Source organism: Rhinolophus hipposideros (genome assembly GCF_964194185.1).
Source record: "Rhinolophus hipposideros genome assembly, chromosome: 9".
NCBI classification, from domain to species: domain Eukaryota; kingdom Metazoa; phylum Chordata; class Mammalia; order Chiroptera; family Rhinolophidae; genus Rhinolophus; species Rhinolophus hipposideros.
This window is the reverse complement of record NC_138055.1, coordinates 87,625,942-87,698,030: the sequence shown is the minus strand read 5'-3', so window position 1 is coordinate 87,698,030 and position 72,089 is coordinate 87,625,942. Positions and strand designations below refer to the sequence as shown.

The following is a 72,089-nucleotide window of genomic DNA, read 5'->3' as shown; positions in this document are numbered from 1 at the left end:
GCATTTTATGAATTTGACTCCAAAGGCAATGGAAGTAAAAGCTAAAATAAACAAATGGGACTATATGAAACTTAAACGCACAGCAAAAGAAACCATCGTCAAAATAAAGAGGCAACCAACTGAATGAGAGAAGGTTTTTGCAAACAGTGCCTCCAATAAGTGGCTAATATCCAAAATATACATGGAACTCATGAAACTCAACAAGAACAAAATAAACAACCCAATTGAAAAATGGGCAGAGGACCTGAAGAGACATTTCTCACAAGAGGACTTACAAATGGCAAATAGACATATGAAAAAATGCTCAACATCACTAATCATCAGAGAAACGCAAATAAAAAACACAATGAGATATCACCTCACCCCAGTCAGAATGGCTACCATCAACAAGACAAATAGTAACAAGTGTTGGAGAGGCTGTGGAGAAAAAGGAACCCTGATACACTGTTGGTGGGAATGCAGGCTGGTGCAGCCATTATGGAAGGCAGTGTGGAGGTTCCTCAAAAAAATTACGAATAGAATTACCATATGACCCAGCAATCCCTCTCCTGGGTATCTACCCCCAAAATCTGAAATTTACCCACAATGACACATGTGCTCCAATGTTCATTGCAGCTTTGTTTATGGTGGCCAAGACATGGAAACAACCAAAATGTCCTTAGATAGATGAATGGATAAAGAAGTTGTGGTATATATACACAGTTGAATACTATTCGGCGGTAAGAAAAGATGATATAGGACCATTTGTGACAACATGGATGGATCTTGAGAGTATAATGCTAAGCAAAATAAGTCAGACAGAAAAAGCAGAGCACCATATGATTTTACTGATATGTGGTATATAAACCAAAAACAACAAAAGAACAAGACAAACAAATGAGAAAAAAAAACTCATAGACACAGACAATAGTTTAGTGGTTACCAGAGGATAAGGGGGTGGGGGTGGGAGATGAGGGTAAGGGGCATCAAATATATGGTGACGGAAGGAGAACTGACTCTGGGTGGTGAACACACAATGGGATTTATAGATGATGTAATACAGAATTGTACATCTGAAATCTATGTAACTTTACTAACAATTGTCACCCCAATAAATTAAAAAAATTTTTGAAACTAATTTTATAAATCAGTTATGGTCTATCTTGGTGAATGTTCCATGTGAACTTAAAGAAGTTTGTATTGTGCTTGGCCTACTACTTTCTGGTGGTTATTTCCTCAGCCTTGTAGTTTTGCTCCACACAAATTAGTTACATAGAATGTTCTTTAAATATCAATTAGGTTATACTGGTCCTTTGAGTTTTCTGTAGCCTCACCTGTTACTTTCTACTTCTTTCATCAATTACTGAGAAAGAAGTGTTGAAATTTCCAACTATAATTGTGTATTTGACAATTTCTCCTTTCAGTTCTTTCAGATACTGCTTCATGTATTTTGAATCTCTATTATTAGGTGTATATACATTTAGGATTGTTTTGTCTTCTTGATGAATTCAACACTTCATCACTCTGAAATGTCTCTTTTATCTTCAATAATGCTCTTCATTCTGAAATGTACCTTATCCATTAGTAATATAGCCATTTCCACTTTCATATAATTACTGTTTGCATGGTGTATATTTTTCCATCCTTATGTTTTTAACATATCTATGTCTTTATATATGAAGTGGGTTTCTTGAATACAGCAAATAGTTGAGTCTTGTTTTTTTATCCAATTTGACAATCTCTGTCCTTTAATTGGGTTGTTTAGACATGTAATATTTTATTTAATTTCTTTGGGTTTAAATTAGTCATCTTGCTACCAGTTTCTATTTGTATTCTTTGTTCTTATTCCCTTTTTCCTCTTTTCTAGTCTTCTTCTGAGTTAATTAATTTTCATAATTCTGTTTTATTTCTATCAATGGATTATTAACTATTCCTCTCCTTTTCTAAGGAATTGCTTCAGGATTTACAATATCCATCTTCAATTTATCACAATCTACCTTTATATGATATTATACTTCTTCACTGGCTAGTATAAGAAATATACAAATTATACTTATAGTTCCTTCAGAATATAATTTGTGTATTCCTTTGTGTTATTGTTGTCATGTGTTTTACTGCTACATATTTTATTAATTTCACAATACAGTGTTTTTATTTTTGCCTTAGTCAATTGTCCTTAGAAATTTAAAAATATAAAATATATCTTTTATATTTATCTACATATTTGCCACCTTCAGCATTCTTCACTTCTTTTTTTTAACCCAAATTTTCATTTGTTATCACTTTCCTTTTGTCTGAAGAACTCCATTTAGGATTTCTTTCAACACAGGTCATTGATGATGGGTTCTCTTCACTTTCAGTTATACGAAAAAAATGCTTTATTTTGCTTTCATTTTTGAAAGGTGTTTTCCCTAGCTATGGAAATAGTGGTTTTTTGTTTGTTTGTTTGTTTTTTTGTTTTAATCCTTTCAGCACTTTAAGATGTTGTTGCATTGTCTTCTGACTTGAGTAATTTATGACGAGAAGTCCGCTGTCATTCTTTATATGTTCTGCTAAAACACTGTGTATTTTCTTTTTCTGGCTGCTTTAAGGGTTTTATTTGTTGTTGTTGTTCTATCTTTCGTTTTCAGAAATTGGATATAGTGTCTTTTGGTGAGGTTTTCCTTATGTTTACACCAATTGGGGTTTATTGAGATTGTAGATCTGTGGATTTATACTGGAAAATTTGGGGCTGTTATTTCTTCAAGTATTTTTCCTCTCCTCTGTTCTTTTTTGGATGCTAGTTCCACCTATTCAGACTTTTTGTTATTGTTTCATAGTTCACTGAGTCTCTGTTCTTGTTCTGTTAAGATTTTTTTTGGTCTGTGTGTTTTAATGTAGATAGTTTCTATTATTATGCCTTCAATTTCACTATTTTTTTCTTCTGCAGTTTCCAATCTGCAGCTGGTCACATTCAGTGTATTGTTCACATCAGATATTATATTTTTCATCTCTAGAAGTTCTATTTGGTTCTTTATTATATATTCCACTTTTTTTTATCATGTTCATGTTTTTCTTTACATCTTTTAGCATATTTATAATAGTTGTTCAAGGTTCTTATCTGTTAATCCCATCATCTTCTCAGTTTTTTAAACCTATTCCTATGATTAGGAATAGGTTTGGGTTATGGGTTATGGGTTATATTTTCCTGCCTCTTTGGATGCAGGAAATTTCTTATTGCATGACAAATATTGTGAATTTTATGATGCTGAGTGCTGGACTTTGTTGTATTACTTTTAAAAATGTTGGATTTTGTCCTGAAAATGATTAAGTTACCTGTGGGTTGTTTATTCCTTTAGTGGCTTGATTTTAAGCTTCATAAAGTGGGTACAGAGCAAAGGTCTACTATAAAGGATGACACTTCTAAGAACACTGTTCAACGTCCTGTGTATTACAATTTTTCTCTGTTTTCTCAGTGGAACGGGAACTATGTCCAGCCTTCTGTGAGCATGGGAATTTCATGGCCTACTACTTTCTGGTGGTTATTTCCTCAGCCTTATGTAGTTTTGCTCCACACAAATACAGATCAGTAGCCAAAGACATGAGGGGACCCCTCTTTAGCTGTCTAGAGTTTCTCTATACTATAAATTCTATCTTCTCTCAATCTCTGAGCTCTGGTCAACTTAATGGGACTGCAGGATTTCCTTTGGATTTCCTTTATCTGCACTGCAGCCTATAAACTGCTTCCAGTCAGTAAGCTGCAACAATCACAGGACTCATGTAGTTTGTTTCTCTTCTTTCAGAGATCATAGTCCTGTACTGCCTGTTGTCCAATCCTTCTAATTCTTTAGGGCAGGAAGTCAGTCCCTAAAGCTGTTGATCCTACTCTAAGTCTCTTATGCGTACATTAATTTTCACAATAGCTCGCTGAAATAGATACTATTTTTATGATGCTCATTTTATAGGTGAGAAAACTCAGTATTAAGAAGAATTAAAAACCTCATCCAAATTCATATATCTGGTAAATATTAAAGGTGGAATTTGAACCCAGGAAGTCTGGCCTGTGCTTTTAAGCATTATAGTATATTGCTTCCCAAGGAAGTATTAGGAATATAAAAATCTCTAAAGCACATGTAGATATTTGTAAAACGAGTAGCATGTAGCTCTTATCTCAAATGTAAAGAGGATGAATGCTAAGGCTGGGCTACAGAAAAGAGGTATTTTCATGCCCACAGGACAGCTTGGGCCTTGAGTCAGTCAATGCAGGCCAGATGCAGCTGGGGGTAGATGTTCTATAAATACTAAGAGACACCACTGCTAGGGTCGACAGGAGGGTGAAGCATGCTTCCAATAGGAAAGAATGCCCCCTTGGACTGACCTTGGCATCATCGGCATTTCAAAGAGTGATGTGTTCAATTTGCCCAGCAAGGCTGAGAGTCAGCACTTTGCAGGACAGACATAATTGTCTGGAAAGCAAATCAGAGAGGATACTTTGCAATTAGAGAAGCTGCTATGGAGGCAGGAAAGTGATGGTTCTGTGGGGGGGGAAAAGTAACTGCTGAGTGCATCAAATGGTTACTACCTCACAAGGTAACAGACTTGACACCTGACTTACCCGCCTTCACCTTGAAAGAACTGCCTCTATTCATTATCCTCAGACTCATTCCCTCCTGGCAGTGAATGGGGTCTTCACAGTTCATCACATCTATGCCCCTGCCTCTACAAACATCAGTCTTAGACTCTCCAGAAATGTCAAGTGTTCAGGAGGCAAATGATAGTTTGCATTGTAAATGTTTATCACCATCTTTTGAGAGAAATAACTAAAGAGGCTCCCTAAAGAGTCATCTATCCTTTAATGATTGGTATTTTTTTGCTCAATTGCTTATAGGACTAATTTCTCAGGTGTATTAACTCTGAACTGTGCATTTGCTCAGTTGTAAACCTCTCTGCATTCTGCATATTTTTCCATAACAGGCTTTATAACACCTTATCTTCCTCATCCAAACCCTGGCAACACACTGCATCTTTATAGCTCTACTCCAAAAGACGTTTTCATACAGACCATCAGTTTTTTAGGTCCAAATGCCTCTCTTAGTCAATCTATCTTCCTTTTGCGTGATCATGTTTTTGGGCTTCTTTCCATCCTTGGGATGAAAAATGTACTTTCCATCTGTGCCAGTTATTCATTTAATGTCTTTCAGCTTCAAACCCACCTTCTTTGTCCTGCTTTGTGGTATTGGAGCTGGATTCTATGGGCTCTATTTCTCTTGTGCCAGCTGGCTTGATGTTAGGTTTTGACAATGGGAGTGTGGGAGGGACAGAGCAAGGCTGGAAGAGAAAGAAGAGCTTTTACTTCTCCCAGTTTTCTGTCTTTTGGGTCAGCAGGAAGCAGATCAGTGTGCAGGTACCCCAGTCGCGTTCTACAACAGCGGCAGCTGCCTTTGTGTTTCAGCAGTGGGTGTCCTCCAGCCAGTTTCCTCATCATTGTGCAGCAGAAGCATGCTCCTGTGGCAACTGGAAACTCTCCGCTGAGGTCTGAATCCAGCCATTCAGGCCCTTTTCTCTGAGTCTCTAAGTTTCTTCGTGTTCCCCTTTCCCTTCGTCCTAGCTGTGGTAGCTGCCTCCTGCAGTTACTACCTCTCCACTCCTTAGCATTCTCTTGTACCCCTTTTAATAGTCAAGAATGTTTTGAATAGTTAACAAATCTTTATATTCAATTTTCTGTGCGCAAATTTCTGCTGTGATTTCTTTCTCTTGCCTGGACTAACCCAACAGTTAGTCATTCTTTTGCTTGTTTGTTACCCTTTGTCACGGATACTCTGCTGTGAATTATAATGTGTCTGCTTCATTTGTTGTTCCCTATAGCTGCATCCCCCACAGCCCCACCATCGATTCTTCAAAGTGGCAGGGCCAGGAAGTCTTTTTGGCAGGAGTGGCCACTGACTAGGTCAGAGCATGCATCCGACACAAGGTAGCACAGAGACAGGGTGTCAGTCTGAGAGACAGGCTGCAAAAAGCATGTTGTCCTCCAGAGTAGTAACAATGAGCTCAGCCAGTCAGAATTCGGGCTGGAGAGTGTGGAAGGGATGGACCAATGAGGACCAAAGGGAAAAAGAGAATATATGCAGAGATGCGAATATTTGTCACGACAGAGATTTTGAAGCTGAGAGAGAGTAGGTGCCTTAACACTCCTGAATCCTGATTTGCTTTCCAGTTCCAATTCTCATACAATCCTACGATAAACCCGTTTTTTTCTTGATAGGAAAAGTGAGTTTCTGTTTGTTGCAAACCACACACACACACACACACACACACACACACACACACACACTGAATCAAGTAAATAAACATCTCTCCTTCATTTAACAAATTATTATATTTTGGGTGCTGTTAGGGAAGGTGGGGATACAAAGTCGAGAAGCACCTTTATAAGACCACAGAGTCTGGAGGAAGGGAGGAAGGGAAGACTTATGTGGAGATAAGGAACAATCTACCAAGTAAATGTAAAACTGAGGTATGTATAAAATATGGTCAACTAATTTTGTGGAAATTACAAGTTCAGCTGCTGGTAAAGTTAATGTTTTCTGAAAACTACAAAGTATTGTCATGCTAACAAAATAAGAGATGGGACAAAATTTTCCTTCTCTTTTCTTTCACTTCCAGGCACCAAACTATACTCCACGTGTGGTGTAATTTGAGTGTTCTGGAGAGTATAATCACGGAAAGATAGAAGGAACATAGAAAGGCAAAAGCCTCAGGCAGCAGAAGAAGCAAGGCATTTCATAGTTTAGGGCAACGTGAGTGCAAACATCACAATTTTAAAGCATATGCATGTATAATTATTTATAAATTACATGCATATGCACGTATATACAAGCATTCAAACATACATACAAAGAACATACTGCAGCTAAGGGAATCCGCCATGGCTGCAACGCTTAGAAGATCGCCAGACCACTCCCCTCCGACAGACTCCAGAATCACGTTTTCCATGATAGCTAAATACTGTGCATTGATAAATTACATAATTCTTAACCAGAGGCTTGGAGTCACAAAAAAAGAGGACAAAGGAGGGTCAGGAGCTGGCGAACTGGTAGTGTAAGGCACCAGGAGGTAACACTACACGAGAGACCAAAAGCCCCCATTTTCAGCTCCCCCTGCCCTAACTATCATCTCTTAAGCACAGAGGGTGGCAGTTGTTGGCAACAAAGACAAGTACCACTGAAAATAAGCCTGCACTCCCTGTTCGGCCTCCATCCGTGGGACAGGCCAATCCCCACTCTAAATGATAATTGCACGGCTTTCTCAGGCTATGTAACACCAAAACTTCAATGGAAAATTACCTTATAGTAATTTACTCAATCTAAGAAAATTACGTACAAATTAAACCACACTTTCCCAGTGAATTATACTGTAATTGCAGGGAGGGAATTTATAACTTCCTCTAAAAAGAATATGGGCAGATCCACATATTTGGTCAAAAGCAAGCGATGCCCTGGGAGAACTGAGCACAGCCTGGTGGGCAGCGCCCTACAGTTCAGGGGCTGCTGTCTCTGATTCAGCAAGTCAACCCGTCACAGCCTTGGGCCTCTATGACCCAAGTCTGATCAGAAGTTCTCCCACAGTGGATTAATGATCTGAGACGAGAGCAGAAAGCAACTGAAGGAATAAAAATAAAATGTCAAATTGCACTATTGACAGAGAGATCCTATTTCCGGTGGTTCAGGTGCCAGAAAGGGAAGGATGAATATTAACCTTGCAGGTGGATGAAATGCTGGAGTCCCAAGGTTGTAAGACAGTACCATAACGTCAAATATCAGGGCCGTAAACACAGCCATAGCCTGCGGCACCTGGCAACACCGCCCCCCCCCATCCCAGTAGACAATAGGGACCTGCCTGCGTTTTGCAGGTGCTAAGCCGTAGCTGGGCAGCCAGATGCCAGAACTGGTCTTGAATGTACACGGGGAGTTAGTTCTTCATACTGTTCAATTTACATCTTCTCACCCAGTGAACAGGATTTGCTATCCCATCGTTGGAGGCTAACGTCATTGGTTCTGCTCCTTGATTATATTTAAATATTTGATATTTGATATACATAGTATATTCCTGCGTAAGAGAACTTTTATGGTCTTGTGTTTAAGTGCTGGGGTTTGGAGGCAGACAGATGTGAGTTTATATCCTTATTAGCCATTTGACCCCGGACATGTCCCAATCTCTCTAAGCTTTAGCTTGCTTATTTATAAAATGGGGAAGATGATGCCAAGGCCATACAATTGTGAAGTTATATATATGTGGAGGCTTTGTTCTGTTATTAAGGAATTCACATTGAAGGATGGCTTATAAGATCTGTGTTTCCAAAGAAAGATGAAACGGTATAGTAACAACACTGTAAACAAGTGTTTGGATTTATAACAAGTAAATCCAGACTGCTAAAACTTCTGAGCCAGAAGAGTCTGGAGTTCACCTGAGATGGGAAGGGTGCTGAAAGGAGGAGAGGGTGGGGAAAAAAGTGAGGAATTGAGGAATTTCAAAGATACATTTCATCTGAATTGAACTCATTTGCTCCAAACTTTCTTGAGTGTCTACTACGCACAAGGCTCCACGCCAAATATTCTCATTGCTCTAAGCTTTAGAGTCTCGTAGGGTAAATAAGGTATGAACCCACCTCATTGTAAGTCTCAGGAGAGAACATTTCTAAGGACAAGTGCATGTCTGCCTAGAGCAGGGGTGTCCAAACTGTCCGCAATCCATTTTTAATTGGCCCGCAGCAAATTCCAAAAATATATTTAGTTTACTTAAATAAACCAGGTGAGGCAATACGTACTTCATCTCGAGTGAGTGGCCCGACTGTTTGTATATTTTACCGCATATGGCCCTTGGTGAAAAACGTTGAAAAAGTTTGGACACCCCTGGTCTAGAGGGAGATCCATGAAGGGTGACCTCTATTTAACCTTTACCCTGGCAGGTTGCCTGGTCCATCTGCCTATCTTTCCTGTTGTTAAAAGTCCTCAAAGCCAGCAATTTCATAGCTGCCCTTGGTCACCAGTTCTGTGCCTTAAGATTATAACAGGCAATTCTTCCTGATGCCTAACTCAAACATCTTGTGCTGCAGTTTAAATCTGGTCCCTTCGGTCTGTTCTCAGAGAAGATGGAGAGCAGCTGGCCACCATCTTCTGCATAATTACCCTTTCGGGAACTGAAGACTGTTATTAAGTTCCTTTTGAGCTCTAGATACAATTACCCATCATGGATTGACTGAAAAAACAAGATGCAGACATCGTACTTCATTTTCATGGCAAATGAGTTTCTGTGGGAATTTAGTGACGGGAAGACAGTGTGAGTTGCCTTCGGCTATGGGCAAGATGTGGGGGTAAGCAGCTGCAAGGTCGCCAGTAATTTTCTCCCAAGGATAACAAATAGAGTATGATGCATCCTGGGGAACACTCCATCACTATGAAAACTCATGGAAGTTCATTCTAAAACCATTTTAGAAGACAAGGGAATTTCGCTCTCCATCCAGATAGTCAGACACCTTCTTAGGGAGAACCAGGTGGTAAAATGAAGAGAAAAGAGAGAAATCAAGACTGCGCGTTAGTTTGATCCTAACTAATTTGATGTACTATTAACTGTTTTTTGTGTTTTTTTTTTAAAGGACACATCCATTTATTACCTCTTAAATACACAGATAACATGTCTCAAATGGTAGTAATTTTAAACAGCGAAGTACTGAATATTGTTGGGGTAATAGTGCCCAATGCTGAGGTAGTAACTTCCAATCCAAAAAATACTTTGTTATTTGCAAATACAGGCATATCTCGTTTTATTGCATTTTGCTTTACTGCGCTTTGCAGATATTGTTTTTTTACGAATTGAAAACTTGTGGCAGCCCTGCGTTGAGCAGACCATTGGCAACACTTTTCCTTAACAGTATTTGTTCACTTTGTGTCTGTTTCACAATTTGTGTTTTAATTCTCACAATATTTCAAACGTTTTCATTATTATATTTGTTATGGTGATATGTGATCAATGATCTTTGATGTTACTATTGTAATTGTTTTGGGGAGCCACACCCATATAAGATGGTGAACTTAATCAATAAATGTGTGTGTTCTGACTGCTCCACCCACTAGCAATCCCCCATCTCTCTCCTTGTCCTCAGGACTCCCTATTTCCTGAGACACAACAATATTCAAATTAGGCCAATTGAAAGACACATGTCTCTCACTTTAAGTCAAAGGCTAGAAATGATTAAGCTTAGCGAGGAAGGCGTGTTGAAAGCCGAGATAGGCCAAAGGCCTCTTGTGCCAGTTAGCCAAGTTGTGAATGCAAAGCAAAAGTGCTACTCCAATGAATATATAAACGATAAGAAAATGAAAAAAACATATTGCTGATACAGGAAAGTTTTGTTGGTCTGTGGGGAAAATCAAACAAGCAACATTTCCTTAAGCCAAAGCCTAATCCAGCATAAGGCCCTAACTCTCTGTAACTCTGTGAAGGCTGAGAGAGGTGAGGAGGCTGCACAAGAAAGTTTGAAGCTAGCAGAGGCTGGCTCATGAGGTTTAAGGAAAGAAGCCAGCGCAAGAGAGATCTAAGATGGCAGAGTAGAAAAACACTGTGCCTGCATCCATGCATGAACACATTAAAATTACAACTAAATTATAGTACAGTCAACCTGGAGAACCATCTGAACTCTAGCCCAACAGAAGTCCTATAACTGAAAATATAAAGAGGAAGCCACGTCAAGACTGGTAGGAGGCATGGAGATACAGAATGGGCCCAAACCTCCCTGTGGCAGTTGAGAATCAGGAGGGATATGTTGGCCACAGAGGTTTCCCCCAAAGGAGTGAGGGACCCAGCCCCCCACCCAGGCTCCCCAGCCCAGAGTACTAGTGCCAAGAAGAGGAGCCTCACAATATCTGGCTGCGAAAAACAGTGGGGAGTCCAACCGTCCTGGTGGGATGGAAGGCTGCGGGAAACCCAGCCTTCCTGCATCCTCTTAAAAACAGCCATTCACCTTGGGCTCTGGTGGAGGGACAGTGACTTGGGAGATGTCTGAGACATATGGGGGATGGGTACGGATTGAGGTGTATGGCTGTGAGGGGAGGACTGGAGGACAGCTGGCATTTTCCCAGTGTGAGGTCCTTCTCCTGTGCAGCCGGCAGGTGGGCGCCATCTTTCCTGTGTTCAGCCTACCCCCACCATAGCCAAATCTGAATCTGATTGACCTGGTGAGCCTCTCTGCTCCACCCTGCTGCCTCACTGGGACCCCACCCACCCAACTCCTCCAAAGCCAGAGGCACTTTCTCCATGAGCAGCCAGGGCCACCTGAATTGCACTTTTTCTTAGAAAACTATTAGAGTCTGGCAGGCCCCCCACTGTTAGTGACTGGCCTTGGTGTGCTCTGAGTAGCTCCAGGTTCAGCACTGACACCAAACCAGAATTTACATTAACCTGGTAACCACAATTCTTCCCACTCTAGTGATTCCCTGAAACCCTGCCTCACCCCATTTGCATACCGCAAGAGGCTTTACCAGCAGCTGAACCTTAAGGGAGCTCGCAGGCGGCAGCAGACCTCGAGATGTCCTGGCTTTTTGTGGAGCTGCCCCAGGCCCGGTACTGGTGGCAGACATCCTCGGTTCATAGTATGGCCTCTCCCACGTGCCTCCAGGTTTAGCACAGGCAGCAGACAACTGCAGATCACTTTGTAGCTCCTACTAGGTAGTTCCTGAACAGTCACAGGCAGTGGGTGACCTGGCCCTGCAATGGAGCCCCTCCCAAGAGGCTCCAGAACCAACATACTTGGTGGTTGGCCTCAGACCATAGCAGAACACTTCCCAATTAGCCCATAAGCAGCACACACAAAGGGTGGTCTCAACAGAAAGCAGAGCCCACTGGGCAAATCCCACTCAGTGGGGTATGCTCCCCGCATAGCAGTCTGTAAGCTGCGGAAGTGGCCCAACCCCACAGCCAGTCACCCTACAGGTCAATCCCTCCCATTGATGTGCCAATAGCAATCAAGGCTCAACTATAACAGGAGGGCACACACAACACACACAAGGGACACTCCTGGCACACCCAGAGGAGGTGACCAGGAAGACTGTGTCACTGGGCCCCAGAGGACACCTACTAGATAAAGCCACCTAGCCAAGACTGGGAGACATAGCAGATCTACCTAATACATAGAAACAAACAGAGAGGCAAACAAAATGAGGAAACGAAGAAGTGTGTCCCAAATGTTTCCCAAACAGGAGAAAACTCAAAGAAAACCCACAAAAAACAAAAAACAAAACAAAACAAAACAAAACAAAATGGAGGCAAGTAATTTACCAGAGGCAGAGTTCAAAACAATAGTTATAAGGATGGTCAAAGAACTTAGTGAGAACTTCAAAAAGAGATAGCAAGCATAAAAAAGGACATAGAAAGCATAAAAAAGAACCAGTCAGAAGTGAAGAATACAGTAACTGAAATGAAGAATGCACTGGAAGGAATCACCAGCAGACTACATGAAGCAGAGGATCGAATAAATTATTTGAAAGACAAGGTAGCAGAAAACAGTCAATTGGAACAGCAAAAAGGAAAAAGAATCCAAAAAATGAGGACAGTTTAGGGGACCTCTGGGACAACATCAAGCATAACAACATTCGCATCATAGGGGTACCAGGAGAAGAGAGAAAGCAAGAGATGGAGAAATTATTTGAAGAAATAATGACTGAAAACTTTCTTAACCTGGCAAAGGAAATAGATATACAAGTCCAGGAAGCACAGAGAGTCCCAAACAGGATGAACCCAAACAGGCCCACACCAAGACACATTATAATTATAATGGCAAAGGTTAAAGACAAAGAGAGAACCTAAAAGCAGCAAGAGAAACGCAACTAGTAATTTACAAGGGAGCTCCCATAAGACTGTCAGCTGATTTCTCAACAGAAACACTGCAGACCAGATGGATTGGCACAAAATATGAAAAGCAAGGACCTACAACCAAGAGTACTCTATCCAGCAAGGCTATCATTTAAAATTGAAAGACAGATAAAGAACTTCTCAGTCAAGAAAAAGCTAAAGGAGTTCATCACCACCAAACCAGTATTATAAGAAATGTTAGAAACACTTCTCTAAGGAAAAAAAATCAAAATTATGAATGATAAAATGGCAATAGCTACATATGTATCAACAATTACTTTAAATAAATTAAATGCTCCAATCACAAAGACATAGGGTAGCTGAATGGATAAGAAAACAAACCCTTACATATGCTGCCTACAAGAGACTCACTTCAGACTGAAAGACACATACAGACAGAAAGTAAAGGGATGGAAAAAGATATTTCATGAAAATGGAAATGAAAAACAAAAAACAAAAAAGGTTGGGGTAGCAATACTTATACCAGACAAAATACAATTTAAAACAAAGGCTACAAGAAGTGACAATGAAGGACCCAGTACTTCCACTTCAGTGTATCTGAAGAAACTCCAAAATGCTACTTTAAGGGGACATGTGCATCCATATGTTTATTGCAGCATTGTTTACAATGGCCAAGATGTGGACTCAGCCTGGGTGTCCATCAATAGAGGGATGGATAAAGAAAAGGTAATACATATATACAATGAAATATTGCTCGGCCATGAAGGGGAATGGGTTCTTGCCATCTACAGCAGCATGGATGGACCTGGACGGTATTGTGCTGAGTGGAGCATATCAGACAGAGAAAGACATCTGCAAGGTGATTTTGCTTATATGTGAAATCTAAGAACAAAATTAACAAACAGAAACAAATTCATAGATTTAGAGAACATTTTGATGGTTACCAGATGGGAGGGGGTTTCGGAGTGTGGGTGAAAGAAGGGGAAGGGATTAAGAAGTATAAATTGGTTGTTACAAAGTAGTCATGGGGATGTAGGGAGAGCATAGGGAACATTGTCAATAATATTGTAATAACTATGTATGGTGTCAGGTGATTACTAGATTTATTGGGGTGATAAATGGGAGATGGTTGGGGGGCAGGATGAAAAAGGTAAAGGAATTAAGAAGTACAAATTTGTAGTAACAAAATAGTCAAGGAGATGTAAAGTAAATACAGTCAATGATATGGTAATAAATATTGATAGTACTAGGTGGGTACCAGTCAAGGGGATCACTTCTGAAATTATATAAATGTCTAACCACTATACTGTACACCTGAAATTAATGTAAAATAATATTGGATGTCAACTGTAATTAAAAAATTTTGAAAGGGGGGAAAAAGTGAAGGGGAATAAGAGGTCCAAATTTCCAGGCATAAAACAAATAAGTCATGGGGATGTAATGTATAGCATGGGGAATGTAGTCAATAATATTGATAACGTGGTACGGTGTCAGATGGTTGCTGGAGTTATCCTGGTGATCACTTCTTTAGATATATAAATGTTGAATAACTATGGTGTACCCCTGAAACTAATATAATATTGTGTTAGCTATATTTTTAATAAAAATCTTTTAAAAAATAAAGAAGGCATCTCCATAACATAAAAGTTCAAGGTGAAGCATCAAATGCATCAAGTTATTCAGAAACATAGCTGAGATAATTAATGAAGGTGGCTACCTTCATTAAACAATTAAACAACATATTTTTCAATATACGTGAAACAGCCTTACATTGGAAGAATGCTATCGAGGACTTTCATGGCTAGAGAGGAGAAGTCAATGCCTGGCTTCAAAGCTTCAAAGGACAGGCTGACTCTCTTGTTAAGAGCTAATGCAGCTGGTGACTTTAAGTTGAAGCCAATGCTCCTTTACCATTCTTAAAATCCTAGGGCCCTTAGGAATTATGCTATACCTACCCTGCCTATGTTTTGTAAATGGAAAAGCAAAGCTGGATGACAGCACATCTGTTTACAACATGGTTTACTGAATATTTTAAGCCTATTGTTGAGAACTGCTGCTTGGAAAAAAAGATTCTTTTCAAAATATGACTGCTCATTGGCAATGCACCTGGTCACCCAAGAGTTTTGATGGAGATGTACGAGATTACTGTTGTCTTCATGCCTGCTAATACAACATCCATTCTGCAGCCCATGGCGCAAGGAGTAATTTTGACTTTCAAGTCTTACTATTTAAGAAATACATTTCGTAAGACTATACCTGCCATAAGATAGTGATTGCTCTGATAGATGTGGGCAAAGTAAATTGAAAACCTGCTGGAAAGTATTCACCATTCTAGATGCCATTAAGAACATTTATGATTCATGGAAAGACATCAAAATATGAACATTAACAGGAGTTTGAAAGAAGTAAATTTCAACCTTCATGGATGACTTTGAGGGGTTTAAGACTTCAGTGGAGGAAGTAACTGCAGATGTGGTGGAAATAGTAAGAGAGCTAGAATTAGAAGTAAAGCTGAATATGTGGCTGACTTGCTGCAATCTCATGGTAAAACTTTAACAGATGAGGAGTTGCCTCTTATGGGAGCAAAGAAAATGGTTTCTTGAGATGGAATCTACTCCTGGTGAAGATGATGTGAAGATTGTTGAAATGCCAACAAAGGATTGAGAATATTACATAAACTTAATTGATAAAAGAGCAGCAAGATTTGAGAGGATTGACTCCAATTTTGAAAGAACTTCTAATGTGGGTAAAATGTTACCAAGTAGCATTGCATGCGACAGAGAATTCATGAAAGGAAGAGTCAATCTATGCAGCAAACTTCATTGTTGTCTTATTTTAAGAAATTGCCACAGCCCCCCCACCCCGACCTTCTGCAACCCCTACCCTGATCAGCCATCAACATCGAAGCAAGACCCTCCATCAGCAAAAAGATTATGTATACATAAGGTATACATGTTAATAAACCTGTTTGTTTCCCTCTTGTTAATCTGTCTTTCATTATCAGAGTCTCAGCCAAGAACTCAGAAGGTAGAGGGGAAATTATTTTTACTTCCCCTACACTGATCATTAAACTTCGCTGTGTTTTGTTATTCTCTCCCAGTAGTTCAAATATCGTATAGACATCAGATTTAAAGAGGTATTCATACGGTAGATCATTAATTATTTCCCTGTCTAATGGTGTTAAGATAGATGGGTCTCTTCTCTCCTTCAAGAACTCTGAAAGAAAACTGGACTTTTGCTAAGTACATACAGTATTTACATGGTATGCAAATGTATCATCTTTTGCTATCATCAAAATGAAAAACAGCCATGAACATGCATTGTGATTTCTTTGTCAGAATTTCCACTTTTCCTATTTTGTTTTTTTCTCTTACTGTCCATATTGTGTTGTCAGTGTTCCTCAACTTCCTTCTGAGGTTCTTTAAGATGAAAACACCTTTGTTCTAATCGACTTTCCTTCTGCTGCAGCTGAATCCAACAGTCCCTTGTTTGAATCACATCTTGTCTCCTGAAACTAGACTAACATGAGGAACTTCACATAAAGCAAATTCCATTTTCTAGACAGGGAAAGCAAGAGCCTTGGTTAAGTCATTTGGTCAAAATCATATGAGTCACAAACTGAATTCAGAACTTTTGATTTCCACGCATCCAGTGGAAATCCTGGGCTATCAGATTCTTCCCAAAAGGTTTAATCCCAAGTCTGGCTAGATGGAAAGATGAATGAAACGATCTTTTAAGAAGCCTTCCAGTCTGAATGTATTTTCTAATAATATATTATTAGAGATTAACATAGTGATTAAATCATATATCCAGGTGGGTCTGGGTTACTGATTAAAAAATTCAGTGCATTCCTGGATATTTATTATAGCTCCCTATTGTTGCCCAACAGTACAAACATTTTCATCTCCTCTCTGTCATCAACTTTTGGATGACAAAAATTGTTGGGCAACAGAATTAGGATAGAAAATATTTCTTGAAGTTGGAAAGTAAATTAATACCAACCAGATTAAACTGAACAGAGACATGCCCCCATCCCTCTGAGTCCCAGTCCCTTTCCTAGTGGAAGGACTTTTAACAATTTATTACATATGGTTTCAATCCTGTGTTTTCCTGAACATATGCCATAAACACTTTCCTACATCATTAAATATGCTTTAGAAAGATCATTTTCACAGACACATGATATTCCATCTTATGTACGTACTATATTTAACATTTCCCCTATTTTTGACCAGGTATATTGTTTCCAATTATTTTACCTTATAAATAATGTTGTAATGATCCTTTCATATTAAAAATAATTTATCAGGGACAAATGTAAAAGGCCTTTATTTAGGCTCAAACACAATCACATAATTATAGATTCTATTTGTCTAGTTTCCCAGCAATTTCTAGGGAAAAAGAAAAAAAAGACCTAGGATGTTCTGGTTGTTCACAAGTGCAATGTGTCCCAACAGTGCAACCAGTATGGTGTTCGGATCAGGGAGGTATTTGTTCCACTCTGCTTTCTGTGAGGCACATTATATCTGAAATAATGTATCTGTCTCAGGTACCATCTTTCGCCCTTCCACAACACAGACCAACATTTAGAAGAGTTCAATAAAACCTGATAATTATCAGACGAGTAATAGCTGACAGAAGTGAGATGTAACCCTGAAGAAGAGAAGCCCTAAGGATTTGAGATCCGGTTTCGAATGTAGGAAAGAGCATTTGGGGAAAGGAGAATTACTCCCAGGCCTGAAAGCTACAGGGGCAGATTTCAGTAGATGTGGCCTAGAGCAGCTAAAGAAGAAAAAGTCAGCTAGTGACACCTTAATGGACTGTAACAGATCTCCTTCTCCCCACTGAAGACCATGGAATTGGAAGAGCTGGGTGAAATCAGAAAGGGCCTGACTGTGGAACAACAGCTGGCTCCTCCTCCTGTATACACGCTTAGATGCTGTCGTTCTTCAAGGTTCCATGCTTGGCCTTTAGTCACTTGCCTCACTTACGTTGGGCAAGCTCACCCACTTCCAGGGCTTTCACAACCACTTATCCAAACGTGGCTTTCAAATCTCTGTCTCTAGTCCTCTTTAAACTGTAATCCTTTAAATGTAATCCTTTAAACTGTAACGTATCAAGATCACAGTTTATTATCCTCCTGTCTTCATTAGTCAGGACTCTTGGTTGCAAGTGTCAGAAACTCAACAGTAACTATCTTAGGCAAAAATGGTTCATTTATTGGTTCATGTTCACCAAACCATAGGATAGGCAAAAATTAAAGTAGCTTCAGGGGTACCTGGGGAGAATTCCTCAAAATCTAGGTTCACTATGAGGATGTTTCCTGCCTGTGGATGTCAAGTAACCTGTGAGGCAGCAGAGGGAATACCTGAGAAGTGACATGCTAGATCTCATGGCCCCCAAATTCCTCTTATTAGAATAGACTAGATTCTCAAAGGTCATCTGGCAAGAGGGTCAGCTTACTCTAAAAGACCTCTGGCTGCACTGAAAAATACCCTCAAGCTCTGCTATTTTATCCTTTTTTATTTTAGTATGTTTTACTTATAGTTTTCTACCTACCATCCATTTTATGGACCAATTCTATTCTAAGATGGAAGAAGTTCAGAATTCATGTTATTTTCATTTATGGGAGATTTGAGAGAGTAAAAGCTGTGTATTACAGAAAATGAGGGCTACAAGGGGCCACCCTCTCATTTTAGAGATGTGCAACTGAGGTCCAGAAGAAAGGAGCGACTTGCCAAGTTAGTGGAAGAGCCATATAATTAGTCAGGTTAATGCAATTAATTATAAAACCAACAAATATAAATGTGGGTATTCACGGCATTGAGCTAGGTGCTGCCAGGAGAAAAGAGCAAATCACGACCTGTCCCTGAGAACTTGACAGTCAATGATGTCAGGTTACTTAACTGCCGTCCATGATAATCTAGATATCGCCAAAGCATTAGGTGCTATTGTTGCTCTTTTTGACGATGAAAATGTACAAAAGGATTCGCAACAGAAAGTCATCAGATTGGAAAGGGTATTCAAAATCATGTTACCCTTATCCACAACTCTGCTCTACCCCAGCCCACCAGCGCCATCTGGAATAGACAAAATACAAATCTGTCTGGAAGCCAGGGGATGGATGGTAAAGAATCCAAATCACAGATCTATTCTTATTTATGTTGCTTGCCTTTCTGTGCCTTGGTTTTTCTCTCCTTCATCCCGTTTCTTCAGCTTCCTGAGAGGTGAACTGTCATGATGTGATCTGACATCCTATGACTTCTCCCAGACCATCTGGGCCTTGTACCATAACCTGCCTCTTAGGACAATTCAATTAATAATAATAATTGTATCTAATTATTATTAATTAGTATATGTCAGACCCTACGCTAAGTGCTTTTCATACTCACACAGTCTCAGGTAATTCTCACAACAGCTTTAAAATACAAGGAAATAGCAGTTCAGAAAATTTGGGCAACTTCCCCAAGGCTACATGGCTAGAAAGTGGCAAAGCTGAGTCTGTAACCTAGGATGACCTAACTTTAAAACCTATGCTTTTCAAATGCAAAATGTTAAATATATGACACATGTTTTTTAAATGCTGATCCTAATATGTATGTGTGTATATATATATGTATATATATATATGCTAAAAAATGTATGTACATTTTAAGAAAGGAAAAAGCTGTATCAAAGTTGTAATACAATGAATGACACTAGCATTCATTGGATTAACGCCATCTTTTGAGCGAACGTCATACTACATATTGCTACCGTAATTCAATTCAACTTCGAAAAGCAATACATAGATAACATCTCTTAAAATGTGTACATTTTTTGGCACCCCCAGTGTGTGTGTGTGTGTGTATGTATAAATGACAGGTATCACTGCTAAGATCAGGCAAATACAGCCATATTGCAACAAAGCTGCAATAAAAGATAGATCACCAAACTGGAAATTACAACGCTTGGAGTCCATGTCAGCTCTGATGTTGAAACATGATCTGAGGGAGTCAACTCTTGCTGTCCTCCACAGTGGCAAATTATTATCTGACCCCACCTCAGTTTCATAGGCACTGTATGAAATTATACCTTAAAAAATTTTGTAGTGTACCAAGTACAACTGCTCAGATTTTGAGAGAAGTAGTTAAGAAACGTGTGTTGATATATCACAGATTTTAAGCTAAGTTTATGGCCCATCTTTTCTGACACACATTTTGTAAAGAGCATAGAATATGCTTGCCGTGTTCTAAGGTCCTACAGGAAACTGTTATCTGTGCCAAGGAGGATGGCGAAATTTTGGGTCTCCATAGCTTGAGAATGACAGAGCTACATAAGGAGATGGCACCATAGATAGTAAAGGAACTGAAGAGTAAGGCAAGAAAGAAGTTAGAACATTCGAGATTTTTTTTTTTTATTTTATGTCTGAAGACATAAGGTTTAGAGAGCAACTACTTTGTGTTTATAGATTCAGAAAGTACCCAATATTTATTTGCTGGGTCAAATAAAACTTTCTATTGAAAAAGGAAAGAAAACAATATTAAATGATAGTAAAGAAAGGGTTGTTTAGGAAGAACTTTCAGACAGGCAAGATTCTAAAACATCAGGTGAGGTTACTACTGGGAAGGGACCCATTTTTCCTAGCAATTATTACAAATGGGATAAACACACAGCCAGGTGGATTTAACCAGGGCTGTCCCACCTGGTGGAAAAAAAACAAAATTAGACAGTTTTGTCCTTTTCTCCTGTTCGCTACAATCTGGAGAGATGAACCCGGCTCCAGAGTTTGTTCCGCCAGTTCAGAAGGAAGATGCTGCCATCTAGTGTTTGCTGCTCTTACCCTCGCTAGCATCTAACTGCCTATACAGGTAGGTAAGCCCCCAACAACGCGGTCTGGCATCTAGGCAGACAAAATAGACCTAACTAGCAAAGTGACACAGAAAACAGAATCAAAACTATTTGAGTTACACTATTTTGGAGAAAAATATGAGTAGTCAGTACGGCACGGAGACGTGAGGATCCCGAGTTCACTTCCACCTTCCACGTGTTGACTCTAGAGGTGCTCCAGGGAACACGCAGGAACTGTGTGTGCCTCTCGGGGGTGGACAGACGTCCACGTGGTAGAATATATGGGGACTACAGATCCAGGTAAGGGTGGGTTTTCCAACACTGAATCTCTAATGCTGCCTAGTGGGGGCAGGGTTTGTTGTCATTGGGAGTCCAGACGTAGGCTGGAGTACTTCTTTGTGAGAAAGCTGAAAAAGGCATTTAAACCAGAAAAATGGTTGACTGAAGCAGACAATCTGTAAATCTCTTCTTATGCTAGACTTCTTATGCGAGTTTCTTATGCGAGCTCCTTGCAGGCAGGACTTTTACTGTTAGATCCTGTGTTTAGCATAGTGCCAGGTATGTAGGAGACACGTACAGATACTCGGTGTTTTGTTGAATGAATGAATATATATTCACTTACCATTTCCCTGAAGGAAGAAAACTAGCCCAAACAAAACACTTACTTAAGAAGTTAAGAAAGTGAAAATAGATAAATAAATAATAAATAAATAAATAAATAAATAAATAAAATAAAATAAAATAAAATAAATAGCAGCCCCTGGCCTGGCACTGAACATATTCTCCTGTTGAACATAAATTCACAGAATACCAACCTCAGACAAAGCTACATGGAGACTGTGATAAAATGAGACAAAACAAGGTCACTTTATAATTTTGTCTAAGCACAGCCAAGAATCAGCTTACTGTGCCACCTACAGAATGCCAAACACTCCAGCTTTCAGCCAAAATGAGCAATTGTTGCTTCCTTACAAATGATAGCTTATGCTCCAGTCTTTCTTTCCTGTAGATAAGATTCATTGAGATACCCAATCATAGCCTCGCTCTGCTTTCTGACAGCACCTAATCTAGGCAAAACCCCATTTCCTCAGACGCTACCCCAAATCACCCACCCAAAGCCCAATCCTATAGTAAGTTCTTTCTAACACCCTCTTACTAAGGCACTCCAGAGTTCCTGGCCTTTGCACTCCCTCACTATAACCCAGCTTGTTTAACTAGAGAGTTACTTCTAGAGGTCTTTGACTAAAGGGCATGGACCAGGTAAGTGCTAAGGAAAAAAAAAGAGTATGCCCTGAACTCCAAGTGCAGTGTGAATCCTGCAAGAGGCTCAGATCTGTGAGGTTTGTGTTAAGTACAGAAGACTTCCCTAAAGGGCTCTTAAATATAAATGCCACTGACATTTACGGAGGCTCACTCTGTGTCTTTCACAAGCATGATTTCATCACATGAGGGAGACATTATCATCATCCCTCTTTACAGATGAGGGAACCGCAGCACAGAGAGGTTAAGTAACCTCTCAAGTTCAGACAGCTGGTAAGCGGGCGGGGGGTGGGTGGGCAGGATTCCACCTGGTCATCTGATTGCCAAGCCCATACTTCAGAGAAACAGGACTTTGAAGGTACAAGGGAGGCCTGTGAGTACGTGTTACGAGAGCGGGCAGCAAAGCAGGAGCACATGCCCTGGGGTAAGAATGCCCCCCTCCGTGTAACAAGCATCTTGATTCTTACTAAGTTGTATAAACATCTCCACGATCCATGCTCCTCTCTCCACACAACCTTAGCGCTGGTCCTGGTTTCCTTCAGGCTGAGCCCCAGGGCCAGGTGCAAGGGTTGGGGGTAACACATTCTGGTTCTTTCAGGGGCTTTGATACTGTCACTTTGATTTTAATGATGAAAACGTGCTCCAGCCTGCCTCCACACCACACCTAGCTTTCTTCATCTCCCCAAAACCTGATGTCGCATCTGGGTGTGGCCAGGGGGACTAAATTCTATCCTTCACCTAATTAACATGCACTCATTTTTTAGGTCTCCACATTCACGTGTCACTTCTGAGGGAGGCCTTCTCTGATTCCTAGGATGGATTAGATCCCTTCATCACAGACGCTCACAGTGGCCTGAACATCCCCTTTGGTAAAGCCCATCACGCTTGTTCTGGTTCGCTATGTGTCCTCCCTGCCTGACTCTCAGTTCCATGGTGGTGGAGGCCATGTCTGCCTTGTTCACTGCCTGGCACACTGTGGAGACTCAGAGTTGTGAGCGTGAAGGGGAAAGAGGGACTGAATGGTGGTAGAGATTTGGGAGGACCAGGTCAATTCCTTTCCCTTCCTACTCGAAACTCTCGCTTCATAATGCACCATGATCCCTGCTACTGTATTTCTTGACCTAAAATCAAAAACTGTCCTCAGTCAGGTCAGATGTTACCGCTAGCCATGCTCTAGCATGTATTTTTCTTTTAACAAGAGTCTGATCAGTCCTTCATAAACTTCACCTTCTGAAAAGGAAACCTTACTCCTCTGGCAAGTATCCAAGCTCACACTGAATCAAACAGCAAAGCCAGAAATAAAACTCACATGCAGCAGTTCCAAGATGGCAATTGATCTTAGTTAGAGGAATAAACAAGAGGGAACGGGCTTGAACTCTGATTCCCTAAGAATGTCAATCAAATGTGGACTTATAATGCCTGCATCCAACAAGTGTTATCTAGGAGACATTAAAGCAGGAGCTCTTCCGGGAAAGGTCTTTTTAAAAAGGAACAGGAAAACACAAGTACGATCTGGATTTATAATTTATATTGCAAAAATGATTTGAATTAAATTCTGGATTGTGACTGGCTTACCACAGTAAAGTGAGTTTAACCCAGAGTCAGAATCGGCTTATTGTATAACGACTTCTCGGTAGAGGGCACAGCAAAGCTTTTTAGCTGCAGAAAACACAAATGTCTTTGGCATAACCTTATGTTTAAGTCTCTTGAGAAGCCACTTAAAAATGAGTAAGACCAATGCTAAATTTTCAGGGGCACAGCCACACAGTGAGAAAGTACAAATAGAAGCCAAGTTCTTACCTGCTGTGCTGAAGAATGAAAGCCAAGCAATTAGAATTGAGAAAATGGATGACGTGATCTTACAGCAGTAGACTTCGATCAGTCAGAGCGAGGAAATGACCGTCTGGGTTTGGGAATAACCAAGACATCTTTTTACCTGGGATGGTTCAAGTACAGTTCAATATAGCAAGGGTGGGTGGAGAGAGACTACACAAACCCCCAAAGCACCCCCCAGCCTGGGGTCTCTGAAAACATAAGAAGTAAACTACCTCTGAGAAGAAGTGAAGATTAATGGATGAACTGTGAGTGTTTTTTCTAAATATTTAGGGCTCACCTCACCGGGCAGTTACCAAATAATCATGTACTTGCTATTTCTTTGAAATGTTCATTTTTTTCCACAAGCGTTGTCCCAAGAAACTTCATAAAATTATTATAGGAAGTGAGGCAGAGCAGCTTGTCTCACCAAACCTCTTCCTGCACATTAGGACAAAGGCATAAACCTAAGTAAAATGACTTGGCTAAAATTTCTCAAAACAATAGTTGTTGACAAGGCTTTTGTTTTTCCTTCCCTGCTATTTTCTCATTCCCTTTTACTTTTCACTTTTACAAGTACCGAATGTGTAATTTCTTCTAGAAATGCACTATTTCAGTTTTAAGGAAAACAAAATGAACTGACAAACATCCTTCCCCAAGGAGAGAGGACACTCCAGGAAGAAAGCACCACCAGGACCACTAATAGATTGTCTCCAGCATCACTCCTGCAACCTGGCAGGTGACTTCCATACCTCAGTGGGTTAGGAACAAAATTTGTAATAATGTCACATTTCTATATCATCAATCAGAGCTCTGTCGAATTTTCATCACAGTGAACCAATAGCCCAACATTTAGACAGACTGGGACATGACTTCGGTGGATGAAATTCTTGACTTGTTTTCACAGGTAAGCCTCAATCAATCATTCTGTCGCTCATTTCTCTCAGCTCTAAAATTAAGATATCTTTTGATACCTTCCTTTTTTGCTAATAGAAGCTTTAAAATTAAATAAAATGTCTCACTTGCTTCAAAAGGAACTGCTGTAACCACCGCGGGCGGGGATGGCTGGACGCTAAACACACTCCCCAGCAGAGCTGCTGCTCCGGGCCAGGGGACCACACCGAGAGCCGAGGATGCTGTCTGTGCACCAGGCCTTGATCTGCCTGGGAACTTTCAATGGCACAGAACAAATGATTTTCCTCACATGTTATCTACTAGGTTTGTTCAGGATCATTCAAACAGAACAAGAGACTTTCCCCATGTGCAGGTAGATTACATTAAGAGTTACAAGAAACAAACTCCTGAAAAGTCCATTAAGTTTGAGCGGAAAACTTAGGTTTAAATAATGCAAGGGGGGGGGAGATAAGACAAATCACAGAAACACAGAAACAAATATATGGCATACGCAGACAACGAAGATCTGCTATGGAAAGCTTTAATCACCACATGTAAAAATAATATTTTCACATATCAAAAATGGGTCCAAATTCTTTATCATCATCACCATAGCAGTCTACAAATGAAAGCTGCACTAATACAAAACCTTCCTGTTCATAACTGCAAGATTTATGAATCTGTTTCTTATAGACACATTTTTTTTTTTATCCTGAGGCTGATAACACCGCAGTGAAAAGGAAAAATTACTATCAGCTGGAATTTATTCAATGTAGAATGTTTAAAATCATTTATTCTTTAATCTGGACTGTCTTCTCTTCACTTTTTCACCCATACTATGTGATGACAAGAGGAAAAGATGATAAATGGTTGTGTCCAGTCCAGTATATATACTGATTTTATAGTTCTCAACTCAATCTACTGATCAAAACAAAGAAATCGACTTTTAACATCAATTAACTTGACACTATCACATCACAACAAAGTATTAAAATTCTTGTAACAGGAGAGTTGGTAGTAGATTCTCAGACAAGAACAACAGTACAGTTCTTTCTTACAATGTTTATTGCAGTGCACTCTACTTCCATAGGAACCAACTGGTTAAGTTCAGGATTCCCTGCAAATCTCAGCTCTGAGCTCTTAGTCACCTTGAGATAAGAGCTGCACATGTCTAAAAGAAAAATAAGCCCCAAATACTACAACAGTTATTCCACTCAACTGATGGAAGAGGCAATCAGGTTAAACTGGAAAAAAAGACAGTCATGTTGAAGTGGGGATTATTTTAACATTTTGGGTATATAAATAAGAAATAAATAACACAAAGATTTTCAAAATCTGAATCCCTATTTGATTCCCTATGTGAATCCTATCTGAATCCCTATGTGTCTGACACTGCGTTTTGTGAATGAGGCTAGCTACCTCCCAGAAGGAGGCCAAGGGACTTTCCCTCCAATGATTTCCATGATGAGCTTTGCATGTTTCTAAAATGTGTTCTTTTGGAATATTCACAGCACTTCATCAAAACCTGTGCAGGCTGTTAGTGGGCACCTCTGAGTCAGGAAATCTCTGTTGTTGCTTGGTTTCAAAGTATTAAACGTGCAATTGCCTGTGTACTACTTACTTACTTTCAACTGCACAATTAGGAGTACTCTGGGCTATAATAAACACGTGGGGATACATGGCACCTGGAGAATTACCACTTCTAATCTTGCTCCACACTCTTCCTATTATTTCTAGATGCCTTCCCAATTCAAATGATTGAGCCGATCAACCCGGCCATGGGCATTTACTGGACTTTTCTTGAGAAGTTACCTCTCAGCCCAAACTGGGTCAGGATAACAGAGAGAGAATTCACTATTAGACCGAATTAGAAAAAGATTTTCTGGAAAGGCTTGATCTAAGTGCTTTTTCCCCCCCAAGTAGAATCATGGAAAATCAAGGTTGGAAACACTCTCAACAATCATTCGGCCAATTCCCCCAGCTAAGACCTGAACTCCTAACAACGTCTCTGCCAAGCTGTAGTCCAGCATCTGCTAGAATACCTTTAACTGAAGGAAACTGTTGCAACATACTTGCTCCTCCTTAGAAGAGAATAGCAAAACAGATGGGACAGGTAAACAAATATCCATTAAGTATGATTATGAATTGTATCCAACTTTTCAAGAGAGTAGTAGATTGTCAATTGCTATTCAAAGGAATACCAGATTTGCTCCACGCAGCCCCCTGCTTTCTGCAATGATTCAGAATGGGGAGATACAACTTAGAAATGTAAATTTTATAAGTCACTGTTGAATAGCTGTGTGTGGTGGTGGGGAAGCACATAAAAATAGCTTAGAAGTAATCAGTTTAGGGACCCGTAAGCAAAGGGAAAATAAATTGTTCTAATAAATAAAAGTTTCATTTTGAAGATGCAATAAATACCTTGGGCAGCAAGTCTTGGTACAAGAACTCTCAAGAGCCCTGGTGGATGAACCGTAGGCAAATTACAGTCTGCAGCATTCTGTCAGTTCAGATGCAGGAGACAGGAGAGTGACATGAGCAAGTCTGAAGCTGCAGCCCACGACCCCTAAGGCAATCGAAAGCAGGGCCCTCTACCTCGATTTTCTCCTTCTGGCTTGTTTGGCAGCACTGCAAATAAGTGTCTTATTTCTGACCTCTCTCAAGGTACGCAGCCCACTTCAAGGTTTTAAATCCCCCCTTCAGAAGACCGACAAAGCAACATATTGATTGGTAGACAAGAATATCAGAATTCAATTTACAGAGGATCAATTCCTCTTATGGGACACATTTATGTCTATATTTTTATTTTTAGAACATATATATGTATACGTCAATTTGAATTGAAAACATTTATCCTGATAACACACACATAAATTTTAAAAACTCTAAACGGCCATGTCAATCGAGACTTAGTGGATTCAATTTGGAGTGGCATCTTTCACCCTGAGGTGTTAAAATGGCAATGACACTGATCTTCAACAGATAAGACCATGAATAACAAGACAAAAACAAAACAACAAAAAAAAAACCAACCTTAAAGTCAGTATTTCTTTTTATATATGGAGGCCACTTTTTTTTTTTCCATATCTGTTTCAGAAGTACCAGATAATTACCATTTAGTGGCTAGATGACAGGAGAGCAAATCTTCCTGCAAAAACAGAATAAAACTTCCTTGACCACTGAGATTTGGAAGTGAAATCAATGAAAGTCTATTAAGTACTCAGGATAGATCTGGTTGGCATCAAACACCACAAAGATCTTTGGATTCCAGGTGTCATCCACACAGCTGTCATATAAATTCACATAGCTACCGTCTTTAGAAGGAGGTCGCATGTATTTGGAGTCTCCGTTTATGTAATCGCCAATCAGCACTCGAGCAAGAAACATAGATTTGTATGTTCTAAATAGATGCCGTTGTTGCAAGCTTACGCCATGAATTTGGAACGTGTTTCCATGTTTTATGTCATCTTTGCAGAAGCGACTGGAATAAGCAGCATCTCTAGCAAAATAGGTGCCTTAAATTAAAAAGACCAAAACCAAAAAAAAAAAAAAAAAAAAAAAAAGCCAAGATTACTCTGAAGAATACAGGAAACACGAGCAAAAACATTCTCACTGTTAGGGGAGTAGACATAAGGAGGTGTGTGTAACAAAAGTAGATGTGCAATTTCCTCATCTGCAGATCTTTAGGGAAAGAACAGAAAGCCATCTGTTATCGACAGCTGTGATTCAGACTGCCCTAGACACAGATCTGTTAGTATAGACCAGTCCCCACCACCGTGCCATCCACTCCCACCAAAATGTAGCTGCCAGACTTCTGTTTCAAAAGAAATCCAATATGTAAGACAGACACAAACTATGCTTGTGATTAACTGTATGGCAGGACCTGAGTTTTAACTGATTGGACCTCCCTCCCTTTTCTACTTCCTTCCACCACTTTTCTCACCCCACTGTCCTGTCCAGCATCCATCAAAGCTCTGGAAAGAACAGTGAAACTGCTGATCTACGGAGAGTGACACAAAGTAACAATTCAATATTATCTCTGGAAAGAACAGAATGCTATGTCCAGGAAAAGACGTCTGAAGAGAATGCCATGATGTTCACATCTGAGCATCCCCAAGGACCAATTTCACTGGTTCGTTGCCTAAATATGAAAACTCAGTAAAGCATCCAACTGTTCCGAAAGGTAGGCCTAGGAGATTGACATCATTATGGGAATACTTACTCTACTCCCAATACTGATAGGATTTAGATAACATTTTTCTGATCCTTTTACAGTTAAATAAATGAAATGGCCTTTACAGTAGTTATTTTAAAAACTGATTTACTTTTTAAAAATGTAGCACATCCTGATCTTAAGTGGCAGTTCTAAGTGGAGGTAAGGTACAAAGTAAGGACCAGAACAATAAATGTCCATCCCTTACCTGTTCCCCTCATCTCTCTCCTTAATTTGCTTGAGGAGTGGGCATAAATTGGAGAACTTGGACTCTCGCAACATTAGAAAAAAGGTGAGGATTTCCCCCATTATTCCTTATTGCTCAATAATATTCTTACCTATCATTTTCTAAAAAACAAAACAAACAAAAAATACTAGTACCTAGACCTGTACACAATGTAATTAATTTATTTTATAGTTCTCTAAATATATGACATAAAACAGTGTAGTTTTATCAGTAGAAAGGACTTGCACATAAAAATTAAAGTAACGCAAAAATCAGCTCATATGGATGTGACGCCCCATTTGAACGACTGGCAGTTGGAGACCTGTCTAATCCAGTAGAGGTGGGTGTAAAGGTCTTGCTTCTACCTTGTACATGCAGGAAGTGGCTTTTCTGTGGCTCAGAAAGTCTGAGGGTGTGCCGGGAACCTAGTACAGTAACTTGTAACTTAATGACTCTCAAACCCCTGAATTACAAAACAATCAATTATCTCTCAAGAGAGGAGAGTCGCTCCTAGGACTCGACTGGACCTGGAATTCTGATAATTACCTTTTCCAAAGAGAGCACCATGTATGCCATTTATTCTCCAATCAAAGTTATGAATGCAGATTGCTTCCACGAATTCACTGCTGGTGCCATGAAACAGCATTTGTTCATTAATCTGAGGCACACCTCGTTTTTTCTTGAGCTGAGCCTTTTTCCTAAAAATAACACACACAGACACAAAACACACATAGAAATATACCATAAGTGGCATTTATTAATTTTTCAAGGAGCAAAATTCAATAGAAGGTGTGAAACAGAAAACATTTCTTTAATATAAATCATAAATGGACAAAGCAGCTATGAAAAAGAATCCCAAGTACTCTTGGACACATAATCTCTTTGGTATAATTATTATTATAATTAACATTGAGACCTAAGGTTGAAAATTATACCAAAAATTACAGATATTCCAAATGATGTCCCATTACAGTAAGGTGATTGCCTAAACCAGCCAAGTTGTACAGACGCCTGAAAAATGACACTACAAACAATTACATAACGTGAAGGTCCCAGAGTCTTTAAACAGTGAATTCCTTGAGCAGGGACCAGGCCTTCATCTTTTCATCCCGAGATTGGAAAACATTGGTTGAATTGAACTAAATTTTGAATCTGAGGTCCGGAAGGGACATGAAGCCATCCAGTTCAAGCCCTTCCCAATGGACAAATCTCTTGTAACAATGTAGGCCTGATTGTAACAGTAAAAAACAAACTAAAAACAGCTGTAAGTTCTTTCATAGAAAAATGAATAAACAATTATATATTATTTTATTTCATGTGTATACATGAAAGTTAAACGTAATGAATTAGATCTCTATGTATTAACACAGAAAACTCTTGAAAAATAATGTGGAATGTAAAAAGAATGTTGCAAAAAGAGACATATAACATCACAATACTGTACATTGTATACGTATATATACATAGGTAGTAAAACATAAAAACACAGACAATATATATCAAAAATTAAAAGTTTATGCTTTGATCTATTGGTGAAAATCTTTTCAGACCATGCAGCATGACATTAGAAGGATGTACATTAAACAAATATTTATTTCAGAAAAAGCCAGTGTGCTTTCACCAAAAACAAATTATGCCAACTTTCTGTTTTAGAATTTTATGTACCAACTTTTTTTTTTTTTTAACAATGCATAATGGTTACTTTTCTAACTAAGAAAAAAATCTTTTCGAAAAAAGAAAAGATAATATTTGTTTTGACTCACTGTTTCAATCTTCCAAGGTCTTTCTGTCTCCTGATTCATTCACATGACAAATAAGCTATCCCTGCTAGAAGTTCTGAATCTTTCACGAGTGTGATAAGCAAGCCTTCTACATTTTCATCCAAATTCCTGATAAAAATGTTGAAGGACTCAGGAAGAAAGCGTGAATGCCATTCAAGTTACTCTTTGCATAAGACATGACCGGGTATTAACTTTTCTCTTTATACTTAATTACCTGGCACACATTTCCCTATCTTGTCTCCATCATAAGAACCTTTTTCAACTACTTTGTAGAAATCAAGCTATACTATCTAAGAGGCTCACCCACCTACTACTATGGTAATCCTCTTAGTTATCAGGGCTTTAGCAAATCTATAGTTTTTTTCTGAGTAAGCATTGTTTCCTGGATTTCCTGGGCTTCCTGGATTTCAAAACTGTGGGGAAAATCATAGGATTCAAACTACACTGAGTTTTCCACAAATCTGTTCACCTTTGCCCAACCCCACCTTCATTTCTGAATTTGCTGAAAACACTGTAGCACCCACTTCTCAAAGATGTCTTAGGATTACCTGCCCTCTCAGGGCCCAAAGGGCCCAAAGGACTACACTGATATGTTACATACTCTGAAGTGCAGCAGGAATATCTTCATGCTCTGGATGGAAATAAGGTTTAGACTCGTGGTTCTCCATCCTGACTGACCATCAGAAGCACTTGCAGAACTTTATTAACAACGTCAGAAACGTGAGGTTCTGATTCAGTGGATCAGGGTAAGCGATAGATCTCTACTTACTAAAGGGCTCCATGGGTGATTCTGATACGCAGCCAGGGCTGAGAATCCCTCATCTCATTCCACATTCTGAATGAGACAGTAGCTTTCACTGCTTATTTCCTTGCTGCTTTATCCTTCCCAGCCCTGGATCAATCCAACCCTCTCGCCTCTCTGCTCTTAAATTTGGACGGCTGAAATAGATCAAACAACACCCCGATGGTTTCCACTACAACAACTTCACATATTCCAACTTTAGCTAAACCCTTAGCACTGATGGAAACCCTGTAGTTCCCAAGTTAGCTCTTTCTCCCCCATTTTCCACAGTGGCCATTTCAAACCTTCCCTTTTCTATCTCCCCCTCTTATCCACACCTCCATAACAGCTCTTTCTCTGCAGGTGACCTCACTTCTTATCTCACCAAGGAAACTGAAAGTAGGAACAGGAGTCAGGAAGGAACTCCCCTAACTCCTATCCTCATGCCCTACCTCTACTTATCAATAACATAATTGGACCACCCTTGGCTATCTCCTTCTCACATATGTTCTCTGAATTCCATCCAATCACAAGTCTTTAAGAGCCGTAATCCATCAATTAACCTTCCGCTCTCTCTCTTCTTTTAAACTCTCCGTCTCCATAGGTTCTTTCCAATTATAATTTAAACATGTTCAGTCTCTCCCATCTTTAAATTCAAAAACCGTAAAAAAGCAAAAGCACCCTTCCCGAGTCCACATTATCCATCTTCTCATGACTCTCGTTCTCTTCACTGTCGAACTTGAGAGTTGTCAACATTTGCTATAAATACAATACAGCGTCTACCAACATTGCTCACATCAAGGGAACCAATGGTCTCTTTGTTGCAAAATCCTAAGGATATTTTCAATACTTATCTTATTTGGAAACTCTTCCGTATGTGACAGAGGATAACATCTACTTGTGGAAACTACTTTCTTCCTTTGGCTTCTGTGACCACATTCTATTGGTTTTCTTCCACCTTTTCTGGTTGTTACTTCTCAGTTTCTTCCTCGGGTTTTCTCTTCCTCTGTCTATCCCTTCTAGAGTTCAGTCCTCGGCCCTCTTCTTAATCTACATAAACTCCGTGGCCATCTTATCAATTTCTATGGCTGCTATTAACCCACATTATCTCTAGTCTACACCACTCTGCCAAGCTCCCAACCCATATAACAACTATGACTCCCTCCCAATCCTCCCCAGACCCAAACCGGCTCCTATTCATTTTCCCTTAGTCAATTAAAACAAACAACTCAGAAACTTTGAAGTTATCTTTCCCACCTCCCTTACCCACCCCACTGCACATATGAAATCAAGGACCAAGCAATATCATCCTACATCCGCAATATCTCAAAAATGGTCCTCTTTGCTCTAACACAGCAGGTACCACTTTGGTTCAAGCCACCCAATGTATCTCAGTTTAATTACTGAAACAGTTTCCTAAAATGGTCTCCCTGCTTCTAACTGTCTTCCTTTAAAGCTAGTTTCTCAACCTCAGCACTACGGCTATCTTGGGCTGGATATTTCTTCGTTGTGGGAAGCCATCTTGTGCCTTATAGGATGTTTAGCACGCCTCACCTTTACCTAGTAGACGCCAGCTGTATCTCCCCATCTCACCACATGACAATAAAAAAGTCTCCACTCATTGCCAAATATCCCCTGGTGGGCAAAATCACTCCTAACTGAGAACAAGTGCTTTAAAGCCCTTTCCACAGTATAGCCTGATGAGTTATTTTTCTAAAATGCAAATCAGATCCATCACACTTTTGCTTAAATTTGTACAATGGCTTCTCACCGTCCCAGGAAAAAACATCCAAATCCCTCCGTTTGGACTGTAGTAAGGTCCTGCAGGCCCTGGCCCCGGCTAACACGGTCCCTCAAGTCTGGATGCGTCCAACTCAAGTGTGACTACTAAAGGAAATGACACAGCCACCCTGGTGTTTGCGGACCTTTCGCTAACCATCCACCTATTTTCTGTTCTAGTTGAAATCCTCTCAATTTTTGTGTTCACTCATGTAATCAAATTTTGACCCAGGCTGCTCCGGATGGGACACCCTTCCCTTTTCCTACCGTGTTTCCCTGAAAATAAGACCTAGCTGGACCATCAGCTCTAATGTGTCTTTTGGAGCAAAAATTAATATAAGACCAGGTCTTATTTTACTATAAAATAAGATTGGGCGTATAATATATTACAATACAATACAATACTGAGTCTTATATTAATTTTTGCTCCAAAAGACGCATTAGAGCTGATGGGCCGGCTAGGTCTCACTTTCGTGGAAACACGGTACCTACGTCTTGCTTAAATGACACCTGCTTTAGGAAATGGTTCTTGATACTCCCCACCCCTAACACATACCTACTTCTGTCAGCAAGGGTGAAGAGATGCCCTCACTGTGTGCTCCACGACGCCCTGCTGTGCTCCCTCTACAGTCTGTGGTTCAGTGGCCTGACTGCTTGGCGACACTATGATCCTGTACGCTGTTACATCCCAAGTACCTAGAATAGTGCCTGTCACAAAGGACGTGCTAAAACATATTGCTGGAGGAAGGCAGGAAGAAGGTCTGGACAACGTGCAAACTGATGCCTGATGGACTCACGTGGCCTCACTGTTTGGATAGTGAGTCATAGGTTATATGACAGTGAGACTGACTTGGTTATTTTAGTTCTTCAGGGAGATGTTAAAATGACAGGCTGTCCTTACCATGAGACTTAGTATTTTCTACTGTCACAGCAGGTGGCAGATTCATTACCATCACAGATTCCTACACACTGACATTACATAAAATTACGAAGGGCATCGATAGAGTAACCCTGTTTCTAATGAAATTCTTAGTACAAAATGTTTTGAGATTCACTGGCGCATTTTATCACTAGGATTTAACTGAGGACTCAAATTATGAGGGAGACTAACAGGACTCTACTTCAGAAGCCTGATTAAAAATAATGAATAAGTTTTCATCAGACCATTTGAGAAAACTTACTTTATTCACTAGAATAAAATAAAAGGGAGAGAAGTTTCCATCTTCCTCTAAAAAAGAATCACCTACACAAGAACTGAATAAAAGCCACTAAACTCAGTTAAAACTCAATGTTGTCAGAAACAAAAGTTGGCATGGTCCAAGGACTCAAGACTGTGCAGAATACACTCTGCAAACCCCTAATTTTATAATATAAACTATTCTGAGCCTAAAACCTGGAATTTATTCAGGCCATACTAACTGACTGACCGGACGCATGAAAGAATTTCATGTATCGTTAACAGAAAAAAGTCAGCCTGATTTTCAGGTAGATGAGAATGAAATGAGTGAAGGTCTGGGTTTTGCTTTAAAATACTTCAGCAAGAACAATAACAGCAAAAAAAGAAAAAAAAAAGGACAGAATATATGTGGTAAACCTTGATAAATGTTAAATCAGGATGATGGCTACATGGCAGTTCATTATATTAAACTCTATTATTTGAAAATTTCCTGAATAAACATTAAAGTTCTTCTTATATTAAAAAAATATTAGAAACCAAATTTCAAACACAAATTTAAATATTTTAGAAAACCAACAACTTATTTTAGGTAATACTTGTCATAAAAATAATACAGCACAATAGGTTAATTTGGACAATACCTTTAAGTTTTCTGTAATGTGCTTTATTTTTAGGTTAACTGCACACTGAGCAATCCAATGGGTCATTTCCAACCTAAATTGAGTGACGACTTAAGATTTTAATTCTACAATGTAAACTTTGGGCTAAACAAGAAATTTGCAGGTTTGTTTTACAATGTCCTTCAAAACTAACCAAGCAAATGACTGCAGGCAAGATAGTGTAATTGTTTAAAAAGAAATTCAACAATGTTTCCAAAGAGTTCTAATTCAACACAAAAGTCTGATCCAACACAGTCATATCCACAAAACGGAAAAAGCTCCCCAGGTCCCTTTGCAAGGCCAATGAAGCCACTGATGCACCAAAGCTGGCAAACCTTGAAAGTGAGGGCCCCCAGGAGTGCTAAGACTTTGACATCCTCTAACATCACGTTACAGCGGCTGGCATTTACTTCTAGAGCAGCTCGTTTACTCCCTGAGGACGCTGAACAAGATTGCCGAGACAACAGGTCAAAATATAGCAAGAAAAAAACACAGCACCAGTGAAGATACAATTCAACATTCGTGCTTCACTACCTCTAAGATTACAAAAATCTTCAAGGCCAAGGAGAGCGTTTGGATTAGAGACGGTCTCTCACCTGCAAAAGAACTCCCACAAGTCTAGGTTTTGAATTCTCTGAATTCTTTTAATTCTGTTGCGATCCATTGTTTTCCCAAAGAGACTAGCAACTTCATTATATTCATGTGTTTGATTCTGCAAAGGAATAAGCTGGAAAAAGAAGTGTGATAATTTTATTGGGGCCCTTTTCTGAGTCTTGCACAGCACAGTGGGTCAGTTCTGCTCTTACCTGATAGGGCACTTCAGTATTCACATTCTCCCAGTGTGGTGGCATGGGGATAGCCTCATTTTCACAGATATAACTTTAAATAGCAGAAGACATAACAAAACATTAGAAGCTGATTATAGTTACTGTCAGTTATTTAAACTTATCTTCAAAGCTACATTTTCATGTTTGGGTCACTGCAACAAATGCAATTAAAAGTGGCCTTAGGTTTCTTTAGTTTAAAATGTTTGTTGAATATCTCCTTGTGTATCGGTTTTTAGGTGCTGAAACTGAGAGCTTTGATGGAAAATATCTAACACCCCATAACATGAAAATTTCAAAAACACTTGTTTAATTTGGTCTTGTTTTTCTGAATTTTCCAGAATTTCTTTAAACTGTAAGGAAGATTTTAGGAAAAGAAATTTCCAACAAGAAAATAAAATCTTTGATTAAAAAAAACCCAAAAACTCTTTAACAGATTTATCTTGACTATTAAATAGAATCTAAACCCCTCAGCCACACATTCAATGTTCTTCCAGATCTAACTCAAACCTAAACCTTTCTCTGTTTATGCCCACTGTCCCTACACGGTTCACATGAACTCACTTAGTGCAGTCAGCCAATTAAAAAAAACAAACAACTATCTACCAAATTAAGGCCCTGGATGTGAACACAGAAAACGATAGTGATCCTGGAGTTCAATGGCAAAGGGCTGACACTGGCATCACTAATCCTCTCTGGTGACTGGAAGTTACCAGAAAAAATTCATAAACTTCAAAGAAGCTTAATTTTTTAAAACTCATTTCAAATTTGAAAAGATCATACAATCATATGATTTCAAAACCAGTACGTATAAAAAGTAAACAGCGACCAGCTTCCCTCCCATTCCAGTCCTTGATCTGTCCAATTTTCACCACTTGCCTCAACTTAAAGTAATCACTGTTTTCAGTCTCTTGGGCATTCTTCTAGAATTTTTTTAGGTTAACACAAGCCAATCTCCCCCCCTCCATACAAATGGTAGCATCAAACATGTCTTTGGCATTTCTTTTTTCACTTACTCAATTCTTAGAGATCTTTCCCTATCAGCGGATAGAGAGTACCCGCATTCCCAATCCCTACCACAGAGCCTGGCACATGGTGGACACTCCATAAATACGGGCTGAATGAATGAGTACATTCTATCCCACAGATGCATACAATTCCATTGTATGGATATACCATCATTTATTTAAGTCCCCTACTGACAACATTCAGCTTTCTCAACTTTTTGCTACTGTTAAGAACGTTGCTAAGACCTAGTTTATCAATTTGTCATTGTTCATGTCCAAATCAATTTGTTGGATATCTTGGGATTTCTGGGATTGGATAAATGGCATTTCCAAGTCAAAGAATACATTTATGCATGATTTTGACAGATACCGCCCAAATGTCCTCCTGGAAGGTGGTACTCATTGACATTCCCACCAGAAATGCAGAGAATGCCTATTTTCCAACCTCTCCAAAAAGTTACATTATGAAACTTTTGAATTGTCGATCTTATAGTAAAAAACAGTCTGATATAATTTGTATTTTTCTTATTATGAGTGAGGTTATACGAACCGTTCAAATTCTTTGCTCATTTTTCTAATGGGTTGTTGGCGTTCTACTGAGAGATTCATACAAGTACTTCATATACTACCAAGATGAACTCTTTGATGTGACAATGAGTAACAATAGTTTACCCAGTTTTTTTTTTTTAATTGCCTGAAGTATCTTTAGCTGTGGAAAAGTTTCTTGTTTTTTTTCTTTTTAATTTTTGTAGCCCATAGCCTTGATTAACTGTAAAATCCTTGCCAATGGGAAATACATACTATTTACCTTGCGTGTAATTAATGCTCAATATATTCCTTCAATAAATAAACATTTCTATATCAGCATCTACTTGTCTTCTTCACTCTTCTGTGTCCTACCTACCTGATCTTCCTCTTTTACTATGTTGCTTATGATGCTCCGTTCCGGTTAGCTCTCTCCCTCCCCTGATTTGTTTTATGGTTTGTACCGTCTGTGAGAGAACAAAGTACTTGTCTGCTTCGTGTGTTTCATCTCCCCACCAAAGTATACCAGATGTAGTAACACGCCATCACAATAACAGTTGCCATTATTATGTCTCATTTTTTCCCAGGTTACATCCTCTTGGAAGATAAGTAATTCCTTTATTACATTCCTTGTACTTAAGAATGAGGATATGCTGTGGTTGGTATGGAAATAATATTTTCTACATTCCATAGAAGTACTAGAGCATTCCTTCTATAAGCACTTGAATAACTTTTAGATCATGATGCTAAAATATTAGCCAAAAGTCTCATGAAACAAACTGATAGAAACTTAAAAATGTTTCTTTCTTTACTCTGACCCTCTCAAAACACCTCCTTGGAAGGAACAAATAAGTATCCCTTACAATTCACATGGTAGCATTTTTTGTTTGTTCCATTTTAAATTCTTTGAACAGCAAGAATTTTAATACTTGCTTGAAGAATTATTCCAGAAGATAGGAGATACACTGTAAGATTTTCCCCTTCAATTCCATTCACTGGAATACTAAATATTAACTCTCTTCTGGCATTTCTACCTCTCTTTTCAGGCTACATAAAGCCAGAGACAGGAAAAAGAAAACTTGCAATCCAGATCCAGGGATGAAATAGCTGTGCTGTTGTCTCATTGTATTCCCATCTTCCTTAGGTCCCTTTTAGTACTGCAGATTTGAAATTGCTTCTAGGATTTGCTCAATGGAGATCAGTCAAGGTGGCGACAACATGGGTAATTACTTAGGATTTATAGCCCAAATAACTGGGAGCTTCTGTGAGAGTATTTCCAAGGTAATTCAAACTTACCTCAGTAGGTGATTTTAAGGATTTATAGCAGAGACCATAAGGCTTTTTTTAACTACCATGAAAACTGTTCTAAAGCATTGAAAAATATAAACATAAAAGGGGAAATTAAAAGGATAATAGGAAAGGAAACATGGACAGAAAATAATAATATTGCTATTTCATCAACTAATGTGAAATTCAGTAATGAAAAAGGATCAATGTTAAGATCATTAAATAACCAACCAAAATATTTTCAGTCTATTTGTTCTCCTGTCAAACATTAAAAAAGAGGAGAGAAAAAAGGTCCACTCTTTCTACCTCTACTCTCTTTACAGTACCTGAAAGCACTGATAGAAAAGGGGGCTCTTTTTATTAAGCGCTGTTTTCCAGTGGTGAGATTTACTTGCTTCATTTCTGTATACAAAGACAAAGATATTAGACAAGTCACAGAAACATATTGTCACGAAGATTTGTAGCCACCCTACACTATGATCAGGAATCCTGGAGCGTTGGGAATAGCCGAGAAGCACAGTACAGTAAGGATCATAAAAGTGCTATTCAGGGAGCCCAGCCCCTTTCTGATCTAAGCTCACACCTAAGAAAGCTAACCTCATACACTGCTCAGTATGCAGGGTGATTCCTTTCTTAGGGTAAATTGACATGAAACTAGGAAAGTTCTCAACGTAGGAAAAGTAAGAGTACTGGAAAGAAAAATAAATTATAGCACTGAATCTTCCGGTTGGCTTATTAAGTGGAAAATATACTTTGATTTCTCCAAAAATTTTGGAAATGATTTAAAAACTACATTACCATTATAAAACTTACACAATTCACAGAATTTCAAAACTTTGTACATTTCTTGCCTTCTCTTTAAATTGTACACTTAAACCAAAAAATAGAAAACCTAGCTGGACTCAATACATACTTATATAAGAGATTCTAGTGATAAAGGACTAATTACCTAAAGGTATCATTTTCTTTTTTCACCTGTGCCTCAGCATGACAATTTTTACCAGGCCCATTTCTTCATTCCCACAAAGTTAAATACTAAGTCTTAATATGAGAGTCTAGTCAGTTCATCTTATCTAACTGGCATCATTCCATTCCAAAACAAAGGGATTCATCAGCAAGGCGAATGCTGTATAAAATACATTCTTCCCTCTGTATTCTCCTAGACTCTGCACATATGGCCATTTCTACTGTGTAGGTAAAAAGCAAGATACTTCAGCACACGAAGTGAAACCTGTGGCGTCTTCTTCTGATACTACAGCATTCTGAGTTTACTTCTCACCATTTTTATGGGGGAGAATCCGAGTTGGCTTGTGGCAGAATGGTTGGGGCTAATTTTTTTTTGCAAATGGTACATATGAAATGCTAATATCTATACTTTTGAAACAGTACCATTATATGGAGGCTGGGGAACTTGAGTTACTATCTGTGACTCACATTCTTTAATTTAGAAAGAAAGTTTTTTAATAAACTGCATTGTCTGAGAGAAAGATTCAAAAAGTACAGTTTACTAGAAAGCATTCTTTAAGAAACACGTAGCTTGCCGAATTATCTGACTAAATGCTTTGACAAATTCCATCTCTATATGAATCTGATGTCTGTACATATAATTAGGTCTCAGTATTGCTTCAAAACTGGCACTTGTACCCAAGACTGAAATGTCTACCATACACCTCTGTCTAGACAAATGGTAACAGGAAAGGATAACATAGGATTAGGAAAGGATAGGAAAGGATAATAGAAAGGATAATAGGAAAGACAAGGGCGGGCAACCTATTTGTCTAATAAAAAAAGTGATGGTTAGTCAGCAGTAAGAATCTAAAGGTTTCAACTCTTTATAATAAAAAACAAAAAACTTTGGGGGTATAATAATCATTAGAGATTTGGTTGTATCAACCTCTTACTGGACAAATCGCCTTCCCATTTCTAGGCCTTGGCTCATCCAAGGAAATTTTTACCACAACACATACTAACTCTGTCATAAAGATACTACTCGCAGAAACTGGGGAAGAACAGCTAGAGCACTGAGCTGTGAGGCAACTTTTATTAAGATGCTTCCCTACCCAGATCTCGTTTGCCTCTAAAGCTGCAAACAACTGTGCCCATAGCAGCTTGAAAGCGAAGGGGCTGAATCCAACAGGTTTTTCTTGAGGTACCTACAAATATGCCCATATATCATGGATGAAACCCAAAGTGCAGCTGATTTCTAGATTAGCCGGCTAATCTGTGAAAGAGCCAATGAAATCAGAAAATGGCAGACGGCAGTGTCCATTAAAGAAAGTTTTCTGGCAAAGACGTCAAGAGGTGGGTCATTCATCTGAACTTTGATCTTAAAACTACCACCAACTACCTCAGACTTTGTCACTTGACCTTTCAGAATGATCCTTAAAATAAAAAGGTTCCTATCTATTTCAAAAGAATAAGACAAGTTTGAAAGTGTTTGTGTTCCTTTGAAGAGAAGCATTCCATTAACACAGAATCTATGACAATCTCCAATATATTAGTATCTAGAGTCATGTAAGTACTCCTTTATAAAAGACAGTGTTGCTCAAGGAGCTTTTAAATCTTGATTTTTTTATAGAGGTATTTTTATGTGTTATAAAAAAGATTTGCTTCACTGTTTACCAATGTAGCAACTAATCCTGATCTTCAGAACTGCAGATTTTACCATATCAATATGCTAAAAACACACAACTACTAGGGGAGAAATCATACCTGCAAAGTCTATCTTGTAGCTGAATTTGGAAGTAGTAAAACAAATGGAGCCACAAGGATTTGTTTTGAAGCTTTTTTCGATATCTTCACTGGTAATTGAACACTGAATGTTGGTATCCAGCTTTAAGACAAACCAGAAAGTTTCATTTACCAGCTGTTCACATCAATGGCTTAGCCACAGAGGTGGTATTGTGGTCACAAAGACAGAGATGGTGGGACAAGGGACACGTACTAATCACCTCTGCTAGTTCCCATCCCGACACACAGGGAGAATCTCAGCTAAGCCAGCATGTTCAAAAGTTTAAGGCTTTCCAGCAAAGAAACATCAACAACTGGGTACAATGCCTTTTTCCAAATTATTAAAATTTTTACAAATTATTACAATAATTACACTTACTAAGTGGCTCAAATTAAATCTTCTTTTAGTCATCTTTTAAGTAAAAAACAAAAATGCTTTTGAGTATAGGTTCAAATCTCAGCTTAACCATTAAGTAGCTGTGTGACTGGACAAATTACATTATTTTCTGGGTTTCACTTTCTTTGACTGTTAGACTGTTACCATCGGCTTCCGAGTTGTTGTGAGGTTAAAGGAGAAAAATATGTACAGCACCTAACATAATACCTGGTGTACAGAAGGTGTTTAATATGGGCTTGTTCTCTTCCCTTTTTCTTTGTCCATCAAATCAAACTTGGAGTTGCTCAGAGGTACTGAGACCATGCAACTCAGTCACAATCGCCCTCTGTACACACAGTAAACACATACTGTTTCTTCTAAATAAATTACTGTGAAAACCTAGGGGAAAGAAAAGGAAAAGGACTAGAAGAATTCCTAGTTTTTTTTTTCATTAAGCTATCTGATTTCCTTAAGGTTTGATTTCTCTCAGGTTCTGCTCTTACTCATTTTATCCATCAGTTAGACGATGCTATGAACCTACATCCCGTCTGCTATATTCAAGGAAAGGAGATACCTGAAACATGTGCCACTTCCCACATTCTGCCAAGTAAAACCAGCCCCATTGGGTATCTGATGTGTCCATCTCATCCATCTCTGTCCTTTTGGGTAAGAATTCTTCTGCTTTGTGAAACATCTCCTAGAAAGGCAGAAAGAGGTAGAGGAAGAAATATTTTTCTATACTAAATACTAACCAATATATTTTTTACAGATCACTCTTCTTCTTATAAAGAACTATATTCCAAGAAGTGCCTTTCCCTCCATGACACTTTAAAAATAGCATTCTATCTGGCATATTGGCACTTAAGATAAACATTTTTAAATGTTGACTATCATTTGCTTAACAAATAAGACAAAAATGATGCACTTAGGTAGAATATATCAATGCACATTCAAGCATTTAAGTAAACTACATCAAAATCTATAAGCACTCCAGACTCTCACTATAGTACCAAGAAATTTCTGTCTTTTCCTATGTTCATTCATGTATTTGGTCAAAAGGATCCATGCTATCATAAATAATTATGACCAAATACATCTACTTTTGTATTAAACATTCATCATTTCATTTAATGACATGGAAAGATGTTTATAATATGCAGTGTTTAGCACAAAGAAGGTTATAATAAATAGAAATAGTATAATCCAATTTTAATTAAAAAATACATCTATATTTATCCACATGAATGTGTATGTATGTACCTGTATATGTACACATACATACAGAAAAAAGTCTAGATGGATACAAAAATTTATCAGTTTTTTTTTTAGTATAAGGATAATAATAATAATCCTTATACTGGTCTTACTATGTGCCAAGCACTGTTCTAAGTACTGTACAGATAATAACTCATTTAGGCCTCACAACAACTCGATAAGATAGGTACTATTATATCAAATTTATAAATGAGGAAACTGAGGCACAGAGAGGTCATACAATGGGGAAGGTGGGATTCTAACCCAGGCAGTCTTGATCTGGGGTCTGTGTACTTTACCGCCATGGTATACGGCTTTATACTTCATTCTAAATGATTTTTATCACCTTAACTATATCAAGTAACTCTTGTACACACTAACTTTGAAAACTTTTAAATGTTCTTGGGTGGAGATTGTGATGAATAGGTCATCAGAAAAGGGGCAAAAGGGTTAGCCAAAGATAAAACTTTATCTGGAATGTGGCTTTCTGTCCTCATTCTTTCAGGGTTTTTAATTAATAATTTATACAACTAATACATGAAAATGTGCTCCTTGCAAAAAATTGGAACATTCGATTTAAAGCTAAAGCCATCACTTTCATTCCTGGTACCTTCTCACCTTCCATCTCCAGGGTTAACCGAGTATCAACTCACTCTGTATCTTTCATCTCTCTCTCTCTCTCTCTCTCTCTCTCTCTCTCTCTCTCTCTCTCTCTCTCTCTCTCTGTCACTCTCTCTGTGTGTGTCCATGTGTGTGTGGGTGTGTGTAATCATATACACACATACAAACATATATGGTTACTGGTGTTTTGATTTCCTGTATATTTGATTTTTTTACAAAGAATATGTACTTGAGTAATGTACAAACAGTTTTTAACTTGATCATTTAAAATGTCCATCCTGTTCCCAGAAGCTGTGTAACCTGAGATAAGATTCCATTTCCTTGTCTAGGCCACAGCTTCCTCTTCACAAAATGGAGATTAAAAACTCCTTCCTCATTGGGTTGTGGTTAGAAATGAATGAGACAACGCAGTAAAGTACCAAGTACAGTACCTGAGCTCAGTGAAGGGGGCTTGTTACTTTTAATTCATGTTTTGAAACTCTCCAAGGAATGCTTTATGATTACTTTCTTGATTTTTCCTTCATGTTTTAAAGTTGACTGGCTGCTAAGAAATGAAAAATAGAACATCCTATGATCAATAGCTTCAGTTGTAGGACCCACTATTTACCTTATATATTTTAACCAGATAATAAAGGCAATGATTTAAAATTTAAGATCAATTGTACAGGTTAACTATTCACAACTCCTGCTTCTTCCTTCTATTGTTGTCCATGTCATTTGACCATTTTACTGTGAGAGAGAAAGAAAGCAACAGGGACCTAAATTCAGTTTTTCTTCTGAAAATAACCAGAAAAATTTGGAAGGATGAGTTTGAATGTAACGCTTAAGATAAGTATGTGGAGTGCCACTCTGGGAAAAGTTGGCCTCCGGGAATTCTACTACAGGGGAAAGGCATACCTTAAGGACAAAGAGCTCCACGTCTCTACCTGAGGGGATTGACTTGATTTGGAACAGAAATGAGAAAACCTCATGCCTAAGACCATTATAAAAAAAAATGGAAATCTTGATGAAAAATTATTAATGGGAGGCCCGAAGCTCTGATACAAGTAGAATGGCGGAGATAGCAACAGTTTGATATAGAGAACAAGGGATGGCCAACAGTCCTCCTGGGATTACGGTCAACCATGAGACATGACCACGTGATGCCATAAAACAAGTTTCAATAATTTAAAAGGAATGAAACCATACAAAGTATGTTTTCTAACCAAAATGGAATTACAAATCGACAACAGAAACTTCGGGAAATTCACAAATATGTGAAATTAAACCACACACTACTAAATAACGAATGGGTCAAAATATAAATCACAATGGAAATTAAAAAGTATATTAAGATAAATGAAAATTAAAACACAACATATCAAAACTTACGGGATGCATGCGGCTAAGCAGTGACCAGAGGAAATGTTACAGTTGTGAACACCTGTATTAGAAAAGAAGAAAAATCTCAAATGGAAAAATAGCATTCCACTTTAAGTAACTAGATAGAGAAAAGCAAACTCAACCCAAAAGAAGCAGAAAGAAAATAATAAAGGTTAGAGAAGGGGAAAAAAACAAAGTAGAGAATAGAAAACAAAAATGAAGTAGAGAAAAAACAGAACAAAACAAAACTTGGTTTATTTGAAAAGGAAAACAAAACTGACAAAACTGACAAGGGGAAAAGAAAGAGAGGAGACTCAAATTATTAAAATAAGGAATGAAAGAGGGGACATCAGCACTGATCTTACAGAAATAAAAGGAGTTATAAGGGAATAGTATGAACAACTGTTTTGCAAGAATTAAGATAACTTAGATGAAATGAGCAAATTCCCAAATACAAATCATTAAACTGACTCAAGAATAAATAGAAAATCTGAAACGGACTATAGTAAATAATGAGACCAAGTTAGTAGTTTAAAAATTTTCCACAAAGAAAAGTCTAGTCCCAGACGGCTTCACTGGTGAAATCTACCAACTATTTAATGAAAAACAAATACCAAGGCTTCACACAGTCTTTCAAAAAAATGAAAGAGGAAGGAATACTTCTCAGCTCATTCTATGACACTGATAGTACTCTGATTAAAAAAATAAAATAAAATAAAAACAGAAAAGACATCACAAGAAAAGAAAACTAGAGACCAGTGTCCCTTATGAATACAGAAGAAAAAAAGCCTTCAACAAAATACTGGCAAACTGAATCCAGAAACATATAAATTGTATATACCATGACCAAAAGAGATTTTTTTCCTGGGAATGAAAGGCTGGCTTAGCATTTTAAAAAATCAATTAATGCAATACACCACGTTAATAGAATAAAAATAAAAATAAGTACAATCAGTGTAGTACACAAAGAAAAAGAATGTGACAAAATCCAATACCCTTTCATGACAAAAATGATCAACAAACTAGAATAGAAGGGAACTTTCTCAGTCTGATAAAGAACATCTACAAAAAACCCAATAGCTAACATCATACCTATTGTTGAAAAACTGAATGCTTTCTGGAAACAAGATGAGAATGTCTGTTCTGACTACTTCTAGTTAACATTGTACTGGAGGTTCCAGCCAGGGCAACTATCCAAGAAAAGGAAATAAAAATGCATACAGATTGGATACAAGAGAGTAAAACTCTCTATTTGCAGATGACATGATTTTGTATAGAAAATTCTAAGGAATCTACTAAAGAACTACTAGAATTAATAAATGAGTTCTGTGAGCTTCAGGATATCATGATAAATATACAAAACGCAATTATATTTCTATTAACAATGACTATTCCAAAAATGAAATTAAGAGAACAATTCCATTTACAATAGCATCAAAAGAATACTTAGATGTAAGTTTAACAAGATGTCCAAGATGTATACACTGAAAATTTCATAACATTGCTGAAAAAAATTAAAGAAAATCTAAATAAATAAAGACATCCTATGTTCATGGATTGGAAAATGTAATATTGTTAATATGGCAATACCTCCCAAATTGATCTATGGATTCAATGTAATCCCTAACAAAATTCCTTCTGACCTTTGCAGAATTTGACAAGCTGATCCTAAAATTTATATGGAAATGAAAAGGCCCCAGAATAGCCAAGCAATATTGAAAAAAGAACAAATTTGGAGGATTCACACTTTCTGATTTCAAAACTTAAAAGAAAGCCACAGTAAACAAGAAAGTGTACGACTAGCATGAGGACAGACATTTAGATAAGTGAAACAAAACTGAGCGTCTAGAAATAAACCCTTCCATCTATGGTCAACTGATTTTCAACATAGGTGCCAAGACAATCCAATGGAGGAAAGAACAGTTTTTTCAACAAATTCTTTTGAGACAACTAAATATCCCTATGAAAAAGAATGAAGATGGGCCTCTACTTAACTCACGTCCTACACAAAAATCTTTGTGACCTTAGGTTAGGCAGTGGTTTCTGAGACATGATACCAAAAGCACAAGCAATAAAAGAAAAAAAAGATAAATTGGACTACATCAAAATTAAAAGTTTTTTGTACTACAGATGGTACCTTCAAGAAAGTGAAAAGACAATCCACAAAAAAGGAGAGAATTGCAAATCAGATATGATAAGGGACTTGTATCCAGAATACATAAAGAACATTTACAATGCAATAAAATAGAGGCAAATAATCCCATTTAAAATGAACACAAAATACGTTAGTGATTGCTGAGGTCTGGCAAAACGGTGGAATGACCGCTAATGAAGAGGAGTTTTTTGGGGGGGGTGATAAAAATGTCCCAACATTAATTTGTGGTAATAGTTGCAAAAGCCTGGGAATCTACTAAAAAATATTGGATTGTATACTTTAAGTGGGTAAATTGTATGGTATGTGAATTGCACATAAATAAAACTATTCTTTTTAAAAGCTAAGAAACAAAGAATTGAACTCTTAAGAGCCAAGTATAAAATGATAATCTGAAAAGATATTTCAAAGGCAACCATTCTGAAGGAAACAGATTCTAGAAGAGGTTAGAAGCCTGAACAGAATGGTAGACAAAAAGAAAATTCACAAGGAACTATGGTAAGTTACTTGAAAGGCTTTTCTTTATATATTAAAAAATCAGGATGCTAGGTGAAGTCTCTAGGACAGCACAGAGTCAAATCTCAGTCATAAATTCCCTCATCTATTCCTGTTCTGCCAGGAATGCACCTCCACTTGGTCCCACAGTATCTCTTCTTTAGCACCAAACACCATGAAAGATTTTGCAGTTTTTCTTTCTAGACTTTGTATTAGAAAATGATAGGTATCTTTATAAACAGCTTTATTGAGGTATAATTGACAAACAATAAACTGCACATACTGAAAGTGTACAACTTGGTAAGTTTTGACACGGTATACTCAAGAAACCATCACCATAATCAAGATGAGGAACATACCTATCACCCCCAAGTTTCTTCATGGCCATTCCCCTGCATCCAGGCAACCACTAACCTGCTTTCTGTCACTATAGGTTAGTTTGCCTTTTCTCAAGATGAATATGAATGGAGTCATGTAATATGTACCCTTTTCTGTCTGGCTTCTTTCAGTCAGCATGAACATGTTGAGATTCATCCATGCTATTGTATCAAGAATTAATTCCTTTTTCCTGCTGAGTAGTATTCCATTATACATATCTGTTTGTCCCTTTACCTGTTGGACAGTTTCCAGGTTTTACTATTACAAATAAAGCTGCTATAACTTTTATGTATGAGTGTTTGTATAAACATATGCTTTCTTTTCTCTTGGGTAAATACCTAGGAGTCCAATGGCTGATCATCTGATAGGTGTGTGCTTAAATTGCTAAACTTTAAAAAAGTGGATGCATGAATTTACATTCCCATCTGCAGTGTATGAGAGTTCTAGTTGTTCCACATCCTCACCAAGACTTTGTGTGGTCAGACTTTGTAATTTTAGACGATCTAATAGTATGTAGTGGTATCCCATTGTGGTTTTAATTTGCATTTCCCTAATGAATAATGATGTTGAACATCTTTTCATGTATTCTTTGTCTTCTTTGGTGCAGTGTGTGTTCAAATCTTCAGCTCATTTTTATTTTGGATTTTTCTTTTTACAGAGTTTGAGAGTTAATATATCTGGGTACAAGTCCTTTTTCAGATGTATGTTTTACAAAAAATTTCCCCAGTCTGTGGTTTAGCTTTTCATTCTCCTAATTTAAACACCTGGGCAGTTTCCAGGTTTTACTATTACAAATAAAGCTGCTATAACTTTCATGTACGAGTCTTTGTATAAACATATGCTTTCTTTTCTCTTGAGTAAATACCTTTACTCTTGGGTAAATTCTCTTGGGTAAACAGCAAACGTTTTTAATTTTGATGAAGTCCAATTTATCAATTTGTTTTCTTTTATAGATTATGGATTTGGAGTCATATCTAAGAAATCACTGCCTAATCAATTGGTAACAAAGATTTTTTTCTCCTGTTTTCGTCTAGAAATTTACATTATTTATAGTTGCATTCAGGTCTATGATCCATTTTAATTTGCATATATATGTGAGTATGTGATGAAAAGTATGTATTGAGGTTCATTTTTTTGGCTTATGGATATTCAATTATTCCAGCACCATCATTGAACCTTTTTTTCTCCACTGAATCTTACCTTTATAAAAACTCGGTTGTCTATATGTTTGTAGGTCTATTTTTGGATTCTCTATTCTGTTCTAGTAATCATTTTCTTATCTTGATGCCAATAATACACTGTTTTGATTACTAGAGTTTTCATACTGAATCTTTAAACTAGGTAGTGCTAGCACTCCAAATTTCTTCTTCGTTTTCAGAATTGCTTTGACTATTCTAGACCCTTTCAATTTTGATTGGAATTGCATTGCGATCTGTCTGAAAAGAATTGGCATCTTAACAATATTGAGTGCTTCAACCCATGAATGAGGTATATATATCTCGACTTATTGAGGTCTTTCATTTTTTTTCAGTAATATTTTATAGATTTTAGTGTACAGATCTTGAACATCATTTATGCAAGATTCATGCCTAAGTATTTTTTATACTATTGTAAATAAAATTGCATTTTAAATTTCAATTTCTGACTGAAAGTTGCTAGCACATAGAGCTACACTGATTTTTGTATATGGACCCTGTACCCAGCAACTTATTAGTTCTAGGAGATTTTTGCACATCCCATCTGATTTTACATACTTCTTATTGCACTGGATATAATCTCCAATACAATGTTAAATACACAATGGGCATCATTTCCTTGTTTCTAATCTTAGGGAAAAAATATTCAGTCTTTCACTATCAAGTTTCATGTTAGACATGTGTTTAAAGGTGTTTTGTAGATGCCGCTAGTGTCAGGGGACCCAGGATCACCCTCACACTTACAGAAGGACTCACAGGACTCAGAAGTTGTTCTACTCGTTACAGTTTATTACAGTAAAAATACACAGAGTGAAATAAACACAGGGAAAAAGCACACGGGGTGAAGTCGGAGGAAAACAGGTACAAGCTTCCAACTATCCCCTCCCTTTAGAGCAACACGGGACACATTTAATTCTTCCAGCAACCATGTATGGCAGCTAGTGCAAAGTGCTGCCAATCAGAGCTGCTAACCTGAGCCTAGGTGTCCCGGGATTTTTATTGGGAGTTAGTCATGTGAACATATAGCACCTGTGTGACTGACTTTGGCTGCTGAAGTTCCAGATCTCCAGAGGGAAAGCAGGTATTCACCATAAATCACACCGTTAGAATAAACTACCTGGACAAACTGGTATAGCATGGCTCACGGTCTCAGGTATGCAAATACATTCATCAGACAAACCATTCCAAGAGCTCAGTTCCCTGGAGATGGGCAAAGAACAGTCATGGAAACAGGTCTTCCTTGAGAATGTGCAGGGTTTGAACAACCCAGGCATGCTGAGTTTACACTTTTCTGCACATCCCTTATCTGGGTTGAGCAAGTTCTCTTCTATTCCTAGGTTGTTTTTATCATGGATACTGGATTCTGTCAAATGTTTTTTCTGCATGCATCAAAATGATCATATGGTTTGTCACTTTAGTTTGTTTTTACGGCAAATTATATTAACTGCTATTCAAATATAAGACAACCTTGCATTTTGGGGGAAAAACATCATTTGATAATGAAACCTTAACCTTCTTACATATTATTATACTCACTTTGCTAAAATTTTGTTTAGAATTCTTGCACTTATGTTCATTAGGGATATTAGTCTGTAGTTTTCCTATAATGTCTTCGATTTGTTTCAGTATCAGGATAATGACAGCTTCATAAAATGAGTTGTGAACTATTACCTTATCTTCAATTTTTTGAATGTGCAGAATTGGTGTTATTTCTTCCTTAAATTTTGTTACAATTCACCATAAAACCATCTGGGCCTGGAGTTTTCTTTGTGGGTAGGCTTTTTCTACAAATTCAAATTCTTTAATAGATAGTGGGCTATTCATTTTATTTCTTGAGGTAGCTTTTTGTAGTTTGTATCTTAGACATGTCCATTTTTTCTAAGTTGTCATATTGATTGACATTAAGTTGTTCATAACATTCCCTTATCCTTTAATGTTTGTAGAACATGTAGTAATGTTACCTCTCCTTCTTAATATTGGTAATTTGTATTCTCTTTTTTTCCTGATCTGTCTGGCTAGAGGTTTATCAATTGTACTGATGTTTCCCGAAAAAGAGCTTTCTGTGTCACTGATTTTCTCTGTTACTTTCCATTTCAATGATTCCCACTCTAAAGTTTATTTTCTTGTTCCTGCTGAGTTTAATTTGCTCTTCCTTTCTGGATTCTTAAGGAGGAAGTGGAAGCTGTGATCCTTGATTTATGACATTTCTTCTTTTCTAACAGGCATTTATCTAGCTATAAGTTTCCCTTTAAGTACTGCTTTAGCAGCATTGTACAAATTTGATATGTTGTTTTCATACATTCTATTTTCCCTCTTTTATTTCTTTGACCAATGGGTTAAAGTATATTATTTATTTAACAAATGCTTGGAGATTTTACAGATCTTTCCTTTACTGATTTCTAATTTAATTCCATTTTGATCAAATAGCACACTTTATATGACTTGGTTTCTTTTAAATTTATTGAGACTTCTTTTATGTCCCAGAGTATGGTCTATCTTGTTAAATGTTCTCCACAAAGTTGAAAAAAAGGTGTATTTAGCTGTTGTTGAGTGTCATGGTATATAAATGTCAGTTAGGTCAAGTTGGTCAATAGCGTTGTTATTGTGTCATAGTTGGCTATGTCCTTGCTCATTTCTATCCATTATTGAGAAAATTAACATCTCCAACTAGAATGGGATTGATCTTTTGGTCCTTACACTTCTATTAGTTTTACTTGGTGTATTTTGAAGCTCTATTATTAGGTATGCAAATGTTTAGGTTTGCCTTTATCATTAGGAGATGGTTTTTTTACCCCTGATAATATCATCATCTTTGGAATCTAATGCTAATATACCAACTCAAGTTTTCTCTTCATTAGTGTTAGCACTGTGTATCTCCTTCCATTTATTTTTACCTTATTTTGTCTTTCTGTTCAAAGTATGTTTCTTGGAGACAAGTTATAGTTGGGTCTTGCTTCTTAAACCAATCTGACAATCTGCCTTCTAATTGAGATGTGTTGAACATTTATTGTGGTATAATTATTGATATAGTTAGGTTTAAGTTTATCATTTTGCTATTTGTTTTTTATTTGCCATTTGTTCTTTGTTCCCCTTTTCATCTTTTTCTATCTTCTTTTGGATTGAGTACTTTTAAAATTTCATTTTATTTTCTTTGGTGGCTTATTAACTATAACTGTTTGTCTATACACACTATGTTTATTTCTTCACTTTCCATGCACTCTAAAACCCATTCCAAGAAAGAAAGAAATAAGAAAGAAAGAAAGAAAGAAAGAAAGAAAGGAGGGAGGGAGGGAGAGAGGGAGGGAGGGAGGGAGGGAGGGAGGGAGGGAGGGAGGAAGGAAGGAAGGAAGGAAGGAAGGAAGGAAGGAAGGAAGGAAGGAAGAAAGAAAGGAAGGAAGGAAGGGGGAAAGAGGGAAAGAGGGAAAGAAAAGAAAGGAAGGAAGGAAGGAAGGAAGGAAGGAAGGAAGGAAGGAAGGAAGGAAGGAAGGAAGGAAGGAAAGAAAGAAAAAGAAAAGAAAGAAAGAGGGAGGGAAGGAAGGAGGGAAAGAAGGAGGAGGGAGAGAGGAAAGAGAGGAAAAGGAAAGAAAAGGGTGCTTGTGAGGATCTCCAGTGCTAAACCTTACACACTTTTATCAGTTCTCATCTTACTTGACCTCTCTGTAACATTCCACATCATTTACCCATTGTCCTGAATTACTTTTTTGGGTTTCGTGAAATGATACTCCCCAGATCATCTTAGACATTTGGCCACAAATTCTCAGTCTCCTTTGTACCCTGACTTCTATTCAGCCTGTAATTTTTAGGGCTCCTCAGGCTCAGTCACAGGCCTTTTTCTAGTCTTTCTCAGCATCTTCAAAACGTGGTCTTTAAGAATTATAAAGTAATTCACAGGCATATTCACAGGAAAATTTACTGAAAGATATTTGTTCACATACATTTTGCAAAGGTAAAATATAAGATTAATTATGACTTTCATGAAAAGCCCTTAAATTTCATAAAAAGCCCTTAAATGTTTTCCTTAAAGTTACCAGCTCACTATACTATCTCATTATATCCAGTCTGTTTTGATCAGTTCGTATCAGGTAGTATTCAACAACTATGGCGTTGTAAAGCCAAGTAAACTTTCACATCAGTTTCAAACAAAGCCCAGGCAACCTGCTTTGTTGGTAAGGTTGGAGATGAGATGAGACTAGGGGGGAGATGAGATGAGACTAGGGGCGTTCCTCAGCTGAACCGGGCGTAGTCCTGATACTGCTGAGGAGCTCATCAATCCAAACTTTACGCCTGATTTTACTGTGAGAAAAAACAAGCTAATACAAAATTTCTTTATTAAATGACTCTGTCGGAAGTCATATCATATCAATGGCACATGATATGGAAGAGCAATTATTATCACAAGAGTGTTTCAGCGTATGTTTTAAAATTGAACAAACTACTTGTGAAGAAAATATGAATCAATTCTTGTAGTATATACAAGGTGTGATGAAACAACACAGTGAACGTTGAAATAAAAAATTTATTACAGTAAAAGACACATTGCCATTAATCACACCTCAAAATACTACCCCCTCACGTCAGACACACTTACCCCATTGTTCTTGCCACTTTCTGAAGCAGTTCTGGAAGTCCTCTTTTGTGAGTGTCTTTAGTTGCGCTGTCGTGGCTGCCTCATGTCCTGAATCATTTTGACTTTGGGGAAGAGCCAGAGGTCGCATGGTGCCAGATCCAGTGAATAAGGTGGATGAGGACACACCGTAATGTTTTTATTTGATAGAAATTGCCGTATACCAGAAGTGATGTGTGACACAGAGCGTTGTCATGATGGAGGATGATTTACGGCACACTTTATAACACACCTTCTCTCACACCTGACTGACTGCACCGAACAACTTGAAACTTGTCACACACTGGTACTAAGGTTCGAGGGGCCGCTTTGCATATTGAAGACCCCTGCCTTTCTGTTGGATGGCACTCGGCAGCAGCATTCACCGTACTTTCCATCACAACAGAAAGGCTCCGTGTCACACATCGCTTCTGGTACGGCAATTTCTGTTCAATAAAACTGTTACGGTGTGTCCTCAGCCACCTTATTCATCAGATCTGGCACCGTGTGACTTCTGGCTCTTCCCCAAAATCAAAATTATTCAGGACATCGAGGCAGCCACAACAGCGCAACTAAAGACACTCATGAAAGAGGACTTCCAGAACTGTCTCAGAAAGTGGCAAGAATGATGGGATAAGTGTGTTTGAAGGAGCGAGGGGTGGTATTTTGAGAGGGACTAATAGCAATGCGTCTTTTACTGTAATAAATTTGTTTTTATTTAAACATTCACTATATATTTTTTTATCATACCTCGTATGGTATGTAATGAGGTAGATGTACTCAACAAGGTTTTGTTCTGCTTATCCACAAAAACCCATGGTAGTTTTCATTTTTCATTTAGACAATAATACTCCTGTAAGCTGAAAAAGGTGCAACACATTCAAAACAGCATAAGCTATACAAATAGCAAGAAAAGGTGTGCTGTATTACAAGATGTTATAAACATATAACAGTTATAAGTCAACAACATGCCTCCTAATTATAATCGAGTGTTGAAGGAAATAATGAAAAATGAGTATCAGCATATCTTGACAACTCAGAGTACGTGCCCTCAGATGTTGTAGGGAAAATGGCAGTGTCTGCAAGATTACTCTTCCCACTCAAGTTTTAACTAGTTGTTAAGGGAAAAAGTGCTGACAGAAGTTTCTGAAAGGAGGGAGGAGATAAAAACATTTCTTCATGACACTAATAATACCAGTAAAGTCATTCTCGATGTCCAGAGGCCTGCTTAAGTGTATGGCTGAAATATATTCAGCATCTGAAATAACCGAAACTTCAAGGTCAAAAAACACCCCCATTTTTAATGCTGATTATAAGATACCAAATTTTTCAGTCACCAAACTATGCTGCAAATGGCTCAACTGCTACAGTGTGATTCCTTCCCAGAATCTGATGGTTTTCTTTACTCATCAGAGAATGAGACTAATTTTATTGTTGTGGATATACAAAGAACACACCCACATGTTACAACAAAACATGAACAGGTACTTTCCAGAGACTAAAGTAATCAAAGAGTGACTAAGAATCCATTTGCTCCTATCTTCCAAACACTCAGGTTGATTGAAATATTTATCCATACAGTTACTTAATATTATACGTGTGTCAGTTTGGCAACTAGATAGAGCTCTAGGAATAGTCGTCAGGGAGAAATCTTCTCCTAACTTCCCAGTCTGTATTTGATCTTGATATTCCGAAACATCTGATAGCCAGCAAATACCAGTTGCAAATCTTGACAATCTATAATTATGGCATGGGGTTTCCTAATTTAGTAGAAATATAGGGTACACAAAAAAATCAAAGTGCTGGGTCTAACCTACATTTCAAGCTATCTATCATCAAGTTAGTTACATATTTTCTAAGAGGCTGCAAAAAATATCATCCTTTTAATGATAATACAAACATTATTTTTAAAAATATTGCGTTATTGTTTAAAATTGGTGGTCTGAGTGGGTGCTGACAGGTGAGAAACACAGTCGTAGGGATCTCGCCTACTCCCATGATCTTAAAAGCCATCTACAAAGCCTGAGGCCCACGCTGCAGCCTTCTCCTCTGAGCTCCAGAATCACGTATCCAATTGCCTCTTTGATAAATACTTGAATGCCTCATAGACACATTAAAGCTATCATAGACCCCCAAACTCTTGATCTCCACCATCTCTCTCCCCTTTCCAATCTCCCCATCTCAGTGAAAACATTTCCTTCCGGGCTGCCTGGCCACAAACCTAGCATTCACCAATCAAACTGCAGCTTGAATTGATCCACTTCTCTCTCCACTACCACCCACTCGGTCCACGTCACCTTCATCTCCACCCTGGATTCCACTATAGCTTTTTAAAGTGGTTTTCCAACAGCCTTTCTGATGCCCCTCTATATTAGTTTTTAATTGTTGCTGGAACAAATTACCGCAAACTTAAACAACACAAATGTATTCTCTTATAGTTCTGTAGAAGACTGACATGGGAACCACTAAGCTAAAACGAAGGTGGACTTGATGCCTTTCTGGAGATTGTATGGAATCTATTTCCTTGGCCTTCCAGCTTCTCGCATCTAACCATAGGCCTTGCTTTGTGGCCCCCTTACTTTATGTCCAACACCAGCAACATTGTATCTCTTTGACTATTCTCTCATAGTCACATCTTCCTCTGACTCCTTTCTGCCTCCATCTTCCACTTTTAAGGACCCTCTGGATTACATTGGGCCCACTTGGATGACCCAAACTAATCACCCTATCATAAGGTCAGCTGATTAGCAATCTTAATTCCCCTTTGCTTTGGAAGTTCACATACTCATAGTTCCCGGGGATTAGGATATGGATAGTTTTGGGAGGCCATTATTCTGCCTAGAACACTCTCATTTTCCAAAGCAGCCAGAATGATCTTTTTTAAAACACAAATATGTTCATGTCACTTCCTATTTAAAATCCTTCCATGGCTTCTAACTCCCCTAAGAATAAAGTTCAAAATCCTAAACATGTGTCACAAAGCCACAGATAGTCTAGTTCCTATCTACATACTGGCCTGTCTCCTGTTCAAGGTTCCGGCCACACACAGCTACTTTCTGTTCCTCAAACACCAAGCTCCTTTCTGCCTCAGGGTGTTTGCTCACACTATGTCTGCTCTCTGAACAGCCCCCTTTGCCTCCCATCCGACCTTTATCTGGCTAACCCTTGCTCAATCCTTCAGATCTTTGTAAAAGTGACACGCACAGGCGGCCTTACCTGATCTCCCAATCTTGTACTAGCCCCTCCTATTATACAGAGACATAGTTCTTTTTCTTATAGAGCTTTCATGACAAGTGGAGTTAAATGTTATTTGTGTAATTACTGGCTTAATGCCTGCCTCCCTGCACCAGACTGCAAAGCTATGATGGCTGGGTCTTGTTTGTTTTGTTCACCTCTGTATAAACCCCGAGACTCCGAATTGACTGGCTAAGAGTAGATGCTCAATAAATAAAAGAGTGTCATCCGACGTTATTTCAAAAGCAGGTCTAACTCTTAGAGAGTGAGATGCATAAACCAAAGACCTCAACATTCCGCGAGGGCATTTTAGGCCAGGTGGGTCACACTCCACACACTTCCATCCCAGTCTTTCAAACCTCTATTACAAGCATGTGCCTCCAGCCTTATCCCAAACTGCTTACCTCCTTGACACCACAAACCATTAGATTAATTTCCTTGGCCTTGTATTGTATCTGCCATGCCAATCATGGGAAGGCCACCTTACTTCTCTACTCCCGCTCAGGTTTTGGACCACTAGAAAAAAGTTCTGAAAACATGGAAGTTGGTGTCACCAAAAAGTCATAATTTTCTGCAGCTCGGGAATCCTTCCTTTATCTCTGGCTCCCTGTGACTTTCCTCAAAGGTCCTTTTCTACTCCTTTAAATCCTATATCCTAAGTTAGGACTGGAAAGAGTATGTGTTCTGGAGCCAGGAAGTTCTAGATTTAAAACCTGGCTCTGTCCTTATTCAAAAAGTTCACCAAACTTTGAGCCTTAGTATTGTCACTAAAAAAATGAGGACAATATTTTATTAATTCCTGTCTTAAGTATTGGATAACCTAAGTGTGGGCACACTTCGTTTAGTATGCCCCCAGCCACCAAACACTGACATGTCACACTGCTCTCTGAGCTTAACTAACTCCAAGATTAGAACAATGACAGAGAACGCCAAGAAGATATCAGTATATGAGCCCCTGATGTATGTTGATCCTGGGAACACATCTTCATAGCTACTATGTTCTCTACAGAACTTTCGTTTCAAGGAACACATTCTACCTCCATCCTCCCCCCAGCCTGTGGGCATGTCTATAAAATACGCACCTGACACAGAAGAGACATTATTATACAGATGTTAGTTACCATCACCCACAACCCCTCCCTCACGCTCTGAAGATGCCCATTCTGAGACTTAAACCCATCAGATATGCATCTTGTCCACTTCACTGTACTTTGTCCAAACTGTTCCTGCCATTCTCTTTCACTTTTGTGGGGTGCGGTCATTTTGCTTCCCTTGACCTTCCCCTAAGACTACTTCTGTAACCTGAACACCTAGCTCAAATGTAACCTACTTTGGTAAACCTTCCTAGTCCCCCAGGCTCTCTCTGATACCACTTTCTCCCCCCAAAGTAGACTGCAACACCCGAGGGGCAGGTCCTGCCTTGACCCTGTTTGTAATCCCCCTCCCTAGCGTCTAGAATGCTGTTTTATATGTAGTAGATACTTGACTAAACATTTTGTTGACTGAAATAATAAATCAACGTCTGAGTGAGTCTGGTTTAGACATACTAACTTTGAACTAACCGAGTGATGTCATAGAGCTGTCCATCAGTCAGCTCAAGAAAGGGGTCAGGACTTTTTAAATGCACCTTTGACAGGAATGTTCGCTAGAGTGACACCTGAAGCCGTGGAGCTCAGCGAAACAGAATGTGCTGGGGGTGGGGGAAGGTTATGGTGGGACGTTTCAGGGATAAAAGAAGGCAGTTCGGCCAAGTCCAGATTATGATCCAATGATAAATCACAGAAAGGAGAAGAAATCCAAAGGAGTACAGTCTCAGGAAACCCAAACAGGAGAGCTTTGAGAGACACCTCTAATGACCTTCATGTTGCAGAAAGACAGAAGAAGTTGGGGACATGAAGGCTGCCACTGGATGTGGTGATTCCGAAGTTCCTGGTGCCCTCCTAGCAGGTAAGGTGCTAAGGGCAGAAGTGGGGCTGGGGGAGCTGCGGGACGAGTAAGCATGACCGAAAGTATTCAGACTATTCTTTCAAGAAGTTTGACAGAAAAAGGAGATAGAATCATAGTGCCAAAGGAATTTGGAAGCAGCTGTGAATATAAAAGAGAAAAAGGTGGCTCAATGAGTAAAGCACGGCACCAGCATACAACTGTCATTGTGGCGGCCACCAAGCAACAGAATGGGGTGCAAAGGGCACGGGTACTGATCTAATTCTGTTGCTTACTCACCTGTGTGGTCTTGGGAAAATCATTTTCCCCTCCCTTAGCGGACACATCAGATTATTTTAATAGTATGAGTGAATAACTACAAGGGAATTTTAGAGGAGTCTATCCCTTTCTATAAAGGTCTTATTATTGTAATAGTTGGTTTATAATCTTGAACAGATGTTTTTTAGTTCCCCTCATCAATGCGACAGAGAGAAGCTGAAACTCCCTCATATGTAATACTGATCTACTTATTCTAATCCCAGCACAGAGGAATACGACAACGGCCAAGAAAGAGACAGAAAAAGGCAGGATACATACAGTCAGGGTATATAGAGTCAAGACAGTGATGGCAATACTTCCATCTCCCTTTTACAGATTTTGCCATTTTCCTAAACTGGGGGACATGAGTCACGAGCTACCCGCCCCCACACCCAAAGGTGGGTGAACTACTGGGAGCTCCTATCCGAGTGTGTCTGCTGCTTTTGCCAGCCTGGTATGCCTTGGGCGGGACACCTGCTCCCCTCAAGGGGCCTGGTCGGTGAAAGGCTTCAGCACAATCATCACTGAGCTCATGACTGGATTGAAAAATAAAATTGTGTACTTAAGTAAGTTTTTGTAGCTCCTGGATTATCTTGTTTTGGGTTTTTCCCCCAAGGAAATGCTGCAAGCTAAGGGGTGATTTTCCACTCAAACTATGTCATGGAGACTTTTCACGTGGAAGGGGCGGTTACCTCTGAATATTACTGGGTCAGTGTAAACATGTCCGGTAGTTTTGTTGTAAACATCTGTGCGGCATTTTGCCACAAGCATTTCACAGCACAACTAATTGACAATAAGGCAATTTTTCCATAAAAGATAAAAGAACAAAAAATTAAAGAGAAATATTAAAAAGTACACAATAAAACATGAAAAATTAATCACAAAATTAAAAAAACTTTATTGCAAAAAAGGGAAATATATTGTCTTCGAAGTCTTGCGCTCATACATTTTTTGTTTGCGTGCTGATTTGTCTCCTCGTTCAGCATTGCACTTTTCTTTTTCACTAACATCATTAAGAGAGGTATGAGTTTCTAACTAAAGAACAGATAATGCTAAGACTGTGGTGAATTAGTTGCCGCCTGTTTTATGTTTAATATCTTGGTAAACTTGATTTTTATGGGTGGGAGGGATGACTGTACTCACTGAAGGATTTGCAAAAACTGGCATGTGACCATTTTCTAGTATAGTATGCAATCTGGTCAAGATTTATGTAATATAAAAACGGGAGTACTGTGAGGACGTTGTCAATGGAGAAACGAAACCAAACTGACAGCTGGCTTAAATACATTAAGTCTGAAAGCAAGTGATTCATCAGTGGAGAAATGAAACCAAACTGTCAATCAGTTATTTAAATCTTTTATAGGGAAAATGCCTTACCGCCAATTAGTTGTATGGTAAAAATGCTTGCTGTGAAAATGCTTGCAACAAAAACATTTCTGGCAAAGATGTTTACAGTGAAACTATCTAGAACTCAGCGAAGTATTTCCTCAAAACACTTGTGAGTGGAACACAGTATCACACAGAAGGTATATTTGCAACAGTAGATATATTTGCAGATCTTAAGGTCATGGGTGCTAACAAAAAGATACAGGGAGAAACTAGGCAGAAGTGTTCAATTAAAGCAGCTTACAATGACCTTCCTTCACAGAGAATTTATTCTCTCATTCAATGGAAAGAAATGATAAACAATGATTTAAATTGGTGGGGAATCCAAAAGTCATCTGCATTTATTTTTAGGATCATTGTGGGGTTTTTAAAATTTCACCAATGGTGTTTGGCTTACAGAAACATTAAAATTAATTTTCATTCCATGAGCATAGCTGGACAGACAGACTATCCAGATGCCTCGTCTATGAAAAGAAACTAACAAATTACTTTGAGATATCCACATGCAGAATGCTGACTGTCATTTTAAAAACCAAACTGTCTTTATTGACAGCATTCATATGTTCATAGAAAGAAAAACAGTATTAGTAAGTAAATAAGACATTAGGGTGGTATAAGGGTTAAAAGAAATGGTATTATATGTGGAAGGTTCACCACTATTAGCAAAAGCCAGTATATTCTACTGAAATCGAGGAAAATCGTTAGAGTGATTTCAGAGAAAACAGCATTTCTTACAAAGAAATGAGATAATGATATAACAAACCAAATACGAGAAATTCACTAATCCTTTATAATCCTCACAAACACACAAATGACCCAGTAACAAATGCTGATGTATAAGTGATGGAAAAGGGAGCCCCAACAGTGGGAGCAGAGGACTCTCTCTAGCACTAATCCAATCACCTTTGTTAATGCAACAAATATTTACAGAATGCCTACTAGCTGTGCCAGGTTTAGTCTGAGGATACATAGTAAACAAAAAGACAAAAACCCCTGCCGATTATGGAGCTTAGACTATAGTGGAGGATTTAAAACATGTAACTAAGCAAGACATGTATTTGGGTGACTAAAAGGTTTGTTATGGAGAAACCAAGACGAGAAAGACTGCCAATACAAAGTGCACCACACACACACACACACACACCCCAAAATGAAGATTGTTGATGACAAACGGTGAAAGTACATATATAAGCAGAAAGCACATTCTCATAATTCTAAATTATTTTGGCTAAAATCAAATCCTAGCAACTACTTTCCTCTGCTGTGGCCTGATATTAGAGGATTATAGGTATGAACGAAAATAAATAAATGAGTAAATAAAGCTTAGATGATGAGCACTGTTACATGATGTCCTGAGATGGAACCGCAATGGGCGACCAAGGAACGCACACCGACAGACTCGCTTCTATTATCTATTGGATAAAAACCAACAGAGTTAACTGATAAACTCTCCAATTTATCTGGAAATATATTCCAGACACGGAAGAGGTATTGATTGCATCAAAGGAGGTTTTGCAAGTATGCAAACAGAATTATGAAATACATTGAGGCAGCCAGCTCAGCACATCGGGCAGTTCCACGTGCGAAGTCCAACAACTTGCTGAGACGCGGTTCTGCCCCTTCTCCCGTCACCTCCTACGGCGTAAATAGCGTACAGCTGCGACAAGCGACGTCGACGCTACCAAGAGGTTATTGGAATGGTCTCGGCAAACATACTCCACTCCTTCGGGGCTGCACGTCACATACATAAACGTATAAACGCCAAACAGACAAAAAATGCACGCGGACACAGTGCATGTACCGGAAGCACACAAGGAGGAGGGGGACAAGACTTGCAGTTGAAATGTTCCAGGTCCTCAGTTCTGCCCACTGGAAAAGAAACACCTAAGAACGTCGCCATCTATGAGCTGAGAACACGCTCTCGGCCCCCCCCCCGCTTTAAATGGCTGTCAGCCGAGAGGGGCACGGGGGTCCCGCCGGTTCCTCCTAGGCCCCTCCAGGCGCGGGGGTCCGCGCCCCGAGCCTTAGGTGCGAGGGGCTGACAGGTACACCGACGGCCACGGGGCAACAGGTGCGCAGCCCAGTAACTCCAATTCGGAAACAAAACACAAAGTTTAAAAAGGCGGAGGGAGGGAGGGAGGCGGAGGAACCACGGCAAGCGGCGGAACTCACTCGGAGGGGGAAGACAGTCCGACGTCGGACAACCGCCGGGCCCTCTCCACCATTCAAACAGGCGGAGGACTGAGGGGCCGCAAGGGCCGGGCCCCCGAGGCCGGAATCCACACCCGGCCCCAGCCGGCGAGGGCGGCAGGTCCGGGGACCCCCTCCCGCCCCTCCCACCAGCCCCGCCCACTGGGTCCGCCCCGCCCCGCCCCGCCCCGCCCCGCCCCGCCCGGCTACTCACCGGATTCGCTTCCCACATAACGGTGGCGAAATCGAGCGGAGAGAGCCTAGGGGCAGGGGCTGGCCGCGGGGCCGGGGCGCTGGGGGGGTGCCGAGGGTGCCCGGGAGCCGAGGGGTGGAGAGGAGCCTGCAGGCAGGCCTTCCTCCGCCCTCTGTCACGGCCAGCGTCTGCCGACCGCCTCACCTCCGACTTCCGCCCGCAGCCGGCCAACCAGCGCCGGCCCCGCCCCGCCCCGGAAACTCGCCCCGCCCCCTGCGCGTTTCCGGGCTCCGCCGGCCCGACGCGAAGCCGGGGCGTGGAGGGTCTGGGTCGCAATGGGCTTTAAAGGGCTGGTGGTGCCGCCGCCCTCGGAGCGCGGAACCCCCCCCGCAGCCCCCGCCCAGGGCTCCTCGAGCCCCGGTTGGTTGTATTTCCTTCCGTGTGTGTTGATCACCGTACAGTGTGTGTCGGGGGCCAAGGGGCACTCGGGCTGGGCACCGATCCCCGCGCCGCCAGTGGCGTTGGGGATGCGCCTCACCTCTCCCTCTCGGTTTCCTCGTCCTCCGAATGGAGATGACCATGTATCTACCTCACGGGGTAGTGGCCTCGTTTAAAGCGCTCAGCACAGTATTCAGCATTTAGTGAGCGCGCGAGAAGGGGCAGTTATTTGCCAGACACCGCTAGGCTCTGGCTGGAGGGAGCGAGATCCCTCCGTGGGGATGCCGTGCCCCCGGGAGGTTAGCGTCCAAAGGAAAAGGCAACAGGTAAGTAATGTAGATCGAGAAAGGTGCAGTGTGCTTTACGGGAACTGTGGCGAGGCCACGGGGCTCCATGGGGGGGCGCTCACCTAGGACGGGTCTGCCCCCTTCTCCCTAGGAAGCTGCAGCTGACACCTCGAGGATGGGCTGCTCTGGAAGCTGCCTGGGTAAGGAGCTGAGAGGCGGGGCGGACCTCGGCGAGAGGTACATCTGCCCACGGGAGTGCAACACCGTTTGCTACACAGCCTTCTGGCCTTTTCTAGACCTTCACACATCAAAACAAAAATTGATCAGCGAATACCTACAGATTTAAAACCTGCTGTTTTCACGGAATACGATGTGCATTGTCTTTATTCCAACACATATACGAGTAAATCTATTTCATCTTAAAGTCATCATTTTACAGTCTCATGGCATGCCATGGTTTGTATGTAGGTTACACACTTGAAGTAATCCATTGTCATAGACATTTAAGTGTTTTTCAATTTTCTACTATTCCAAACAAAAGCAATATTCTTTTTTCCTAGGTTTTTAAAATAACATTTATTTTTTAAAAGTTAACATATGCATATAATAGGAAACTAGAAAACACAAGAAGCAAAGAACAAGGTCGTCCATAATCACAAGCAGGTTACAGTTTGACATGTCCTTCTAGGTCCCCTGTGTGTATTTATACAACGAAGCTTCCATTATTAAGTAATTAAGATCATACAGTTATGTATCAAGCCTTTTCACACATCATGAATATTTACCATTTCAAAGTCCCAAAGCTATATTCTGATAACCAAGAATATACTACACCAACTAAATCTGGAAGAGAAAAAAAATGTAATCCTGACTTTCTTGGCAACAAAAATTTCATAAACGACAAAAATGACAACAGGCCTCTACTGTAAAGATACTGGCAGAGTTAGAATTAAAATACTGCATTCCTTTAACGTTGAATTAAAAATGAGACATAAAGCAACAGAGTACAAAAAGTATAATGCTTCTAAGAGAATTCATTATGATCTATACTTTTAAAATAGTAGCAAAGAGGCAAGTTTCCACTGAAATTCTTAACAATGTATTCCTAGAGTCCAGCTAAAAGAGATACACATCAGTGGCTATCATTACAATGTAAATATGAGCACATCCACACACTTCCCTCCCTCTATCCTTCCTTCTGCCCCTCTGCCACCAACCTAATAAACAAGTCCTGGCATCCATTTCTCAGACATGGTTTAACAGTTCCACATGCAAGATGTCTCTTTCTTATCAATTATAACAAAAAGATATTTACAAATTGGTTAATTCACTAGCTCTACTTTTTATCATAGTCATCTCAGGACATCTTAAAAACCTCAGATGTTGCAAAATAAAGAATGAATCTTGTCCACGGTACACGTAGGTACTAGAATTAAATATATATACTTATAGTCATGCGATGAGGAGCACGGTATAGTGAAGGGAGTCAATGGAATTGTAACAGCCATATACGATGTCAGAGGGCGCATAGATTGGGGGAGGGGGTCATCACTTTGTGAGGGGTGTAAATGTGTATTACACCTGAAACTAATAAAAAATAAACATAGGTACTTTCCAAAATGCATGTAGGTACTTTACCAAAATATAGACCTATGGTTATAACTTAAAACTATCATCTAGATACGGAGCTACTAGCAAAGAGCCCTTCCCTTCACCTTTCCTTTTCTCTTTCCTCCTCCATTTCAATGATAAATATTCTTGTACTAACATTTCTGTACATTTGTCCATTTACCTCCTTAGAATTAGTTCTAAGGAAGTGTAATTGTTCGATGAAAGATTATGGAAATTTCGAATTTTGATACATATTGCCAAACTGCACTAAAAAATTATGTGTAAATTTGCAATCTCTATTCTTATAAATGGTTCAGATAGGGATCTTCACTTTACTTTTTTTCACTTTATTTTTTGCCAAATGATTAGCCAGTTGCACCAATATCACTTATCGAATAATCTATTCTTTTCCCACTACCTTAAAGTGCCACACTAATCAAAAACTAAATTTGTGTGTGTATCTGTTTCTGAACATTCTTGTCTACTCTATAAGCTATCTGCTTATTCCTATGCTATGCCACACTTATAATTACTAAAGCTTTGTAATACATTTGCTCTCTTATAAATCAAGTCCTCTCCCAATTCCCTTTCAAATTTTTCAAAATCATGAGTTGTCTTATTCAGGAACGCATCTCTTCATGTCTTTTATATCCATATATATATATATATATATATATATATATATATATATATATATATATATATAATTCACATAGATTTGCATAATTCTTGTGAAGTTTGTTCCTAGATATTTTATAGTTTTTGTTGTTATTGTGAATGAGATACTTTCCATTGCTCTAAGTTAGGAAAACTGTTGGTTTTTGTGTCTTTATCTTATATCCTACTACACTGTAAAAATGTATTATTAGTTCTAATAGCTTGTTAGCTGATGATGTCTCTGAATTTTTATGTTGACAATCATATCACCTATAGAAAATGCAGTTTTTTTTATCTTCCTGTTGCATTCCTCAGAACATTTTTGAAGAATACAGAGCAAGATAATGAGCATTCAGTCTTGACTGCAGTAAGACAAATGTTTGCCCTTACATGGTGCTAGATATTCTTTACCTACACCATCATCTTTAAAGAAATTTCCTTTCATTCCTAGATTACTGTGAGCTTTTAGTTGGAAAAGGATGTTAAATTTTATCAACTGTCTCGTAAACTCTAATTCAGTTTTTACTCTGACTTTTAATATAATGAAATATAGCAGTAGATTTCCTAATGTTCAAGCCATGCGTACATTCTTAAAATAATCTCTGCTTCATCATGTATTCATTATTCTCTGAATACACTACTGGGTTCAATTCATTAATTTTTTTCAATTCATTAATCTTTTAATTAGGATTAAAATTTATTTATAATTAATGAAATTGCTCCATTGTTAATGATGATTTTTTTTATTATTGTCTTTAGCAAGTTTTGTTAATGAACAATAGCAATTTAAGTAATTTAGGAATTAGCTCTTCATCAAAGGTGGAGTGGATTTCTAAAAGCAAATACAACTGATAAGATTAGGACCAGCTCCTCATCCTTTTGTGAGGTTGGACTATACTTCATTTCCTTGAAGCCTTGAGTTGCCTAAGCTGGTGGTCAGAGAATGGGATGGAGTGAACACAACTGCTTTAGATATGGGAGGTCTGACAATTAAGTTTGAGAACTTGTTGCAACAATGTTGTTAACCTTTTTTGACATCAGAGGGATTATTCATTATAAATTTGTAACAACTGGACAAACAGTTAACCAAGTTTACTGTTTGGAAGTGCTGAAAAGGCTGTGTGAAAAAGTTAGACCACCTGAACTTTTCGCCAGCAATTCATGGCTCTTGCATCACGACAATGTACCAGCTCACACAGCACTGTCTGTGAGGGAGTTTTTAGCCAGTAAACAAATCACTGTATTGGAACACCCTCCTTACTCACCTGACCTGGCCCCAATGACTTCTTTCTTTACCCCAAGATAAAGGAAATTTTGAAAGGAAGACAGCCCTGATGGCCATTCCAGAAAAAGAGTTCCAAAATTGTTTTGATATGTGTACTAGGCACTGGTGTCGGTGCATAGCTTCCCAAGGGGAGGACTTTAAAGGTGACCATAGTGATATTCAGCAATGAGGTGTGTAGCACTTTTTCCAGGATGAGGTCACAGACTTAGTTGTCAGACCTCGTATGTCAGATGGATACGCTTTTGAAATATACCGCTATGTCCCAAAGTAATATGGAGGAAGCATATTTCATAAACTGAAAATAGCTGTGCAAACTTTAGTAATAAGTTTTCTCTTATTATACTTGATTTATAACCACTTAGAGAGCAAGTATGGGAAACAACCTTAATGATCATTTAGTCTTGGGGTAGCAAACTGATAGCTAATGGGCTTTAGCATACACAGAGTATTTAAAATTTTTAATAAATGACCCACATTTTAAAACGGAAATTTCACATTAAATAATGTGGATTTCCAGCTTCCCGTCAACACTGTATTCGTATATGCCAACAAGTGGCCAAATCCTGCTGTCCCATTTAGACTGGGAATGGGCTGTCAGGTTTACCTGAGCTACTAGGTCACTAGCTCCGCCTCATGTAAATAAACTACCTGGGTTCTGGTGGTATGTGGGTTTGTACAAAATATAATCCACCTTTTATTTTGCTGAGGAAATGTAATGGATCTGGGGCTTCTAAAATATCCTGATAGAACACACCTTCACTCTCCCATACCTTTTTCAAGGGTGGTCTCAATCACTGGGGCTCAACTTCTCAGTCTTTCAATAGGTTACTCTCTGTATGCAACGCTTGAAACTTTGTTACACAACCTGGCACTGGAATGCTTCCCCCTGCATCATAGTTCCGGGCAAAGTGCCACAGAGTAGAAATGATGCATATTGACCGTGGTCGCTAGTTTTCTCAGGAAGACCAAACAAATGGAAGACATTTTACTTTATCTTTCATGTTTTCTGTGTGTATTCGAATGGAGATGTCTTCAACAGTGCTAAACCCACTCCTGCGTGATTGCAGATCCCACCTACCTGGTGGACTTTATTAGCTCTTTGAATGTCAGTAGGGGCAGGAGGAAATGCCCCAGGGGAAAGGAGATTAGCAGAGGAGCAAAGGAGACCTTTCACTGGAAAGCATGAAAGTAATCAGAAAATACAATGTTTCCGCAAAAATAAGACCTAGCCGGACGGTCATCTCTAATGCATCTTTTGGAGCAAAAATTAATATAAAACCTAGTCTTATTTTACTATAAGACCGGGTATAACATAATATAATATAATATAATATAATATAATATAATATAATATAATATAATATAATAAATGTAATACCGGGTCTTATATAAGACTGGGTCGTATATTAATTTTTGCTCCAAAAGATGCATTAGAGCTGATTGTCTGTCTAAGTCTTATTTTCAGGGAAACACGGTAAGGTAGTCTAGCGGCAAGGTAAATTTGGGAGTAGGGGAGGGGGATAATCTCCCATAAAAATGAGAAGGAGAAAAGAGAACCAAGTAAATGGTGAGATGCAAGATATAGTACATATTACCTATTTTATTTTAATGCTATTTTCATAATTGTTTTTATTTTTAAAGGCCACATTTACAGCCAGAAATGGGGGAGCACTAGGAATGCATATGGAAAACAGGCTGGATTCAACAGAAAGGAGGAACAGGAGACCCGAATAAGGTGCAAAAGGAGAGATGAGGGGCCGTAGGAGGGTACCGGAATTAGGGAGAAAAAGCTGCATTTATACCCATCAGCCTTGAACATAAAGACCCAGCCTCAGTCTGAAAAACAGCCTGCAGTGAGGCAGCCCAGAATCAGCCCTGCTGCTGAAGTTTGACATGTTAACAACCCAGCAGGCATGTAGAGGTGAAATCAGCAGATGAAACATTTGCTAAAGTCCAGATAGGCATTTCCTGGGAAGAAATTTTTTAAAAATCAAAATGAATCCTGTAAATCTTCCTAATTAGGAAACATGACAAGGAATTAAATTCAACTACAAAAAAGAAAAGTGCTAAATAACTCATGCACACTAAATGGAAAGGCTCTATTGAAAATACCACTGATTATTAGTTTTAGCTGCCCAGGGAAATTACCTAGGCACAATGATGGGCATCAGCATGCAGGTCACAGCAGCCGTCCAAAGCGGCAGCTGAGATGTGTGGCCATCCTAATTAGAGGATGGAGCTTTCTGAAAGGGCTCTGGGCTTTCCTTCTAGGAATGCCACATTCGGGTTTTGGTCATCACATTGTAGTAAAGGACTTAATAAGAATTATCCGGAAAGGAACAACAGAAATGACTTGGAAAAGAGTGTGAGAAGCTTTGAGGTTAAAAGCAGAAAGCCGGAAAACACTTCCAGAAGAAATCATTTTCAAAATGAAGAGAGAGAGAGGCAAGTAAAAGCCTAAGGTGGTGGAAAGGGTAGCCAATGTACTGCCTGCACTTAGGTCATTCCAGACACATGGGGATTTCCGAGCAGAACGTCCGGGAGGTCAAGAAATTACAGCAGATTATCTAATAATGAATTACTCTTCCAATCTTCATTTGACAAATATTTAGTACGCACTTTCCAGATTCCAGGCACTGTCTCTAGGATATATCAGTTAAGAAAATAGAGAAAAATCCCTGCCCTTGTGAAATTTACATGCTGGGGGGAAACGGATAATGTAATATAACAAATTAAGTATATGATATAGTGTGTTACACGGTAATAACTATAGAAATAACATAGATCAGAGAAAGGGATATGAGAGTAGTCAGGATGACCCTCACTGAGAAGGTTAACAATTGAGGAACAATCTGGAGAAGGGAAGGGAGCAAGCTTAACGGGTGTCTGGGCAAAGCGTGTTCCATGCAGAGAGAACAGCTGGTGCCAAGTTCCTAAGGAGTGTGTGTGTGTGTGTGTAGAGAGAGAGAGAGAGAGAGGGGAGCAGAGATGTGTAGATTGAACAGGGCCTGGTATAACAGTAACAATTAGCAAATAGTTACATGGCACAAAGTATGTGCCTGACAATGTAATAAGCTCTCTATACATTAACAAATAAAATTCTCACAGCAACCCTATAAAATAAGTACTCTTATTACCCCCTTTTATATGTAAGGGAACGATTAATTAAGGCTCAGCAATTAATTATTATAACTTGGCCAAAGACCAAAGCTCCAAACGCAGATGGCTGGCTTCCAAGCCCCCATCACACCTCTATGCCACCTCTCAGGGTGGTTTCAACACTTCTCCTTCCAACACCAGCCCTGACTACCCAATTGCAATTGCAATTTGAGTACTCTCCTAGGATAAATTCATGTTGTTTTTAAAAATGCAGTGTTGCTCATTGCTTTATCACCCTTGCCCTGGCCCTGTGCTCCCTTCCCCCACAACTCAAGAACGGCCTTTACTGCCAGTTCATCTCTGAGGTTAGTTGCTTCTGCCCAGCAAACCAAGCATATGTCTATGGACAGAGCTTTGGTTCAGTTTGGGAGGTAAAGTTGGGGTTGCAATGGAGAGGTGTGTCTGTGGATCACTAATGCCCTACACATCACCAGGAGGCAGGACAGAGTATAAATTGCATTTAAAAACTAGGTATTGCCTTTCCTTCAGTTCCAAATGGCACTGCATGGAGGTCTGTTTGTAACACAGTGCTCACCAGCTCTTCTCGTGCCCTCTCAAGCCATTGAATTATACACGTTAAAAGCAGGGATAGTATGGTATGTGAATTATAGCTTAATAATGCTGTTAAAACAATTCTTCTTTTAAACTGATAGGACCTCGGCTTCTCCTCCTTTGTTTACCTCCTTCTGCCTCTTTCCTCCTTCACGTAGCTTCAGGGGGCCCAGAACTAAGCTTAGCAAAGCTGTTCACCATTCCTAAGCCCCAAGCTCTCTACCCAAAGTTACAACTTTGTTCTGAATCCAAGGTTAATAGTTTTATGCCAAAGAAAATAAATGATTCTTCCCCATTATATCTTCAGTACCGATTTTCCTTATTAGAAAAAAAAATCTAACATTTTAATGTTAAAAAACCCCATCTATATGATGGAGTAGAAGGCAATACTCACGTACCCGAGAAGGCAGTATTCACACACTGTTTGAAACAGTTTCTTGCTTGCGCCTGCCTGCTTCCAGTTGGAGGTGGGGACGTGCAAGTTCCCTGCCATCATGGGAGAGAAGCCTGAGATGCCATGTTAATGTCAAGAACAGTCAGGAGACTCGGGCTGATCCAATCTCTGGTCCTAACTGGCTGAGTGATATTTAGGATGTCACGTCCCATTTTGGGGCCTCAGTTTCCCATCAAAAAGATGAGACAATTGGACTCAGTGATCTCCAAGGTCGATGCCAGAGCTCACAGTCCAGAACTGATGTCATAATGAGCCAAATCTGATGCTGGGCTCAGAGATGTCAGCACCAAGATGCCGAGAGATACAAGGGGCAAAAGATCAACACCTTGCCTTTGAGAGACTTTTCATTTACCAGAGGGAA

At 39.0% G+C, this 72,089-nt stretch overlaps 1 protein-coding gene across 20 annotated transcripts; it reads right to left on the bottom strand.

The window, feature by feature from the left end:
- Positions 1–25,116: 25,116 nt before the first annotated feature.
- On the bottom strand, positions 25,117–63,662 carry PARP11 (poly(ADP-ribose) polymerase family member 11). 20 transcript variants are annotated; one of them, XM_081058755.1, is made up of 11 exons: positions 63,307–63,510; positions 45,227–45,278; positions 44,287–44,396; positions 42,555–42,677; positions 41,587–41,707; positions 39,201–39,276; positions 37,967–38,054; positions 36,038–36,110; positions 35,828–35,958; positions 29,601–29,752; positions 25,117–28,130 (listed from the first exon to the last, which is right to left on the bottom strand). In XM_081058755.1, the coding sequence occupies exons 8-11, from the start codon at positions 36,080–36,082 to the stop codon at positions 27,814–27,816; spliced, it is 645 nt and encodes a 214-aa protein (XP_080914881.1). In that variant the 5' UTR covers positions 36,083–36,110; positions 37,967–38,054; positions 39,201–39,276; positions 41,587–41,707; positions 42,555–42,677; positions 44,287–44,396; positions 45,227–45,278; positions 63,307–63,510; the 3' UTR covers positions 25,117–27,813. The 20 variants fall into 20 exon arrangements, with proteins under 20 accessions (XP_080914881.1, XP_080914893.1, XP_080914879.1 ...); XM_081058767.1 differs by lacking the exon at positions 37,967–38,054 and adding an exon at positions 42,209–42,379 and having other exon boundaries at positions 44,287–44,399; positions 63,307–63,506; XM_081058753.1 differs by having other exon boundaries at positions 44,287–44,399; positions 63,307–63,493.
- Positions 63,663–72,089: the final 8,427 nt, after the last annotated feature.

Coding starts and splice junctions, on each gene's coding strand:
- PARP11 (XM_081058748.1), bottom strand. CDS start 42,674: ATGTTTCACAAAGCAGAAGAATTCTTACCCAAAAGGACAGAGATGGAT. Junction 41,708..42,554: donor GGAAGTGGCACATGTTTCAG/GTATCTCCTTTC, acceptor TTTGTCTTAAAG/CTGGATACCAACATTCAGTG. Junction 28,131..29,600: donor TGGTGCTCTCTTTGGAAAAG/GTAATTATCAGA, acceptor TTTTAATTTAAG/GCACCTATTTTGCTAGAGAT.